A 60,948-nucleotide genomic window follows, 5' to 3' on the forward strand; every position below is an offset into this window, starting at 1 on the left:
GATAATATTCGGTGTTTGAATCTACATGTATTGGCTGTATATCGAGTTGAACAGAAACAGAAAGTTGATCATAATGATGATTGTAACAATTAATATAATTGGCTGAAGCAGAAACTATTAGCAAGTAAAGTGTAATGTAAGAATAATACATGCATATAACAATGTATGAGATAGAATATAGTCAATTACTAATTTAGTTACGTGACATCGGTCCTGATTGATACTTAACAATATATATATATATATATATATCATTACTATATAATTATTAGGCTCGCTAGATTGTGAAGAATAAAGAGGGTTTTTCGTTTCCTGCTACAAAACATGATGGCTGTGGACAATTAATTTAGAACACAAATCGATAGTAATTAATGTCATCACCGTATCGTACAGTAGTAAAATAAAGTTAGTTGTTAAAAAAGTGTGTGCTTGCAGCAGTTAGTTAGTAATCTTTCATTTTGCTGATAACAAAATAACAAAAAGCCTCTATTTGCAGGCATATTATCCAATAAAACGGAAACTAGAAGAATCCTGAATGCAAGATAGTAGTGAACAATTCATATTTAGTTTGAGATTATTTGTGTAAAAGTTAAAAGAAAATTTACATGAGAGGATGACTTCAAATAAGTAATGCAGGATAGCTTATACAAAGATAAATTGATTGATATGTACTATATACAAGGGTTCAGGTCTGAAGAATAGATCCTCTATGAGTATTGATTGTGGCAAGATTGATTGTTATTAATAATTGAATGACTATAATATGGTCTGTACCATCTGTCTGGGTAAGTATCATTGATGTTTACTTCTATGGTTTATCTGCAGTGGGTTAATTATGCTTTCAATTGATTCGGCCGCTTTCATGTACAAATTCTAGCAGGTGTTGATAGTTGTGAGTGTTAGGGAATATTTTCTTTCTTAGGTTGGTGTAATTGTTGCATCTGTATAGGTAATGGTCTACTGTTTCGTCCTCATCCAGGCATGTGCATGTTGGTGTATATGTTAAATTGAGTTTGTATAAGTGATATTGTAAGGTTGTGTGGCCTGTGAAGAGCCCAGTTAAAATTGATATTTGTCTCCTTGGTAATATAAGTGGAATAGGGTTTTTCGCAAGATGATCTGATGCTAGGTCCTTTAATAAATCAGTGGAACATTGTCCTGTTATGAGATGAGTTTTCCATCGACGTTGTCGATCATTAATTAGTTGCTTTTGAATAGTGGATCTTTTAAAATGACTTGCTGACATGTCTGCTATAGTTGTGTTTCAACCATTTAAACTTACAATGTGGGAATGTATTTTTTTCTGAAGTTTGCTTTTTTTAGATAACAAAGTTTTTGCAAAATATCTTTGTCCTATTGCCATTCTACAGTATGTGTATATGTCTCTGGAGCTTAAAGACTCAGCTGTAGGTATGTTTGTGATATGGTGGAGTGCTTCCGTTGAGGGATTAGTCTTTGCTCCTAGTATGTCTTTTAAACAACTATGGAGAGAGATGTCAGCTTTTTGATCCCATATAAAACTATTGTAAAACACTTTCGGCATTATGGTTGATTCCAGGATCCTTTTAGAATAGTATGGCTTTAATCCTGCATTGATGAACGGGAGAAGTAGTCTCCATTTTTTGGCCAATATCGCTTTTGATTCTTCTCTTTGTGTGTTGAATGTTAAATTAGAGTCTAGAGTTAAACCTAAAACTTTAGTAGAATTGGAAATGCTAATGTTTTCTCAGCTGACTTGAAGTTGTTTTGGGTTGCAGTTGAACCAAATAGTATCTGTCTTAAAACAGTTTGCTTTCATGTGCCATTGTTCTAGCCAGTGTGTGAGCTTCATGCAGTTGCTTTCCATTGTTTCATATAATAGTATTTCATTTGGTCATGAACAGATAACTGAACAATCATCTGCATATTGAAGCGGGGTTCCATTCCATGAGTTTAGCATGTCTCTTGTGTAAAGTATAAAAAGTATAGGGGATAAGATGCTTCCTTGCGGCAGTCTTATTTCGCATTGTTTTGGCTGTGATATGTGGTTGTTAATTTTAGTTCTGATTGTTCGTCGTGTGAGGAAATTAGATATTAATTGAAGGAAGGATCCATTTATTCCCAATTCAGCGAGTCTGAACAGCATTCCTTGGTGCCATACACTGTCAAAAGCTTTTTGTAGGTCGATAAAAAGGCCTGCGACTTTTTGTTTAGATGCTTGATTGTGTTGAATTTCTATCAACATTGGACATAGGTAAGTAGAGGTAGATCTGCTTTTACAAAATCCGTGTTGGTATTCTGGTATCCAACCTTCTGACTCTGTTAGAATTCTAAGTCTGTGCTCAATTATTCTTTCTAGAATTTTGCCACATATAGATGTTATTGTGATTGGGCGATAGTTGTTTGTTGTGGTGTAATCTTTCTTCCCAGGCTTTCTCAAGAAAATTACTACATTGTTGGAAAATGGCCACTTGCTTGAGGTAAGAATACTATCAAACAGGATTTTGAGGGTAATTTGAAACTGGAAACCTCCATTTTTTAACATTGAAGGGTGTACGCCGTCGTAGTCGGGTCCTTTTCCTTTGGTTTTAATTTTTTGTGTAGACTTGATTATTTCTTCTATTGTGACTGGTGTGGTCAAGTGTGGAAATCTAGGTTCGTCTTGCAATTCTTCTGCAACTCTTTTGTTCACATGCGCCCCTAACGAGTCCCTGATGGCTGAGTCTGATGTAGAGTTGATGGTAATGTGTTTGCCTTTGAAGATGTTGTTGTAGAAGAGTTCTGCTTTACTTGAATCGGTGGTTAGAATTTCGTTGGTGGTATTTAAATCGCCGATTTTGGCATTAGTATTGTTATAAAAGGTCTGCTTGAATTTCTTCCAAAACTCTGGACCATTACTGCAGTTGAGGGCGTCTGCTTTTGTTTCCAGAAATTTTGTTTTTGCCTCTTCCAGTGCTGTTCTGAATCTTTGTTTTGATAATTCAAGCGTATCACCATTCTCAAAAGAACTTCTGTATTTGAATTTTTCTTTTGCTTGTTTTAGTTCTTTTGACAAGGTTGACAGTTCTTCATTCCAGTAAGGTTTGCAGTGCCCTGATAACCTAATTTTTGGGACGTTTGACTCTTTGGAACAAGTAAGATTGGTAAGAATTTTGTTCCATATGATTGTAGGATCCGTTTCTGTTACAATCCCTGGGATTGTTTCTGCTGAAAGTATCTCTAATTGTGTAGTATATTTAATCCATTCACATCTGTTCCAAGAGTATGAGATTTTCGGTTCTGTTTTTATCTTTTGTGTAGTAAACAATGTCCACACCGGGATGTGGCCTCTTGTTGGTGCTCCTGAGAAAAGTTCTGTGGAGTCATCTGTGTACTGGTTGCTTATTATGGTAGCTGTATTTCGGGTTGTCATGGTAAGGTCTATAACACTTCCTCCATTATTGCAGAGAAAAGTAAAATCTTTGTGTTGATCTATCACTTCAAAGTTTTGGTTATTGCAGTGGTTAAAAAGCTGTCGGCCAGGTGTATTGGTTTTGCAGTCATTCCAAGCCGGGTGCCTTGCATTGAAATCACCAAGTATAGCTAGTTCTGTGCACTTGAGGTTAGGCATTTCGGTTCTGGCTCTACCGATTTGTTTGAGAACAGTATCTAGTTTTGTTGTATTTTTAGGTTGAATATATGTTGATCCGAGTATGAATCGTTTACAATTTATGTTGATGGCAATGAAGAGTATTTCTGAATCATGTTGTTCTAAACTGTGTAGTCTGTCAGAGCTTATATTGTTGTGTACTAATATAGCAACACCGCCTTGTCTAGAGGGGCTCTTGTGGTTTGGTTTTAAGTGAACGCTGTAGTTTCTGAAGTAAACATTTGAAATCTGCATTGTTTTAGTTTCTGAAATGAATACTAGATCTGCTTTGTTTTGGGTGATGTATTTGCCTAGAGCTAGTAGTGAGGCGTGGGAACAACCATTTATGTTAATCTGCATCATCTTTAGGCTGTTGTTTAACTTATTAGCCATAGTAGTTGATGGAGTGTAATATTTGTTTTTGTCTTAGTTCTTGCTGATGAAAGAGCTCTCTGTATTTTGGGCAGTTTTTATTTATGGATTTGTGCTTCCTTCCACAGTTAATGCATTTCTTTTCATTTGGGCATTCATCATGTATTTCTTCATAGGGGTCAGAACAGTGACGACATATTTTTTGGCTCATGCAGTCTGTAGCTATGTGACCAAATTTCATGCAGTTATAGCATTGTGTCACTGAGATCCGTCCACCTACTGGTTCTACTTTGATAGCGAGATGGTCTATAATGACTCTGGTGTGTAGAGCCTTTTCGAGGTCAGTTTTGCTTTCAAATCTGGTTTTCACGGCTGTAGTGTATGAGTTGCCTCTCTTATACCGTTTAACCTCTGTGACATTATAGCCCTGTTGTCGTAAGTCGTCCTGTATCTGTTCATCGGTTATGTCGGTTGGAACTCCCTTTAATACACCTGATTTTAGAGTTGGTGGAATGGTCTTTCTTACTTTGGAGTTTCCAAAGTTTGTTGGCTCCCATTGCGAGATAACTTTGTCGACCATTATCTCTTCGCTAAGTTGAACTAGAACATTGCCGTTAGCGCTATGAGAAATCCTATCGATGGTAATTTCTTTGTCTTTACCTATTATTCTTCTGATATTGTTATCCTTGCTGAGGTGGGTTTTGTCATTGCATTCGTATATTACAATGCATTTGTTTGGGTCAAATGTAACTCTTGGCATGTTTGATGTAATTGTAGTAGGTCGAACATCAGTTCTGCTAGGTGCATTGCTGTAGGGTGAAATTCTGGTTGGATTGTTTGAGACATGCTTGGCATTGTTTGTGCTGTTTGAGTTTCTAATAGGTAAATTTCCCCTTAGGTTGTCTGTTGTTTGGGAAAGAGCTGCAGTCTTGTACGATTTTCGTTCTTCTCTTTGTTCTCTGTTACCGTGTTCTAGGTTATCTACGCGTTGACTAAGATTTCCTATTTTTGGGCCTGTTGTCATTTGAAGTTGAGTGCTTGTTTCTTTAATACCTGATATTTCTTTTTCTAATTTCTCTATTCTTTGTATGGCTAATGAGAGTTGATTTTGTATGTCTACCATAAACTGTTTTTCAACCAGGATCATCTCGGACTGTCTTTCCTGTGCCTTCTCTACTGTTTTTACTGGACTTGAAGCTGCGCTGTGTTCTTGAAGAGAATTGGAATTGGTAATCATATGTAGGCCATCAGCAGAGGTCCTATTTGAGTGTTTATCTGACTGAAAGAATAGCAGAGACTTCTTTAACTTATCTGAAAATCTGCGGCTTTCTACTGTTAACATGGAACAGTTTGAAGGGAACCAGCTAGTTAGTAATGGTTTAATAACCTCTTCAGCATAGGACAGGGCCATACAGCCTTGGATGAATATTGTGCCATTGTTGTATATGGAAATAAACAATGAGTGGGTTTTGTTGCCAAACTGTTTTCCGGGGCTTTCTTTTTGATTACTCTTTGGTATAGCTTTCGGAGTTGTATTCCATAGCTCTCTTATTTTAGCTGTCCACTTGGTTGTATGGTCAGGGAATCCATAAACCGAAAAAGATTGAAAGTGCTGGCACGTAACTGTGCAGCTATTAATTTTCTGGTATGCCATGTCCTCCTTTACAACCATGTTTGAGAAAGGGTCTTCCATGAATAAGTCTTGAATTATGTCACTGTACGCTTTATTGATGATGCTCATGAGGTTAGTGCACTCATCTTTCTGTTCTTTGTTGTTCTTGTCAGGGTGGAATTTTTGTGATAGTATACTGAAGTGATTTTTGGCTGTGGCCATTCTAGCTGTGTGGTCCATTTCCTGGATTTTTACATCCTGCAGTATAAGGATCTCATATTTTGACATACTGCTGTCAGGGTAAAGGGTTTGAAATGATTGCTTTGTAACAGTGCATAGGTCTTTGGTGACATGAGAGTGAGTAGAGTGATGTTTATCTGAATAATTTTCTATATTGTTGAATAAAGTGGGTTTGGTTTGTTGTGTATTTTGCATGTTGCTGGTCTTGATTTGGTTAGTATGAATATAATACTAGAGGCTGATATGAGTAGGGATTAAATGACAAAAAATATTCATCAAGAAACTGAGCCGTCTCAAGCAGTTTAAAGCCACCTGTATCTTTATGGTGCTCTAATACACCATGCATGTGGCTGGCTTTACTATTCGCAGGCTCTCTAGCCTCTTATGTGACTTAGACTTCTTGTATTTTATACCTAGTATATGATGTAATACAAAAATAATTATATAATAGCCTTATGATAGGAGAATGATATTGATGACCACCGATGGTGGCGTTTTATCTCGGATATTTTAGAGAGCAATATTTTTCGCGTGCGCGGCCATTTTTAGCCTCTAAAGACCTCTTGCACCTTTTGACCTCTTTGCTTGCAGCAAATACAGTAAAGATAAGAAACTGATGTTTTCTGTTGCCTTCATTTTTACAATCAATGCCTAACGAGATGCTAATACTAATATTTACAGTGAAATAAAATAGAATCATTTTAGGCTCTCAGAATGGTAACCAGGTGGCCACAGGGCATTTTTGTGTCGTTTTTTTGCCAAGGTGGCACGACAATGGGGTATAACGAATCTTAAGTTTAATGGATAGAATAACACATCTCCTAACCTTTTTACTATACCTACCGAAATTATTCTTGTCAAGCAGTGATTATTTGCCATTAAAAGATGGGTAGAAATACAAAAATGAGATTTCCCTTGCGCCATGCGCAATTAGCCAAATCAGCCAATCAGCTAGGTAAACATAAATCTATGCACTCATTTAATACGGGGCGTATTTGCTTTCACCGATAACATTTGTGCTCTTAGTCTGTTTCCGCTGTTCCGTGTTAGAAACTGCCGTACACGCCGGTTAGTAGTAGCGCAAATTTAGTATCTTCTATTTAAATGGATTACCACAGCTAGCTATTATCGGTTACATAATTCATTATAACCAAGTTTTACATGCTAAGAAGCCAACAAAGTTTTACTAACGGAAAAAAGCGATAATCCAAAGTTTTTATGAGATGTAGAGCACCATCTACAAACAGTCAGATCGCAGCTCGCAGTGTTAGTCGTATGCAAATGCCACACTGAATGCTTGAGGAAGATTGCTAGTGAGTCGAAATAACAAAGAGCTTCTCAAGTTGCAAAGAATCTCAAACCCCTGAAAAAAATAAGGTGATATGATAGCAAACTCATTTACTTAATATTTATGAATAATTAATCAAAGATTAAATGCATTGCTTTATTGAAAATCTTGCGTTTCCTTCACTGTGTACTGTAGTCAGTTGGATCAATGAGTGATAGGTGTTGATTATAATGAATCAAACTCTCAAGTCAAACTTCTCAGTCCAGATTTTACATATTGGTTACAAACTATACAATAAACTACTCTCTGTCGTAGGTATTGTTGCTGTGTCTTTAGACACTCACTGTTTCATACACTCAATAGCTTGACTCAATTTGTTTAATTTTTAGGCTACAAAGGTAGCACTGCATAACATTATAAGCTACTTATATTATTGGGCTTCATAAATAGGATACCTAGATTGGGTATTTTTTTAATAAATCAGTAATACTGGACTATTTGTAATATAGAATGCCTCTGCTGATTTTTATTAAGACTTAGCTCGCCTATTTACAAAATTGGAGACTGTATTGCTCTTTGAAACGTCAAACCAATATCAACACAAAGTGTAGTACCTTTATGCAAATGTATGATTGTTATTTAACTGATGGTTTGGTTAGTTTTAAGTTACTATATTGGGTCATGCAAAACTTATCAGTACTGTATTATTGTGTTATTACACTATATTCTATTGTATTATAATAGCTGTATTATGTTGTATTGAACCGTTTGAATTGTGTTATAGAATTGATATGTTGCATTATGTTGTGTGATATTATATATATATATATATATTAATACATATTTTGTTGTATTTTAATCAATTATATTGTATTGTTATAGCGCTCACATATCAATTACAAATTCAATATCACATTACAGAAGTATGTGATGTATGAGTTAACTAATTATTGTTGTGGTTAAAGCTAAACATCTATTACTTTTATGTAGGGCTATGCACATCATGTTCAAATCAGTATTGTAGCTCTTCCTATTTTCAAGTTTTAAATTTATTGCTACATGCTTTGATAGATCGTTTTTTGGGTAGGTTATGATCGATAAATATTGCACCATAAATGTATGTCAGCTCTTATATGTCTATATGATCATTTTGTATTTTGAACTCATTGTCTGTAATGGATGCGATTCTTTACATTGTAGTCGGCCACCAGGGACTTGATATGACAAACATTTCTCGCCATCACCTTAGCCACTGACCTGCCAGAAACCCTCTTCATACTCGTTACATTGATACCTGTACAACTACTGATTGACAGGCTATACTGTATACCTCATTGGGTACACTGGTTGTGACGCAGACTAATTAACGAATCTAATGTAAACTTAATCTTTTAAATGAAATTATTATTATTAAAATTATTTCTTTTTTATTTAACTGACATCAATATGCGAAATTTCTGGCTTAGCTTTAGATTTATGGTACTGGTAGCATGTTAAAACCATGCAGTATTTTGAAACCATGTATGGTTGAAATGTTGGATGTAACCAGTATGATGGAATGTGTGGTGCAGTATGTTCGATGACAACCAACTTTCTGGATGGTTAATTAATATCATGTCTTTGTATGGATATCTTAGTACTTATGATGACTAGTATGAAGACTATGGAGACTTATGAAAACTTAGTATGATTATTATATAGCATGTTTACCAAAGTACATAGTCTGTTTATCATGATACATCAAAAACTGTTAATTGATTCTAGAAAGCATATTGCAAAGTATTTAATAAAACTATTACATAATTGTAATCTTTAAGCTCATCATCACCGTCTAATTGATTACCATCCTCAATCTCGTCAGTCATTTCATTACTGCACTGCATTACAGCCGCATAGACTTGTGCAAACTCTTTTTGCATGAGCAACTGGTCTATTGGACAAGCTGCCTAGGAATAGCTCTTTGCTCATCAGGAAAGCATTGCCCAGAAATCTCATCATCGTCTTTACTCCAGACATGGTTTGTGGGATCTGGGGGCACCATTAATGGTTGATTTTTCCACTCCCGTATTGCTGCTTAGTAATTGACCCTCATTAAATGCCGATGGAGAGAACCCTCTTGGTGGAAGGTTTTTTTTCATAAGATGTCCTTGATGAGAACAACCTGTGTCTGGCGTTGGCTTCACTTGTAGAATCAGACTTGCCATAAAGATGCAGTGTTGAACGTGTTAGTGCGTTGAATAACCTTTTATATATTAGAATGTGGTAGTTGATTATATTGAATTATGTAATCCATGACAGCTAGCTTTGGAAATCGGTATAATTAGTAAATTAAAGTTTTCGATTATTACTCCAAACGCCGGCGGTCGCTCGATGAGACAGGAAACTGACTACAAACCTAATTAATATCGGGGTAATTTAATACCCCCGTACTACAACATGACGTAAATGTTGGTCTACGGCTCTGATTTGCTGGTCCGACTGACTGCACAAGGCGTAAGAAAAAAATTATTTTTGTATAACTACTCACCATTTAATGGCAAATTACTCTTAGCTTATCAACTAAAATAGCGGTAGGAAACTAAATTAATAATGAATAAATTAGAAACATGTTAAAAGTGTCAAGCTACCATAGACCCCATCTTCTGCCACCTGTTGACACGATAATGCCCTGTGGCCACCAGACTATGGTAACGAAGTGGACAACCGTTTTAATGTGCATTTTATTTGTTCAGAACATAATCGTAACTTTTCAATATTTTATGTAATACCGCTTTACAAAAGTGTATTCATATTAAAAAAAATATAAAACTATTTTTCAAATATAAACGAATACAGTAATTAATGGTGTATTTTTGAGATTTTTTCCGTTTTGTGAGCGTGTTACCATTTATTCTTAACAAGAAAAAACTACAATAAACAGCTATGCAAATACTTTATGTTATTCTGCTAAAAGAACTTATATTTGTAATTAAAAATTTGCTTGGAAAAGATGCTTACGTGATATTTTGTTAAACAAAAAAATAACTACTCGATTTCTCAACAACTAAACGTTTGCAGTGGTTCGACTAACTTTAAAGCTTTTGTATTTCTGGATTAAGCTCCACCCCTACAAGACGACCCAGAAACTGACCAGGTTTTGAGCCACTGCAATTATACCTGACCATAGAGTTATCTCCCCCTAGAGTGATAACTGTGCATTCAACAACACGAGCGTTTCCGGTGCCAACAAGAAGCGTTTAGGCCACGCCCCTTTTTTGTGCTAGTCCATCGTAGTGATTGACTAGATCAATAACATCAGCCATGAGAAGGGTTAAACAAGGATCATGAATTTTCAGTTAAGATAGTAATTATTGCTCATATTAAAGAAATGATGATTATAGTTTATTACTCTAATATATGCTTATTATTTAAAGCAATTCAATACCTACATGCCTTGCAAAGGCACTGAATAGATAGTGTGAAGGAAATATTTGACCTGAGATGGCTCTGAAGTAAATTCTACTCGACAAGGATAGACAACTTCCAACTCAAGAGCGAGTTCACACAACTTGATGAGTCAATAAACAGACTTGTGGGTGAGCCGATAAACAGACTCGAGAGTGAGCCGATAAACAGACTCGAGAGTGAGCCGATAAGCAGACTCGAGAGTGAGCCGATAAACAGACTCGCGGGTGAGCCGATAAACAGACTCGCGGGTGAGCCGATAATCAGACTCGATGGTGAGCCGATAAACAGACTCGATGGTGAGCCGATAAACAGACTCGATGGTGAGCCGATAAACAGACTCGATGGTGAGCCGATAAACAGACTCGATGGTGAGCCGATAAACAGACTCGATGGTGAGCCGATAAACAGACTCGATGGTGACTTTTCTCAACTATTACACCCTAGCAAGCCAAGCGCAATAATTCTTGATGTTCGGTCAATAGCACTTATAGTGAATGCAGCTATGATACGCTGGCTAATATCACAATGCTAAAGTCAGAAACAGTGACAAGAATGTTATACCTATTTGCTTTTCAACTCAAGCAGAGCTTGTTTGTAAAGAACGCAGTATCTTTATTGGTGTTATATCTCTCAGTACCAAGCAGTAACACAACAACAATGATCAAACTGGCAGGTTATATAGCAATCCCAAGAAAAATCCACAAATTGATTGGCTGCACAGTAATCAGGTCAACCAATTCCACAATAACATATTTCGAATACAAAAACGATAACATTTGTCACTAACTAATCACGCAATACGAGTATTAATAATTTTTTTTGTGTCTGTATAGTAACATGCAAATCTTAGAACAATATGGTAATAAATGGTTAACATAAAAAAAATTGCTAGTATCACACATACATACACTCTACATTGAACCAGTGTTAAGCGTGCGCCTTATAAATGACTATTCAAATTTGTCTGAATTGCGATGAACGTAATATAGATCCGTTGAGTTAGCAATTTGAAGCTGCCGGATTATAGGCTTAGAAAAGACGTCATCAACTCTTGCGCATTCTGACGTCTACAATTACGGGTACACACTGATTGACAGCTCATTCGCTTTTACAAGCATGAAGTCGGGTCCAAAACCATTCGCCCATCGGTAGATCCTATCGGGGACGACAGTGACCATCTCGGGCTACCAGTCAAAATCGATTTTTGAGTGCCAGTAGTCTCACCAACCACCTCAGCCCTTTTTAGGGCTATCATTTCCGTTTTAAGGGTTTTGTTCTGCGACGACAATGGTGGAAACTCGGTGTCGTAATTGTCGTCCACCTTTTTTATTACACTGTCCCCTCCTAAGGCAGAATTCTGTCCCAGAATGGCTGATAGCTTATCATTGTCTGTTTGCATTTTGTTGAGCCAATAATTTTGTAGATGCATTGGCTTCTTTCTTACCCTAGAAGGTCGCTGCTTTACGTCAGGGTTGGTTGGCTTCACTGACGTTTTCGCGGCAGGGGGTTCGGGCTCAAAACTAGTTGCTACCTCTTCTGCACTTCCCACAAAGCTTGGTCTGCGAGCCCGAGCATTCTCTCCCGGAGGAGCGCTTGTACCAGCTTCCTGGTACAGTTTAATCCGGCCTTCGTGCTGTACAGACAATTTTCCGTTTCGCTCCATTTCGTACGTTTGATAGGGCAGAGATTTTGTAATGCGGTAAGGCCCAACATACTTGGGTTGAAGTTTTGTTCCTCTACCTTTTGTCTTAAAGTATGATTTGAGCCAGATTTGATCACCTTTGACAAATTTTGGCTCTTCTTCACTGTCATCCGTCCGAGGTTTGCATTTTTGATGCTGTCGTAGTTTTATGTATGCGGTCTGCATGTCTTTTTGTAGTTGTGCAGCATACTCGTCCTCTGTAAAATCCAACCCGGTTGGGAAGTTGACCAGGAGGTCATGCGGCAGTCGGACATTTCGCCCTAGCATCAATGAGTTGGGCGTCTCTCCAGTGCTTCGATGTGGCGTAGCCCGTATGATCCGCATGATTTGGGCACTAGGCGATCCCATTCCTGGTGTTCTGACTCGGCCAGCATAGCCCTCAAGGAATTTCCCAGTGTCCGGTTCAATCTTTCCACTATCGAATTTCCCTGGGGATGATAGGGAGCGCAACGGGTTTTCTTGCAGTTCCATAATTCACAGCAGGCCCTAAATAGAGCTGACTCAAACTGTGCTCCTTGGTCCGTGTGTATTGTTTCAGGGATCCCAAAGTAGCTAAACACTCGCTCATCTAGAACCTTAGCTACTGTTGAGGCCTGCCCATCACGGATTGGAATGGCGTCGTACCATCTGGTGAAATGATCTGCGAGGACTAAAATCTGGGTGTTACCGTCGGTAGTCTCTGGCAGGGGCCCACATAAATCTACCGCAATAACCTGCCAGGGTCTTCCGGCCCCCAGCTTGTTTTGGGGATCAGAGTGTCGGTGGCGTGCTGGTTTTGCTTTCTGACAAGCAACACATCCATTCACCCACTTCCTGACATAACTCGTCATGCCAGGCCAAAACCAATTTTGGCGGATTATGGCCAGGGTCTTATTAAAACCAAGATGGGCAGATTGGTGCGCGGTCTGTGTTACCTCTGCTTGTTTAACACGGGGACATATCACCCTTGAGACTCGTCTACTTTGATAAGGCAACTCTACGTGCAGCACACCAGATTCGTCTAATTTTAGGTGCTCCCATAATTTAACTAGCTTTTCTGCCTGCCATCCCAGGTACCGGTCTGAAGGGGGTTTCTGTTCCCGAACCCCATGATACACATCGCCAATGTGCTCATCCAACTCCTGAGCCTTGGCCAAATCAATTTGCTGTCCCGCTAGATGAGTGGATACTGCATCAATGCGTACTGGCTGCATTTGGGATGCTTCGGGAACAAGGTAGCGTTGGCATTGCTTGCAATCTTGGCAGATCTGCCGACTTAGTCCGTCTGCATTATTATGTTTCAGCCCCTTGCGGTGCTTCAAGGTAAATTCGAATTCCGAGAGTACCTCGAACCATCGGGCTAGCTGACCTGTCGGCATTGAAGCTCGCAGTAACCATGGCAAGCTGGCATGGTCAGTGCGTATCTCAAATCTCCGTCCATATAGTTGCGGACGGAAATGTTTTAGGGCCTTCACAATAGCCAGTAGCTCCAGCCGCGTCACACAATAGTTCGCTTCTTCCGGTGAGTGCATCTTAGAATAGTATGCAATTACTCTCTCTTGACCACCTTGTTCTTGTGCCAGGACCGCTCCAGAAGCCACTTGGCTTGCGTCCGTATCTAGAATGAATGGTTTCGAGTAGTCCGGATAGGCCAGCACCGGCGCAGTTGTCAGATGATTCTTGAGAGTCTGAAAGGCATGCTGACACTCGTTGTCCCAGCAAAATTCTGCTCGGGTAGAACACAACTGGCTGAGTGGTCGAGATAACTCTGCATAATTTGCAATGAACCTGCGGTAATACCCACAAGTGCCCAGAAAGGCCCTGACATCAGACTTATGCTTGGGCAAGGGCCATTCGCTAACAGCTTCAATTTTGGTCGCATCGGTTTCCACCCCATCAGCGCTCACCACATGCCCCAGGTAATGTACCCTCTCCCCGAAAAGCGTGCATTTAGATGGCTTCAGCTTTAATCCAGCAGCCTTGAGTCTGTGAAAGACCTCTTCTAAGCGTTCTAGGTGAGTGTCAAAATCGGCAGAGAACACAATTATGTCATCTAGGTAGATCAACAGTGTGCGCCAATGCAAGCCCCGTAGAACTGTTTCCATTAATCGTTCGAATGTAGATGGTGCTGAGGTAAGGCCAAAAGGAAGAACTTGCCACTCCCAAAGACCGGATCTAGTAGTAAAAGCGGCAGCTTCCTTGGCAGAACTTTCTAGCTCCACTTGCCAATAGCCACTGGCAAGATCTAGAGTACTGAACCACTTGCTACCACCCAAGGCATCCAAGCTATCATCAATTCTAGGGAGAGGGTATGCATCCTTGGTGGTGAGTTCGTTCAGCTTACGGTAGTCCACACAGAAGCGCCAGCTGCCGTCTTTCTTTTTCACCAACACAACTGGGGAGCTCCAAGCGCCATGGCCCTCCTTGACTAGGCCATGTTCCTTGAGCTCTTGCACTTGCTTTTCGATTTCTGCCTCTTGAACCGGGCCATGCCGATAAGGCCTTTGTTTGATGGGTCGTGCATCTCTAACCAAAGGAATAGTATGCTGGACAACAGCTGTCCTTCCAAGATCATACTTGCCTGTACTGAAAATTGACTGATTTTTCTGCAATAACCCCATTGCCCTTTTTACTTGGTTATCGTCCAACCTATGGCACCATTGTTGAAAAGCATTCTCAAGGTCTTCCGGAAGCGCTCCGTTGGTCGGCCCCATGTTTGGGTTATCTTCCACCGCCCCAACTATGGAACAGCTTGCGATGACCTGTCCCGACTTCAGCTCAATTTCCGCATCTGAATAGTTCATTATGCGTATACAGACATCTTGATTTTTCGGTTGATGTATGGATGAGGCCACTACTAGCCCTGGCAGCCCACCAGTGTGCTCTATACATGCTGCCCCATGCCTCCAAACGCGATTCAACCTAGCTTGAACGAGCTTCTCACTACGGGGTGGAATGGATGTAGTGTATTTGGCCTGGACCTTGACCTGCAAGGGCTCTCCGTTGGCAGCGCAGCAATCGATCTTCTGTCCTTGGCAGACCAGCTGATTGTTCTTGAAATCAATCTGGCAGTTAAAGTTCTTGAAGAAGTCAAAACCCAGCAGGATATGGTTATCTATTTCGGCAATGATGAAGTTCGTTACAAATACTTCATTGCCCAACTTCAATGTGACTTTTGTTGTCCCTTCCAATGGAATTCGTTGACCATCTGCAAGCACACCCTGGCCTTCAACAGGTAGGGGGTGGGTGAAGGAAGATGGGGGTAGCTGTTGTAGGACTCTTTTAGGAATTATGGATCGGGAACAACCACTATCGAGAAGAAGCGTAAACTTTGTCTTTCCTACCTGAGCCCGAACATAATACGATGTGGCCTCGGAAGGTTGACAGAAACTAACTAGTGTGTCACCCCTTAGGTTTGGTTCAGCTTGTCCGGGGCCTATGACTGCTGAACTGATTCGTTTCCCGCCTTCTTTTGTCTGTAGTCACGAGAAATATGTCCTAAACCCTGGCAATTGTAGCAGCGTATGTCCTTGGTGGTTCGAGGCCTCCGGTTAGCCGCCAGTCCATTTAACAGCTCACGCTGGGAGGTTACCAACTGTCTTTGTGATTCCACCAATTTCTGGGTTAGTTCCATTTGTATGGAAGCAAATTTATCCAGCATTTCCTTTTGAGAGTTGCGAAACTCTTCAGCCTGCAGCTCTATTTGCTTCTTCAGGTCTTGGACGTCCTCTGTCTCTAACCGGTGGATCCCTACATCGGCAGTTGTCATTGAGCGATATTTATGGATGATATCGACTGCCTCTGCGAGAGAACTTGGTGGTGACAACCGTAATGTCCATGCCAATTGTGGCATTGTTGACACTGCACACAGAACTTCCTGTTTCGCTTGTTGATCCTGTTGATCAGTCGTTAAATTTGGGTACGCCTTTTTCACCAATGTCATTACTTTTTCCCCAAATTTATGAACGCTTTCTTTAGGTTTTAACTTCAACCCCCGCAAAAGAGTATTTGCCATATCTGTAGTGAGTCCATACTGCGATTGTAGCTTATCGTACACTTCCTCACATGAGTCGCCATTAGTTCCCATTGTAGCAGGGCCCTTTAGGGATAGCCGAAGACGTAGCTTCTTCTCAGCATCACTCCATCTATTATGTTTAGCAATGGCTTCATAGCTAGTGATGAATGTGTCTACATCTTCTGTTCCATCAAATGTGGGTGCGGGGATTGGATGATGTGGTGGGACAGCTGCCTTCATGTGTGGTCGCCCTATTTCTTCCTCATCACCACTGTAATGGTCACGACACCCCCGTTCCATTTCTAGCCTCTCTTTCTCTAACCTTTCCTTTTCTAACCTCTGTCGTCGAGTGCGTGGAGGCATTCTGGGTTCGTCTAGATTGCTCTAGCAGAAATATCCCACCGCTGCCACCAGTGAAGTAAATTCTACTCGACAAGGATAGACAACTCCCAACTCAAGAGCGAGTTCACACAACTTGATGAGTCAATAAACAGACTTGTGGGTGAGCCGATAAACAGACTCGAGAGTGAGCCGATAAACAGACTCGAGAGTGAGCCGATAAGCAGACTCGAGAGTGAGCCGATAAACAGACTCGCGGGTGAGCCGATAAACAGACTCGCGGGTGAGCCGATAATCAGACTCGATGGTGAGCCGATAAACAGACTCGATGGTGAGCCGATAAACAGACTCGATGGTGAGCCGATAAACAGACTCGATGGTGAGCCGATAAACAGACTCGATGGTGAGCCGATAAACAGACTCGATGGTGAGCCGATAAACAGACTCGATGGTGACTTTTCTCAACTATTACACCCTAGCAAGCCAAGCGCAATAATTTTTGATGTTTGGTCAATAGCACTTATAGTGAATGCAGCTATGATACGCTTGCTAATATCACAATGCTAAAGTCAGAAACAGTGACAAGAATGTTATACCTATTTGCTTTTCAACTCAAGCAGAGCTTGTTTGTAAAGAACGCAGTATCTTTATTGGTGTTATATCTCTCAGTACCAAGCAGTAACACAACAACAATGATCAAACTGGCAGGTTATATAGCAATCCCAAGAAAAATCCACAAATTGATTGGCTGCACAGTAATCAGGTCAACCAATTCCACAATAACATATTTCGAATACAAAAACGATAACATTTGTCACTAACTAATCACGCAATACGAGTATTAATAATTTTTTTTGTGTCTGTATAGTAACATGCAAATCTTAGAACAATATGGTAATAAATGGTTAACATAAAAAAAATTGCTAGTATCACACATACATACACTCTACATTGAACAAGTGTTAAGCGTGCGCCTTATAAATGACTATTCAAATTTGTCTGAATTGCGATGAACGTAATATAGATCCGTTGAGTTAGCAATTTGAAGCTGCCGGATTATAGGCTTAGAAAAGACGTCATCAACTCTTGCGCATTCTGACGTCTACAATTACGGGTACACACTGATTGACAGCTCATTCGCTTTTACAAGCATGAAGTCGGGTCCAAGACCATTCGCCCATCGGTAGACCCTATCGGGGACGACAGTGACCCTCTCGGGCTACCAGTCAAAATCGATTTTTGAGTGCCAGTAGTCTCACCAACCACCTCAGCCCTTTTTAGGGCTATCATTTCCGTTTTAAGGGTTTTGTTCTGCGACGACAATGGTGGAAACTCGGTGTCGTAATTGTCGTCCACCTTTTTTATTACAGCTCCACAGACGTCATGCCTTTGTCCTCATTTTTTATTGCTGCCAGTGGGTGGTCAAGCCAACCCCTGACCTTTGTGGCGTGGCGTGTCCAGTCCCAATTGATTCATAAATATGGCCGGATGTAACACACACCAATAAAATTTAGAGAAAACACCATGTCACAACACCGTACAACCAGATCAGCAGTTTTTGCTCTTTCTTAGTTAGTTTACTGTTTGCCTTCATGCAATCAACACATCAATATTTTGCTTCGATCATATTTCATTACTCTATATTCAGCTTATATTCAACAATGTGCCTGACATTGGAGGCAAAAGGTCAGTCAACCGCATATGCATATTTCTATACTTTCTTGAATATTATTATTATTATTTGGCTTAAATCATACATTCATTCATATGTTTTATTATTGTGCTAATTATATCATGTAATTGCATTTAATTCTATCAAGGTTAACTTGTAGTTTTATCTTAGTATCATCTATTACAGACTTCACGGCAGATGCTGATGTTAGATACATATAGTAATAAAGTTACACAACTAAAGCATCACCAGTAGAAGCCTTATTCTCTTCTAGTCAGCACAGTTGTTGCCGCTTTTTATAAGTGAAGTTTTAAGAACTTCACAGATAGTGTTAAGTAAGTGAGTTAATGCAATCAGTTACTCCAATGATATACAGCCCCCACACATGGGTGGCAGTATATCTTTGGTTACTCATAGATAAGGTAGATAGTCATATTGGGGTTGTATTACATTGATGTGATGGGAAGCTAATCGACTGCCATCAACTGAAAGTGTTGACATTGTATGGTGATAGAGTGATTCATTGACACCACAGTTCACAAACAAATTGCCATATTGCAATATGTTTGTGAACAATAGTTCACAAACATATTGCCACAATAGCAATATGTCCACTAGTTAGTGGACATATTGCTTGATGTAAGCAAGCAAAAAGTTTGAAAGTTAGAGTGGCAAATGTTGTTATATGTTAGATAAAAATAAATTATACCTAATTATACTAAATTATAATTATTTAAAAATAAAATAGACTTTTTTATTACTTTGATTATTAAATAACTTTTTATTTTAATCTTAGCTAAAAAGATTATATTTAGCCATCACTTGTTAATTATTTCACATTTACATTTAAACACATTTACAGTTTTTTTCCTAGTTTATTTCAACAAAAAACTTTTTTCATGATATGAAATATAAAAGTTGTAGTTGTTTAAAAAATCTTGAAAACCTTTACAGTTGTTTTCTTTTTCCTCTTAATTCATTTGAACTGCCTAAAAATATTTTTTTATGATATGAAGTTTAAAAGTTAGAATGGTAAATGTTATATAAAAATAAACTTTCTGTCCAAAGACTTTTTCATTACTCGGGCAACTCGGGTAGTACAGCTCATAGTTGATGGCAATCAATTAGCTTCCCATCACACTAATGTAATACAACCCCGGTATGACTATCTTTCTTATCTATGAGTAACTGATTGCATTAACTCACTTACTTAACACTATCTACTCAGTGCCTTTGCAAGTCAAGTAGGTATCAGGGATTACGTGTATGTCACAATTTCCATTTCCAAAATTCGTTTCCATATAATTTCCATTTCCATAAAATTTCCATAATTTATTTTCATATTAATTCCATTTCCATAACATTTCCCTACATCATTTCTATATTATTTCCATTTTCATAACATTTCCATAATTCATTTCTATATTATTTCCATATTAATTCCATTTCCATAACATTTCCATATTATTTCCATTTCAATAACATTTCCATATTATTTCCATTTCAATAACATTTTTATATTATTTCCATTTCAATAACATTTCCATATTATTTCCATTTCAATAACATTTCCATATTTCTAAAATAAAATTTCCATATCCATTTCCCTAAAATTATGAAAATATTTATGTTTATGGAAACAATGATATACAGGGGGGGCTGTATATCATTGGCTGTATATCATTGCTGTATGGGGCTGTATATCATTTATGGAAATGGATATGAAAAAGTAAACATTTCCATAATATGTTTAGCGATCCCTGGTAGGTATTGAATTGCTTTAAATAATAAGCATATATTAGAGTGATAAACTATAATCATCATTTCTTTAATATGAGCATTAATTACTATCTTAACTGAAAATTCATGATCCTTGTTTAACCCTTCTCATGGCTGATGTTATTGATCTAGTCAATCTCTGCGACTGACTAGCACAAAAAGGGGCGTGGCCTAAACGCTCTTTGTTGGCACCGGAAACGCTCATGTAGTTATTACTCTAGGGGGAGATAACTTTATGTACCTGACTCTGATACCATCAATTTCATAGCTGCTGCAAACGGAAAATAGTTTTGTTTATTCTCATAGCAGTCTCAATCAGTGATTGTGAAAAGAAATAATCGCCTCGGTGCGTTTGTTTGGAAACTATATATGTTTCCGGATTGGATCGCGTGACTCTTCTAGACTTTCTGTGTACAAAAAGCTTCTACTTGTCGTCGCAACGAGTCAAACAATCACGCATGTTATTTTATGCTATAGGTTGTGTCAAAACGTGGATAGCTTGTGGACAAAGTATTGTTGCTCGGAAAGCATTTAGGTAAGAAAGCTAGTGGTTGACGAATTGAAAAATCAGATTAACATTTCTATTTTACTAAACCAAGATATAGAAATAGTATTTTTCTTGGAAAACAGAAGTAGGAAAGTGATGCTCGATAATTTGGAAAGCTAAATTAATTTTTATCGGTTTACTGTGTCCAGGACCAGGAGCCTACACATGTTTGTAACAGCGCACAGGCCACGGAATTTCTTTTGCACACGGTTTACACCTTTTCAAAATTATTGACATTGGTTTCTTTCTATATAATACAAAAACATTGGCCAAAAGTTCAGCGATTTTTACGTTGGCATTTAGAAAGATAATTCATATAGACCCAGCATTTGTGAAGACCATTATATTAGTTGCTACAAATACTTCTCATTGGCTGTTACGGAGGTAGATAAACTTATAACGTATTGTTAATAACATTGTATCGTAGTAAAATATTGGTTATAAAGAAATTTTACAAATTCTGCACCTGTTGTATAACTGTAATAAATGTCGAAATCAAGTTTAAAACGGCATTTCTGGCCGCATTTTATGCTATGGCTTAATCACTTGCTGTTCACTGGTAGTTGTAGTAAGATTGATTTAGCACGGCCACTAGACTGGACGCGTTCGATACATTTTCTTATTAAGTCATTAACAATCTCGTGTTGTTCTGCCCGGAAGCAAGAGTGAATGATATATTTTTCCACATGATCTAATATATAATCCTACTGTGATAATGCGGATACAATACACGTGTATATGTGAACGAGGGAAGACAACTACTACAACATCTCCCTTAATACAAAATAAGAAGTAGGTAAGGCATATGTGGATTGGGCATACAGAAAGAAGGCATTACAAACTATGCCGAACGGAGCAAACATATAGGCCGTAAACTGAGAATAACAAAAATGAGTATAATATGTACAAGACCTAGCAACGAATGAATTATTGGCTGCTCACAGATCCATGCGCTTTACAGGTCTACGTATGCGAGTGCTGCGGCGTAGTACTGGTGGCTGATTGTCAAAAATTGACATAGGTTGTCGTACTGCAGCAGTGTTAGATCTGGCCTCACGTTCGACCAGTTGGAGAGTGCACGGTTCGACAGTGTCCTGATTGTTCGGTGATCATCGGCAGAGAGCTTGACGGTTACGACGTACGCTGTCGTTCGGAGTGTGTACTTCATGCGAGCGTCCTGGAAGGTTTTTGGTAACAACGCCTTCTCTGTCGAGATCCCTAATGTACACATTATCACCTCGCGATAACGGAGATAACTCTTTCGCCCTGTGGCGGCTGTTGAAGTTTCTCTTCATGCAAGATTTGTAATCCTTTTCTTTCGACATGACTATCTCTATGTCAGGAGGATTCGGTAGGAGTGACTTCGGATCAACGGGTATGTCCGATCTTAAACGCCGTCCCATAAGTAGTTCGGCAGGAGAATAACCGTTCTGTATGGGCGTGTTCCTATACGCTAGTAGCGCTCTATACGGATCGGATGATTTGTGTAGCAGATTCTTAACTGTGCGCACGGCACGCTCTGCTTCCCCATTAGCTTGTGGAAATCTCGGTGAGCTGGTTATGCTGACGAAATTGTATTCTTTAGCAAACCTCTTGAACTGTTGGCTAGCGTACTGCAGGCCATTGTCAGATATGACAGACTGTGGAATACCGTGACTAGCGAATACGGACTTCAGTGCATTGATCACGGAGTCTCTATCGGTTCGATCTAGCTTTATCACTTCTATGTACTTAGAATAATAGTCTATAACTAGTAAATAGTCTTTGATTTGATAATGAAACATGTCGGTGGCTACACGCTGCCATGGGCGGTCGGGGAAGATTGACGGTTGCAACGGTTCAGTCTTTTTGCTAGAGTATGTTTGGCATGATCGACATGACTTAATCATTTCGGAAATCTCGGCAGAAATGCCTGGCCACCAGACTGACTGGCGGGCTTTCTCTCTGCATTTTGTGATGCCCTGATGGCCGCAATGCAATCTAGAAGTAATGTTTGCACGCATCGGAAGAGGTATTACCAAACGGTCCATATACATGAGAACATTGTCCACCAGACTCAGATCTCCTTGAACTTGCCAACATGGCTTCAAGTTCACCTGCAAGTCTGATAAGTAAAATGGCCAACCAAGTCGCACGTATTGCCTGATTTGCCTACATGTTGTATCCTCCAGCTGTGCGTGTTTAATCTCGTTAAGCCTGCAGTCCGTCGCTGGTAGTTGCGATAGAGGTGATATAGCGTACACCTCAATTTCATCGGCGAGCTTCTTGTCCTCGACGTCTGGTCTACCCACTGGTCGGCGTGAAAGCAGATCCGCCACATAATTCAACTTTCCCGGTACGTATTTAGTCACAAAAGTGTACTTCATTGCACTTAACCTTTGTCTTTGAATGCGAATCGTAAGATCGTTTACCACTTTCGAATTAAATATGGACACTAGCGGCTTGTGATCAGTTTCGACTGTCACGTCATGATGGCCAAGAATGTACCTAACGAACTTAGCACATGACCACGCTATACCTAGTGCCTCTTTCCCTATTGGTGACCAACGCTGTTCAGTTTCGGTTAGAAATCGGGATTTACGTGCTACTAGCCTTCGGGAGCCATCGGATTGCACTTGTAGCAAAACTGCTCCTAGACCCTGATCGGAAGCGTCACACATTATGATTATGGGTTTGTCGATGCTGTACCATGCTAAACACGGAGCCTTCGACAATTCACACTTAATGTCAGACACGGCTTGCTTTTGGGCAACATCCCAGACCCAATGTGGCGACCTGAGGACAGCACGAAGTGGTATCGTCAATTCAGTGATGCGTGGCAAAACTTTCCCAACTGATTCACAGTACCTAAGAGTGATTGTAGTTCAGTTATATTTGTCGGGTCAGCGAGATTTTGAATATCTCTGATACGATCCGGATCGGGTCTCACGCCTTCTGCATCTACCAAATGACCTAAAAATTTCGTGGAGCGTTAGCTGAAGCAACATTTCTCTGCATTAAGTGTCATGCCGGCCGCCCTCAGATGTTGGAGCACTTTGCGGACACGATCATCATGCTCCTGTTCGCTGACAGAACTGTATACTAATAAGTCGTCCATGTGACAGACAACACCATCAAGACCTTCGAGAATGTTATATATATACACCGTTAAAAGATGTCGCCGGCGCTGACTTGCCCGAATGGAACCCTATTGTAGCAACAACGCTCAAAAGGAGTCACGAATGGCGTGAGTAGCCGGGATTCGTCAGATAGCGGAATTTGATAATAGCCCGAGTTTGCATCAAGCTTGCTCATAAACTTTGCACCTGATATCTTAGCAAGCGAGCTATCGACTGACGTACTTGGATATGTGTCACGCCGTACGGCCTTGTTTAAATTTGTAAGGTCAGCACAAATTCGGATCTGATTTTGGTCTGCCTTCGGAACCTGGACCATACCCGCACACCAGTCTGTAGGTATGGTCACCTTTGAAATTACCTCTTTTCGTTCCATATTGTCCAGCTGCTTCTTTACGATCCGCAAACGGGGTTTCGATACTTCGTACGGGATATGCAACGCTACTGGTTTCGCATCGTATCTGTATCGTGTATGGATCTGCGAGCTTGCCCAAACCACAAAAAACATCAGGGTATTCAGATTTAAAATCATGTTTCCCTACAACATCACCAGAAACAGTGTTAACATTGAATACATGATTTACATCACAAGTAACCAATCCTAAAGAAATAGAGGCATCCTTGCTTAACAGGTTAGTGTTCTGGTCAGAAACTATATAAACTTTCTCAACAATGTGTCGGTTGTCAATGCGCATCTTAGCATTGGCATAACCTAGTACAGGTAAGTGTTACCGGGACCTACAAGTTGCTTGTCGGGTTCAGACAGTTTATGAATGTTACCTCCGAAAGAATCTACACTGCATACAGATACAGCAGCACCTGTATCGAGTTTGAACACACTTACGACCTCGGGACAGTTGTTGAAAGTGATATTTATTTTCACCGACCAGCTGCGACTGTCTACTTTGACCGGCTTGACCTCACTTAGGAAATGTGGTGTCAAGATATTTTCAGCTACTTTAACTTCTGAAACCTTAGATAATTGTCTGCATACCGATTTCCAATGTCTGATCTCACGGCAGTGGTTGCATACAGGTTTGATAGCTGGGCATGATGATTTCAGGTGGAAGCCTTTTCCACACATGTGACAGGCTTTCAGTTTACTGGCTGGATTAGGGTTATAACTAGCAGCACCAGTCGTTACGGGCCTAGCATTCTTGGCAGTCGCTTTCATAGATTTACGGTTTTTCAAATGTTTAACGCTGTCTACTGACGTCAACGAACCTTCAATGCCAGGTCTCACTACCGTCTGTGCCTGCTTTGCTGATTCATATCTTATGCAAATGTCTACAGCAGTGTTAAGATTCAAATCTAACTCTGATTGTAGTTTGTTGCTCAGCGAATCCTCAGTAACGCCAACAACCAATCTATCGCGGATTAGTTCTTCTCTCAATGCACCGTAGTTGCAATATTCAGCTTGTTTATACAGTTTATTGATAAATACGTCCATGCCATCGTTGCCTTGAGCAAGCTTGTTGAATTTCACGCGTTCTACTATCGTATTAGTACGAACACCAAAATATGTATCGAAAGCATTAATTAGATTGTCGTGTGTATCCTCCGGGATCGCTTTGGCTAAAATGACATCTTCTGCTTGAGGGCGTAACGTGTAAACAAGGGTGTTAATCTGTTCTCTGTCCGATTGCTCACATAATCTACTTGCCTCCCGATACCTGAGCTATCTGGCTTTCCACCTAGTCCATTGTCCTGGGTTATTGAAGTCAAATTTGTCCGGTGGATTCAGTCATGGAATTGAGTAATGTTTATGTACCACAGAAGCGGCATCTTCTTTGCTATGCTCACTGTCTCCCATAACATTGCTGAAGACCTCCTCTCGCTGCCACCATGTAGTAAGATTGATTTAGCACAGCCACTAGATTGGATGCGTTCGATACATTTTCTTATCAAGTCATTAACGATCTCATGTTGTTCTGCCCGGAAGCAAGAATGAATGACATATTTTTCCACATAACCTAATATATAATCCTACTGTGATAATGCGGATACAATACTACAATAGACAACTACTACAACAGTAATAGCTGATGCATAAATTAGGCTTACATGTTAGTCAGTAGCCACAGATAGCTACTACGTGAGTTACAACTGTACTTGTGATATCAGTATACGCAACAAAAATCGGTAAATGTGAACTAGTTTCTATTGTTATTGCAGCTAAAATGTACTCTACCCACTGCTTTGTAATTTTTGACTAATGCTTTTATTAAAAACAGTTAAAAACTTGATTAGGCCTATTAAGTTTTGTTGTTTAGTTTCATAATTGCTGCAATAGGCTAACGTTTATATCGTGATAGACAGCCGCTCATAGTACACTCACATTTCAGCGTTGCGTATGTTAATTCTGTAGAATACTTAGACAAGAGAGCTTGGTCAATCAGATTTATGACGGTTTTTATTTCAAACAACAACACGGTCAGTCTTGAGAAAGTTAACTCTAACTGAAATCGCTGTCTGACCAGGCACACAAAAATAGTCATAAAAATGTGTACAAACTTTGTACACGTGAAATGCAATACTCAGACAGAGATATTGTGATAAACCTACGAATCAATAATCATACAGCACAATGCATGAAATGTACGCTAATTAGCCTGGTGTCAATATCGTCTAATGTGTAGAAATTCTTGCTCATATGAGGACAACTATAAAAATTCCTACCACAGGTTGTAATATTTGTATTTTGCTACAAAATATCCAGACAAAAAGAATGTGAGACTAATAATGCTAATATGCACAAAGCACAAAGTTTTTTTTGTAGCTCAGCCAACAGCTCATTAGATACTCATTACGATAGCCATGCACCGTAACACCTCTAATTAAATGTCACCTTTATTTGGACGCCATCTCTATTTAACCGTCTCTACAGGAGAAAAGTTGAAAAATAAAGTACTATCCTTTAATTGAACATCACCGCTATTTGACCGCTACTTGGACATTATTTCAACTTTACGAACCTATAATAGAGGGTGATAAGTAGAAAAGTGGCGACAAAATTGTACTAATATTGATTCAGTTACATCAATAACAATTAATTATTTTGTTGTATCTGTTTGTATCAAAGTTTTTTTTTCCAAATACAAAACTTTTTATTGAAACCTTGAAAGCACTGCCATAGAAATAATTAATGACTGTCTCAAGCTGATAGTAGTTCCTTGTTTCATGCCGTCTTGATTCTTCGAGGTATGTAAAAAACAGTTCAAGTTTACCATGATATATGAATGACTAGTTTTAGACTAAAAGTTTAAAAGTTCATTATTATTTTCATAAAATGTAGTGCGTAAAAGTTTTGCTCGGTTAAAAAAATGTTTGGTCGGTAATATCGACTAGTTCAGCTGTTCATAATTGTTGAGGTCAGAAGACTTTGTGTTTGAGGTATTGAACAGCCAAAAAATAGAATCATTCCATCGAAAGCAGCAAACAAGTTGCAACTGGCCGATCTCGAGCAAACGATACAAATCTTTTTTTTCAAAAATCTTAATTTTTGTTCGTGCGCAAAATTTAAGTTTGGTTCATTTATGTCATTTATTTTTTAATATATACAGTCAAACATAGATAACTTGCCCACGGATAGCTCGAACACATTGTTAACTCGAACGGATTCTTTGGCCCACGTAATGATAAATTGTTATAGATAAATCGACTTCAACTCTGTTAACTCGAACAGTTTTTTGTCCAACGGCTACCGAGACGGTTGTTATCGCTTTAGAAAATCACTTTATTCCAAGTCATAGAGGTAAGCCTCAACTTTTCGTAAATCATAGGCGTCATTATTACCAACATCGGCAAAATATTTTTGTCAACGGCTTTTCTAAAGGTTTGGTGAATTTTTATTTTTACCAAACATCCGCTTAGCGATCGCCTTTCGGAAGCATGGAAAAGTGAGGTGACCTTCGCATAAACTTCAAGAAAAATCGGCAAAATTGATCTCGGTTTAAACACTCAAAAGAAAAAGATGTTTTTTTCTTCTGAGCATTTCAACAACGATCAAGTTTTGCCAATTTTAATCTAAAAAAACGTCCTGGCAATAGCATCACTTCAAACAGCAAAACAATCTCAAGTGATAGAAAAATGTCCTATACTTTTTGATAAAAAAGTTTTAAACTTTACATTAGAAGCATTTAATTTGAAACAAGCTATTTATGCTTTTGATTTCTATTATAGTTTGTATATGTGCATGTATCTACTAATAAATAAATAAATGGACTTGTGACAGTGCTCTGATAACTTGAACGCTCTAATAACTTGAACACTTTTGCTCGGTCCCGTGAAGTTTGAGTTATCCATGTTTGAATGTATTTGTAGGATTTGATAGATTATTATTCCATTACTTATAAATTTGCAGATTTGTAGCATATTATTTGATAGCATCCATACAGTTATCTTAACTTGGTTTACAATGGGTCAATGCTCGTAAATACTCTTCTATTGCCCATAAAAAGCCAGTTTCGGCTGCGAGCTGTAACAAACATATCAATGGGTGCAATTGGCTTTTATGCAACATCATTAGATATAGTGGTAAAATAAAAACATGCCCTCAAACTTGAAAGAAATAAAAAATGAAAGCTTCAACAAAGTACTAAGCAGGTCACAGGCTATAATATAATTGCAAGTTAATTCCAAGCAATAGATATCAACAAGTGGAAATATTTTTCAGTTTCCCATGCAATTTTATTTAGACATCCACGACAGGTTGGAAGTGAGTTAGGAGATTTATTGCATACAAAAAGATTAATGTCTCACCGTAAGGAGAAGAATGCAAAATGTAGCCTAGGCATCGCTCACTTTGCCCGTAGAGGAATTGAATTTGTTCTTCAAAAGTTTTGACGAGTTATTTGAAACATACATCAACTTCTATTTGAATGCCACCTCTATTTCATTGCCATGATAGGGGAAGGGTTGAAAGATAGAGCACAGTAGCATTCAAATATAAGTTTTGTGGTATTTACATATACCTAAATGGAAAGTCCTCTAAGTTAGGTCTGACCAATCATCTTCAGTGATCCTCAAATCAATCTGCAGTAGGCGCTCCTACAATGTAAATTATTTCATTCCAGGAATGTTTATGTTTTAGAGATTTTACACTGTAGTGATATTACGTTGTACAAACAGCAAAATACATGTAAAATGCCTAATCCAGTCCAAGATTTTTCCAAACCCACCAGCATACAAAAAGAAAAACTTGATGCAATCTTTTTAAGTTGTTGGCTGTACTGTAACGGCAGCAATATTAGTTTGCATTGACAACTTGTCTCCCTTTTATAATCAATCTCACTGATTTTATAGACCATGATTATTGAAGTAGTGTTACAATAAGTCGATGGAGAGCACACCTATTCGACGTTATTTTACAACGATTCCCTTATTTTCTCTAAACAGCAAAGTTTACTCTGCAAAGTAAAGGTAATAAAAAATATTGTTAACATCTACAAAAAAGCAAACTAAACCAAAATAGTTCAAAAAGGTGATACTACTTTCTCGTCGTCTATCTCTATCCAAGGGTCAAGGTTAGAATAAAAGAGAACTTTCGACGATACTCCAACTCGTGACAGTCGGATTGGGGGACCGACAATGTAACACCTGCACTAATCGATCGCCTTTGTATTTATGAACATTTTTATTTGCAATACGTATGTATTTACACGGCTATCATACTCACTGTTTTGTCGACACATCAGACAATCTATCACAACGAACTAGATTGTTGCGAAAGTTGTATATATATAATAAATATAACGTTACACGCATGTCGATTTTTCTTTTGCAAGTGTGGCGAGATAAATAACGGTCAAATCAAATTTGAAAACTCGTCCGGCTTGACACTTTACGTTATCTGGAAGCTTTTACATAGTAGGAAGCAAAAACCTTTCATAGATTTTTAACGCTATTTGGAATTTACATTATAGAAGGTATGCGTTATAGGAGGTATACATTATAGAAGTGTCTAATGGAATTATCAAGACTGTTTTTTGTAATTATATATTGATGTTTGCTGTCATCTTGTTGAATACAAGCTAAATTGTTATCTTTTTATTTACAAGTGGATGTAATTCAGAGAAAATAGTTTTCCAGGATCATTGTGTGGTAGGAACATAGATTTTAACTTCATCTGGTTTTATGCTATTTTTGTTTAGATAAACTGATCTCTCTATTAATCTGTCATGGAAGCTTTGCTAGTAAAAGCGGAACCAGAAGCATATGGCCAGAGTAACAGTCTGTATCCAACCGGTAGGTAGAGAGTATTACCAAGTCATGTATATGATTATTGTCTTTATGATTTTTACATTGGGTAATTGTTGTATAAATGTGCGTACTCACTTGTGGTTGAAGCAAAGAAGAACTCCGTCTGGATCTCCCCACGCTTATGTACTCGCCTTAGAACTACCGCGTCCTTGACCACTCGTAACTTCTCGTAACCTTCCGTAACTACCTGTAACTACCGCCACCTCGGACATAAGCGTAGCCCGCTGTCCAACAACCCGATTATACAACATGCCCTTTTTTTTCTTTTTTCTGTATGGGCCACCAACCAGAAATACACTTGAACTCATTCAGGAACTCACCTAGCTGGTGGAGTTTACCTTACTCTTTAACCCTGGTCCTGGTCCATCAACTCTTCATCCTCACCATCGCTCTCGAGCAACCCGGGGCTGCCGTCGTACTCGGCGGCACCACTCTCCTCACTCTCCTGATCCTCTCCACCTCCTTCACTACCGCCGTGACCTCTGTCACTACCGCCGTGACCTCTTTCACTACCGCCGTGACCTCTGTCACTACCGCCGTGACCTCTGTCACTACCGCCGTGACCTCTGTCACTACCGCCGTGACCTCTGTCACTACCGCCGTGACCTCTGTCACTACCGCCGTGACTTCTGTCACCAACAACACTGCCTCCACCACTACCACCACTACTCTCAACTGGCTCGGAAACTAGTGGTTGGGTCAGTAACGACTCCTCAACCTCAGATTCCGTCCCTTCCGTCTTTACCTCGCTCTCCCCAATAAGAGGCAGGCTTGACAGGCCTCCTGTGGGAGGTCTCCACCTGGGCCATAACCGGCTGCACAGGGGATGGCACCACAGAGCTGGGAGTTGGCATTTGCCCAGACCTCTCTAACTCGATCTCACCTGCCACCAGTGCAGGTCTGCTACCAGCAACTCTCCTCTGAACTTCGGCTAACTTCTGCACAACTACTCTGAATGTCTTGACATTTTCCAACTCCATGACTGCTGCCTCCCATTTGGCTTTCAGCTTGGCCAATTTCTCTTTCGACATCCTCCACATCTCCCTTTCCTCTCTTTCAATCTCTGCTACCTTTTTCTCATGACCTTCTCTGTCTAACATTCCATTGCTGGAAACCTCGGCTAAAAAAGAGCAAACCTTTTCCATTACAGACACTGGTTCAGCTACTTTCTCAGCACCTTCCCTTACCTCATCGTGACTCTGTTCTCTATCACACCCCATAGACACTTGCACATCTTTGGTGCCTTGGGCTGTCCCCCGTTGACAACCAATTTCTACGTATTCGCTACTCTTCACTCCCTTGGTTTTACAAGTCCACCAATCTTGACCTCTGTGACCTTTCTTAACTTCGCTCTCTCTGTCAGACTTATTTGTCAGGTTTTGCAACTCGACATCATCTGAAACATAACTTGACCCAGCAATAATAGTTCTCGACGAAAACGGCTTAACTGGCTTAATACTTCTACACTCCTTAACAGGCTCAAACTTACTTTTGCATAATGTGTTTACAACAGCAAATAGTTTTAGCAGCTTCAACTCAGTTATGCCCAAAAAGTTTGTTCTCAATCCTTTCACCACATGAACTTCAGCATCCATATGCCTGTCTTTACTTTCCAAATGAACTATTACACTTCCAACCACTTTTAATTCACTACCATCAGCAGTTTCTAAAACTGTCGACGGTTTCTTTAACTGTAGGTTCAACTTATTGGCTGTTGCCTCGGTTAATATTGACACCTCAGCCTCAGTATCAAATGTAAACTCTACATTTACTCCATTAACTTCTAAATACTGCACAATTCCCTGGCCTAGTCATTGATCTTCACCATATTTATCTCTATAACCAGAGGATCTAACACTTCTGTCCTTACTATTATCCCGGTACCCCTCATCATACCGGCTCGTCTCGCGCCTCTCCTTATACTTCTCCCCCTCAAACCTATCCATACTGTTGTCCCTGTACCTTCTCAATTTGTCTCTCATCTCACAGGGGCTTTCTCGGCCCCTGTACCTCTCCCTACTACTATCCCTGATACCGTATCGCTCATAGCTAGTAACCCGACTACCTCCTGGCCTCCTGCTGCTACCTCGTCTGTCATAACCTACATCTCCCTTTTCCCTACAATGACGGGATACATGTCCTCGCCCTCCACAAGAAAAACATTTAATGGAGTGACAACTCCTCATATCATGGCCACTACGTCTGCAATTATAGCATACTCTATCTTCACTGCCTGTTCTACTATTTGCTCTATATCTAGAGACATGCCTCTCCCTGCTATCGTCTCTACACTTTCTACTGTCCTTGTTATACTCTCGGCCTCTTGTCCCATATCTACTAGTATCATGCTCCTCACCACCATAATACCCTCTACTACTCCTAGGGCTACCCCTAGGGGAAGATCTACCTGCTGAATCATAACTTCTATCTCTATCATTCCTCCTGTACTGCACTCGGCTATCAAACTCTGATACCGTTGCTACTTCTCTCTTAACCTCACTCTTTAAATCGGTACTTCTACCCTCATTTCTCAAAAATCTATCAGAGTTGTTGGCCATTTCATGAGCCCTCAATGCCTTCTGCAATAACGCCCAAGTAAGATTGGCATTCTTCATTAACTCTCTGCTTACTTCTCTATCTCTCAACCCGTTAACCGCCGCAATAAGGGCAAACCTTACCCTATCATTATTGTTAGTCACCTCCGCATATCTGCTCAAACTCTCTACCCGTTGTAAATATTCTCTATCACTTTCTCCAAGTGCCTGTCTAACCATAAGGAACTTATTCCCCTTTACGAACATACTCTCCTGTCTACCATAATAATCTTGCAAAACCTCCACTACCCCTTCATAAGTAGAATTTACGCCATCTACGTTAAACCCTGCACTCCTCAATACCTCTCTACCACTGTGCCCAATAGCTCTCAATAGTGGCACTAACCTACCTCTACCTCTCATAATAGGGCATCTATTGTCACCTTCACCTTCGTAACCTCTTCTCTCAACAGCACTCTCAATACATAAATTCATCTCCTCTATGAATCTCTCCCACGACCCATCACCGTGCTCACCAAACACCAGCTTCGAAAACCCACTCTCCATCTCTACACAACACAATATCTCTCCCGCCGCAAATTCACTCTACCCCACTCGTATGAAATTAGTGTAATTCCCACCTCCGAATATGTAATAAATATTTACACCTCTCCAACACCGATGCTTCACCGCTACGACACCTCACAGCCTCACAACACCACCCTACCTCACGTCACCTCACCTGCACGCCCGTGAAAGGGTCTAATCGACCGTGTAAACTTAACCCCGTAACCAGAAAAATTATCGCTAATGATGACACACGAAGAAAAAAAATCAGAATTTTGTCAACTGCGCCATGTTGTATAAATGTGCGTACTCACATTTGGTTGAAGCAAAGAAGAACTCCGTCTGGATCTCCCCACGCTTATGTACTCGCCTTAGAACTACCGTGTCCTTGACCACTCGTAACTTCTCGTAACCTCCCGTAACTACCTGTAACTACCGCGACCTCGGACATAAGCGTAGCCCGCTGTCCAACAACCCGATTATACAACAGTAATCATCCTTTTATACCCAATTCCTCTTCATTTGATTAATCAATAATTCTCTTTACCCATTTCCTGTTCATTGATGTTTTCTGCAGCCATGCTTACTTGTCATTTCTTCCATTTGTCATTTTCGCCTTTCTATTGGTCATAGTCATGCTCTCTATGATTTTGCTTGTTATTATTATTACTATTGTTATTATTATTGTTTTTTCTTAAGACCATGTCTACTATAACTATGTCCGTTATAGTCTTGTCTGTTATAACCATGTCCCTTATAACCATGTCTGTATTAAAACTGCATTTTTATTGTGATGCTTTAACCAGCCAGTTTAGAGCAAACATTATTTTATTGCAGCCCTAATGCCTAGTCTTAATATACCTGTGTTTTAGGCAGTAAATTATATATATAGTACTTTATTGGCAATAATTTCATTTCACAAATATAAATGTTTTTCAAATTAGGTCATACAACAATAGTAAAACAAAAAAAAAGGGAAAAAAACAACAGTTAGCCATTAAAATTGAATAAATAGTCTGACAAATAGTGTTTAAAATGCCTTTCTCTGCTAAGAGAACGGATATTTGGTGGAAGATTGTTAAAGCAGCTGGAAATGACATTTTCAAAATGATTGTTAGTGATTGTATGCAATTTGTTCACATCACGTAAGTTGAAATGAGTTGAGAACCGTAATTGTCATGTAAAAAACGAGGACACAAACCATGAAAAATCTTGAAACATTGAATTGAAGTAAAATAAATATTTAGCATAGGCAGAGTAAGAAGACGCAGAGATTTGGAAAGATCATTTGTTGGAATAATATATGCAGGCATATGATGTAAATTTGCAATGAGTCAAAATGCTCTTTTTTGCAACAAAAATAAATCCTTAGTGACATATCTTGGAGCTAGATTATAATAAATGTGGATACCATAAATAATATGGCAAAATATAAACTGATAATAAAATGCAATAGCAGATTTTGAGTTCATGTATGGCCTGCAAAACTGGAGCAGACTCAATGACTTTGTGACCTTACTACAAACAGTGTCGACATGATTATTCCAAGAGAGTTGATCTGTCAAAACAAATCCTAACAATTTTGTTTCATGTCTACAAGTGATGGATTGACTATTAAACTTAAGAGTAAAGCTGTTTCGAAGGTTTTCATCAGTATTATAAAGAAGAAAGTGTGATTTCTGTAAATTGATTGTCATATGATTTGCTGTACACCAGTTGCTGATAATTTTCATGATGAGATTGCAGTTCGTCTCAAGAAGTTGCACATCTTTGTGATAACTAACAAAAACAGTATCATCGGCGTAGGCAAAGCCTTTTGGAATAAGTCTAAGAAGATCATTTATATATATTAAAAATAATACTGGCGCAATAAGTGACCCCTGTGGAACACCAACATTTATATCTAGTGTCAATGATTCCTTGTCATTCATGACGACCTTTTGGCGCCTTTTGTGAAAATAGGATTGAAGTATTTGCAACGATTTATTTTTAAAACCAGCAAGTTCTAGTTTATGATATAATATTTGGTGATTGACACAGTCAAAAGACTTGCTGAAATCCAAAAACATCAAGCAAATCTTCTCACCTCTGGTTTTCAAATCCAAACAATCTGAGATTAGTTTATGAACAGCATCAGTGCATGAATGACTTTTTCTGAAACCACACTGATAAGGATGTAAAATATTATTTTTGGACAAATGAGAGTAGATGTGAATATTTAAGTGCTTTTCAAAAACTTTAGATAAAATAGGGAGTACTGATATTATATTATCATTATATTATCATTGTATTGTAGATATTGAGGTTCAAGTAGAGCCTGTTCATTCATCTGTAAACACAGACAGTGATCAAGGTAATTACTGTATATTGAAATGATTTTTTATCGTTACCATGACAACTTATCTACTATATAAACGGCAATCGTTGTGTGTGTCTGTGTGTGCGCGCGTGTGTGTGATTGATTGTCCGCCTTATAGAGTACCGTACTTTTCCGACTATTACCCACTACTAGGTATCTAGGGTGCGTTAACGGGAATCGAATGTTAATACACGCATCTATACATAACCTACCTATTCATCGGTTTTACACAAAATCACGTCACCTTCGGTTAGTGCATGCCTCTTTACGGCGCCCAATGACATTGGTGCGTTCGGACCAGCTAAATTGCGGCCGCGTGAAAAAGCACCGTTCTGAGTTCGGCAGCCTATACAGCTATACAAATGTACTAATCATTAAATAAAATAAATTAATGAATAGTAATTTACATGTGATTAATATTTACTGCCAACGTGTACCGAGAAGGTCACACGAACGTTGATTTATTGCGGTCACGGGAAAACGCAGTTCTTACCCACTACATTTCTACATAAAAAAGGTAGGTATTTCTTAATCAATGTTGTATTGTCTATGAATTGCCACACTTCCACTACATAAACCTTTCACTTGCGTCCGTGTACAAATTTAGCTATCGGCCTACTGCCAGCCATTTTGCCGATATTGCTTAATATGTATACGATATTTTTTCAATTTCAAACTCCATCTATACTGTTTGTTTTGGTTATATATTTCATTTTGCCAACATGTTAACAAGCACTGCTATACAAAAAATCGTTGTATCTATATTTTGTGCATTTTAATTATCTGTCATGTGTCATCAACATAAGTAGTTGTTTGTTTTTTAACTCGGACGCATTTAATGAACTCGCACAAAAAATCTTCGTTTTTAAGTTAGAAATTCTGGAACGAAGATTTAAAATTAAATTTTAGGCTAATTTTATAGAGAAATCTTTGGACAACACTGTCACTACTATAAAAGTCTTAAAGACCGTTGGTTATGTTATCAACGAATAATAAAATTCAGTTACTAGCAATTGCTGGTAAAATTGCAAAATGTGTCTACGGTGGTCGACCATAGAAAACGCATAAATGAGTCTACTTCAGTGAAAGGGTTGAAAACGTTGGATTTGCCACTGTTTGTGGTAGTAAACATGTTCACTTCGTTCTGAGTTACTTTTATTCTTTTCCAGCTACGAGTACTACAGCTACTACAGAACTTGCACGGGTACTGCTACTGCGCTTTACCTACTAAATTTCTACATCGAAAAGGTTAGTATCGTTGTATGTTATTGCTATTTACTATGTTATTGTTATTGCTATTTTAATTATATGTGTAATCACAAAAATATGAATCAGCTATGTCATCAACATAAGTTATTGTTTTCTAACTCGATGGCATTTTCAAAACTTACACAAAAATGGTTGTTTTTAACCACTTTGGCTACAATTGCATAATCCAATTTCGCGTTCAGGTGAAATTAAATCATGATGCTCTACAGATTATGACATGGGTCAACAAAAGTCATTTTAACCGTAGAAGCACTCACATTTTTACATAGAACACCTATACTTTTGGAAAGCAAAGAAAATTCTGTATCTGATCGTATTATCTTTATTTCAAAAATTAAAAATAATAAATATTGAAAGTAGCATGAAATAGCGGTTTTATTAAAATTCGTGTTCTACGAACATTTTTGACTAATAAGGGTAGCATGAAAATGTATAAAACTCTATATAATAACAAACAATTAAAACATACTGTGTATACAATGCAATCTACAGTCTCTTCCATAGCTGTTAACTTATCTTCGTCACCACTCTACTGGAAGTCTGCCATTTCTATCGCTGAATTGAAGCCTATAGCATCAACTACTAACTACTACGCGTTGTTACTAACTGATCTAGATGTTGAACTTTGAACCCAAATTACTCGAAATTCTTTCATTTGACCATAGCTGTTTGACCAGTCCGATGTCTGCAAACATGTCTGAAGGTCATGCTTAGCTTTGTAGATAGAGTGTAACTGTAAGCAGGCTCTAAATATAGATGGATGAGTAATGCAACTACGCAAAGCCTAAAAACTGGCTAATGAACTTGAGAAGAATATACTCGAAGCCGCTATAGCAGTGCATGCACCCGAAGTGGTTAAGTTGGAAATTCTCAAAGATTTAAAATTAAATTTTAGGCTAATTTTATAGAGAAATCTTTGGACAACACTGTCACTTCATACAAGCTTTAAAAATCGTTGGTTATGTTATTAACGAATAATAAAATTCAGTTATTAGCAATTGCTGGGAAAGTCGCAAAAATGTGTCTATGGCGGTTGACCATAGAAAACGCATGAGGGAGTCTACTTCAGTGAAAGGGTTGAAAACGTTGGATTTGCCACTGTTTATGATAATAAACATGTTCATTTTCTTCCGCAGCTGAGTTACTTTTACTTTTTTTCAGCTACGGGAACTACAGAAACTACAGAACTCGCACGGGCACTCCGAGCCTGGCGATAGGCAGCGGTGAGAAGAAAGCGAGCAGCGTATATTACAAAAAGCACACCATCTCATTCAATGTTAGAAATGCTTGAAGCAGTACGATGCCTTCTAAAAAGCCTATTGCCCAAACGCAAAAACAGATTGATTCCCATAGAGAGAGATCGAATTTGCGAAGCAGCAGCAAGACGAGCAGAAACTGCAGAGCAAACGCAGTTACGCCCACAACGGAACTGCTGCTGCAGCTGCTAGAAGAGCAGAAACCGCCAAACAAACACGGGTACATCGAGAGCAGGCCGGAATAGATGCTGCAGCCGCTAGAAGTGCAGAGACTACTAGACCGACCCCAGCAGTAACTCAAACGGCTCAGAGCTGCCGCTACATCGGCCAGACGTGCAAAAACCTCCGAGCGGATGCAGCGGCGACAAGAACATGATGCACTAGCTACAACAGCTGCTCACCGAGCTGAATTTTCGGAGCGGATGAAACGGCGACAACAGCGAGATGCACTAACTACAGCAGCTGCTACCAGGCGCCGTGTATGGACAGAAAACTTCACGCTAGACTACAGTCATGCAACACAGTATAGGGTTGAATTTTTTTATGGGACGAATGTCCAAAAATGCTCCAGATGTAATGCCTTACGTTGAAACGCGAGAGGCCATATATGTAGTTTATATAGTAAATTTTATTAATAATAAATTTTATTAACAACCGCATTTCTGCTGCACAGTTTGTATATTATACCATGTCAAAACACAGGCTATAGACGAAGAACTGGTGAGTCATGATTAGTGTTTCAAGCATGGAGAAGTCTCAATTCAATAAAAGCTGGCGATAGCTAAGCAGTGCAACAGCAAAATATTTTCTAGAATTTCTTAAAATATGTAAAACTTTTCCATACTGCCAGTTTGAACGGCGTCAGTTTGCCTAGCAATGTCAATTTCATTATCAGTTCTGTGTACAAAATTAGGACAATGCCGATTTGAGTAGTTCGAGACTGATTCATTGTATACTAGCTGTGAAACACATTGCATATCTCCAATGGGCTCTCCAACATTATTGACATGTACAACTGCATATGTGTATGCAGTCAAATCAGCACAAAAATTTCAGTTAATTGCATATTTGGAGTTGTTTTACGGTATGAAAGACAACTCTCAATAAAACTATTGCTTTACGTAAATCTGTTCCTGAACACGGGTAATGCAGCTAGTTATCCATACAAAGGCTTGTTATGCTCATTCCCTTTAGTTCAGACATGTCCAAAGTCCGGCCCACGGGCCAAATGCGGCCCAGGGCCAATTTTCATCCAGTCCGCAGCCTCTGTCATAAAATTGATAATATCTGGGTCGCCTGTAGAATTAACTCCTTGAACCCTAACAGTCGATTTTCCAGCATTGCGTAGGGTGTGTCAAAATCCCAATCAACTGGAATTCTGGCATTCACATGGCTTTGTTTACAAAAGCAGTTTCTAAGTAACAGTGTAAATTAATCAGATTACTTCTTGCACAGAATGCTTGAACAGAAATGTCTCATCCATTTGTAACAGTTTTCAAATATCTTCACTTCCTTCGATTTAATAAAAAAATTTATTAGAACGGTATCGCGAAAAAATTGATACGACTCGTTTGTTGGTAAGTCATAAATGATTGTGATGCAAATAAAAAATTTTATGATACCAATTATAATTTTCCACTATATTTTGAGTCATGATATGATAATTAACATGTGCTCAATGAATATGATACTACTGTAAATATTTTTACGAGTTTGTTAAAATCGTCCGAACTTTTGTAGTTTTGGCCCGAATAATGGTGAAGCACTGTCTTTTTCTGCTTGATGACATTTGCTGTGGGATGCTCGATTTTTTTTACTAATGTTTTACCAAATATCATTGTATTATGAGCATGTTTAGTTATATTTAATAAAAGTTTAAAAACATAGGATCGTTGGACAGATTGCTTAGGGTTACTGACACCGCTGACAACAACGACCAGGGTTCAAAGGGTTAATAAATTGGGCAGAAGCGCTGTTACCTACCTGTTAAACATTTAAAAATCCAATCAACATTTATAGTTACTGTCATATTTTAAATAAGCCCTGAACTTGTTGATATGCCTATTACTTGTTCATTTTTCTGTAATTGTGTTTAAAAATTCTATAAATATTAAACTGCCATAGTGGGATATTGTTTCACGTTTCAAATATAATTTGTACCCAAGAGTACAATTACTTCTGTTCAACTGTTACGAAAAAATTAGTGTTAAAAAAGTGAAGTTAGGTGATTATTAAATTTTAATTATGATGTCCGTGCAGTTTTGATATGCATGTCTCAAACGAGCCAAAACACATGCTTAGGATAACTGAAATTAAAATAAAAAAGCAAATATGGAACACAGATTAGCTCGGTAAAATTTATTTAAATTAATTGCTGTTACATGTAAAAAATGTCCGTCAAGGTTGGCCTCCTAAATGCTTAACACGCCAAATCTGGCCCTCTTTGCAAAAGGTTTGGACACCTCTGCTTCAGATGAACTCTCATATTTATTGCAGGAGGTGCAGAAGCGAAAACAGAACCAGGATATGATGGTGATGCTGATAATCCCTACCCAACTGGTTAGTTTAAGATTTATCAAATAATAGTGATAACCGCTATTGATTATCTCCGAGTTCAGATGCCATGGAGTGGAATATAGTACATGTAGTTACCTTCATCTGTTGTCTCATAAACTGGTTTGTTATTATAAGTTAATTATGTGGTTGCGTCAAAAAGGTCGATTTAAGGAAGTTAAGACCAATAAAAGGCTAAAACATCAGCTACAATTTGATGTTATTTTTGTCTTTTAGACTAACCCTGTCCAGAGATATACGCGTTTGAATGAGGCCATGTTTTAAAAACCTCAGATTCCAGTTGGTGCTTCATTCGTGACGTAACGAGTGATACATCTGAAAAGAGTCCGCGAGCGATAAATACAAGATCACTTCATTAGCGAATCATCAGCACAAAATTTTTATATAGGTCGTAATAAATGTTATCACTCGTAAAACGCATTGTCTGAGATCTCAAAGTTAGGGGCTTTACTCTATTATTATTATTTCACTTATTAGATCGCATCGGCATCGATATTTACTAAATTCATTAACATCGTTACTTTAATGAATTACTCAATGGACACGTTTTATTGACGAACAACAGAATTGTAAAAATGCTTCCAGTTCCTGCGAAGGTGACTCCGAGTTTTCTGACCATTTTTATTTTACTTATTAGATAGCATCGACATCGATATTTGCTAAATTAATTAACGTCGTTACTTTATTGAATTACTCAATCGACACGTTTTATTGACGAACAACAGAATTGTAAAAATGCTTCCAGTTCCTGCCAAGGTGACTCTGAGTTTTGTGGCCATTATTATTTCACTTATTAGTGGGTAAAGTTTGGGACAGACAGCTTAGTTAGAGCTGACAGGCCTCAGCAGCGTTATGCTATAGAGGAAGATAGGAGAATGGAGGTAAATTTATCTTTTACTTTGAGTCTCCTATTATAGATATACTGCTGTGTTTACATTCAGATTATATTTCCCTGTTTGAGGCTATAATGTAATTTCCTGTGCGCGCGTGCGAGATACGGATGCACAGTGGGTTATTGACGGCTTCTTTTTAATCCATAGGATCTAGCATTACAATGGCTTAGATTGATGAATATACTAAAGGTAATAATTTTAATACTCATGGATACATTTACTAATTAATAAAATTATAACTTTTTGCTATCACCAATCATCGTTTTATAATTTTTTATCATTTCGCCTAGCTATATTTGCTTCAATTTTTTTTCGCAGTTTTAGCTAGTAAATTAGATTTATGATTAGACTTTGAATGTTTACTTCTCATTTGTAGAAAGTGAGGAAAATCGATTGATCAATGCACATCTTTAACTTCCAAAACCAAAGCTTGGAATCGTTGGCTTGGTGTACTTATGCTTCTGTTAAACATTTGTTTATTTTTAAAATTACACTTGCAATCTATCTAACTCCCAATTTGAAAGCTTTCAGTAGATACGCATTAGAATGACATATCTATGTATGACATATTTATAAATGACATATATTTATTGCACTTGTTTTATTTATTACAGGATGTTTAAATGATCCCACCAGCGAAGCGGCTTTGTCAGTGTGGAAACTGCCATAAATGGGAAAGAGAGACTTGAATGTGTGGCGCATAAACCATGATGTTCTGTTTGAGTTTGCTGCAGTAGATGAATTTGTCCTATTGTATGAGCTGGATCTATATGAGTGGCCACGGCTTGGTTGGATATTTTTAATAAAAGCCTTATGCCAAGATGAAAATTTTTTTGCTTGTTAAAATTATTTAATAAAATAATATTGTTGAAGATGATGCAAAACATGATTTGCAGAACATTGAATAGACCATAGCCTCGTTGACATCTGTGCTAAAATCTTGTCTGATAGAAGGATTTATGAAGTGTAATCAGAGCTGTATCCGTGGTACTTTTGCCTAGCTCGACCATTTGTTTAGTACCTGAATCAACTAATCAAATGTGACCAGTGAGTTTTTTTCTACAAGTTAATACTAATAATGACTCGATAACGTTGGCTATACAATGTACATGACTTTTAGGGTTGCAGTTTTCGCCACATAAACTTTTCAAAGACGCAGCTTGCTTATTTTTATGAAGCCTTATAGTGTCCCGTGCTCCATGTTCTCAACCCGAGTAGTTGAACTTGCTGACGTTTTACAGTACGTACATAGTTTAATTTATATTTGCTAACGGGTGCCTGTCAGTATACCATTGTAAATATAACCAGACATACGGTTATGCTACCGTAATAGCAGTATATTGTACCTTATCTTTACAAACCGAGGAAAAGATATTACCCGGTTTGCAAAAGCCAAGTTCGTCGAATCGGTGTATAACTCATGCATTGTAAACTCGAGTTACTAGTAAAAGCAATAAGTTCTAGATTTACATTACATACATAGTAGAATTTTTATTAGCTAACTTGTGCTTGTCGGTGTACCATCATTAATATAACCAGATCTACGGTTATGCTATGTAATTCCAATATATTGCGCCTTGTTTTTACAAACTCGCGTTTGTAGATATAACTCGGTTTATCAACTTGGGTTACAAACCCGGGGCACTGTAAGGCTACATAAATCCGCTATACAGTGCACCTTCGAGATACGATGTTGATCCGTTCCAAGGCTAGCATCGTATGGCGAAAAATCGTATGTCCGGGTATAGAAACCATTGTAATTATACAATGAAAGAAAATGATAAAATTCGTACATAATTTTATACAAATGCTGTACATATTGAAAATTAGAAACAAAATAGTATATTAACTTTAGTAACTATAGTTACCTACAGTAGCTGCATTGTATTAAATGCACCCAGTGATTATAATCTGCAATACTGTAAAATGCAAAATTGTAATCTGTGTACTAAATGCAGATCGTATGGTAAGAAGTTCTTACCTTCAAAAGGTACGCATAACATAAACTTTGAATAATTTTAACTTTCCAAACTCACACTTCAAACTAAGTTTTAGTATGTATTTTGAACTATTTTACTGAATTTCAACTTTTTATCACAAAATTTTATCCTTCATGAGTTTCTGTCTTCACTTTCATTATAAAATTTAGCGTGTCTGGTTGAAACCTTTTTCAACCAAAATTCAATAAGAAAGGCCGAGCGATGCAGTTATCGAAAGCGGCCTCTCACACACCTGACCATTTAATGGGTACCGAAAATAAAAATGAAATTTTGTTTACTGTTACACAGGACGTAAATACCTTTCGAGTAACATGACTTTAGCTGGTACATGTAGCAAATTAAGCAGAAAGGAGGTAAAAACGTATCATTGCTAATTATGTTGCTGTACACTTGAAGATTAATTTAATATGTAATGAAATGGAATTTTTAGCAGGCTAAAGAACGTTGTCTAATTCTGTCCAATTTTTCTTCTGGTTTAAAAAAAAGAAATGTTGGTGCAATGCAGAAAACTGGTAGCTAGCTAACGCTTGTAGAAGGATCCAGAAAAGGTGCTACAGTAGTTTTTCTTGTATAAAATGTGCACAAGAATCAATGTAACCACACGTACAAAGTTTGTACATATTTAGACCCAAGAGGACAGGGCTTTAACAAGTTTCAGAAGTAATGTGAATGCGTCAACTATCTTGAGTAGCTAGTTATATGAGTTACATACATACTATGAATTGTATTCACATAAGAGATAACAAGCCCACCTGCAAAGACAGGGTTAAACAAGAAAATAAAACATAAAATAAAGAGGAAACGAATAAAATGAATAATATATGAAAAACATACCACACAAGAGATAAATAATATATATTATACATGGATTGTTTTAATGTACCAGTCCACATCAGTAAATTAAACACTTGAAATATTTCTGCCAATGTGGGGTTTTCTGTATATTCTACTTCCTCGCCTTGTTAAATGGTTGCTCCTTTTGAATGCTGATCGCGTACATGGCCTTCTAACTCCTTCAAATGTTCAGTCGTAAGCTCTTTCTTGTGCTTGCTTTAATGGAGTTCTTGTCTTAATAACAATTGCGAATGCTGATTGGTTGCTATCATATTCCTTGACAATATTAATAATACGGGTGCCTTCTTATTCACGACATCCAACTTTGTTGACATAGAAATCATTTTTCCTTCGTTTTGTAACGTTAGTATCGGTCTCAGATTCCGTAGCTAACGAAATAAATGTAAATACTTGTGGTTATATATGTATGCCGACTAAAATTTTATAGTAAAAGATATTATAACGCTACAAATGAATATTTGCTCTCACTTGTGTATTTTACACAAAATTTTCCACGCGGAATGCTGACATGAGCGAAGTCGATCATCGTGTCTTTTCTAAACGCTCTAAAAATGTTTTCGGCAAACTATATGTTGATGTATTTTTTATTTCGACGTGCGTTATGAGCACACCGACGGCCAAATTTTAACGCGGGTGAAACTTTTCTCAAAATCGTATGGTGAAATAAAATTTGTATAGCGAGGGGAAGATTTCACAATGTTCGATATCGTAAGGTGAAAAAATCGTATATCAGGGTAATATCTTGAGGGTACATTGTATATTTTACTTAGTAACTTGTGTTCGGTGTTGTAGCGACGAAACTGTCGATACAGAGACCTTATTCTACATAGTTTGCTTGACATAATTACCGTAGACCGGTAGAGTTGGTAGTCGGTACTAAGATGTTTACACAGCATTTAGAGGAAGCTAATATGACAAGTTTTTAATTTCCCTTATTTGAGACGTTTGAGACATTCATAATAATGTATCTGTAGCTGGATTTAAAATTTTATTCTAGCTAACACGAACAAATACAAGATAAAATATATGCCAATAGAGCCGCGTAGGACTAGACTTTTATCGCAATAGCCGATGTGAATACGAGAGATAGAGACAGGTTGTATCACGTGTTACATCATTTTGGACAAGTTTGGGGCATATTTTTTGGCCTGAGCGTTTTTACCGCGATCAATTTGTTTCGATTGTAATCTTCAAATATCCTGACAATGAGATCGTCTAACATAACAAACAACATATCAACTAATAGACAAAACACACTTTCTTTTAAAATCAGCTTAAATTTGACGCAACCACATCTTTAAGTACTTATTACAAAGTTATGTTCAATCTCAATGAAAATATTCTGAAATTTCTTGTGGATTTCATTGGTTTCACACTGACTCATTAAAGCTGGTTTCCCTACTCGAAGCGTATTCACTCCTCTAATCCTAAATAAATATTCTCTTGTAAGATGAATAAGCAATAATTTTGCAATAACAATGTTATTGTAGATATTGAGGTTCAAGTAGAGCCTGTTCATTCATCTGTAAACATAGACAGTGATCAAGGTAATTATGTTGGAAGGATTTTTTATCGTTACCATGACAACTTATTATCCATACAAACAGCTTGTTAATATCATTCTCTGTAGATGAGCTCTCATATTCATTGTAGGAGTTACAGAAGTGAAAACAGAACCAGGTTCTGATTGTGGTGCTGATAATCTCTACCCAACTGGTTAGTTTAAGATGTATCAAATAATAGTGATAACTGCAATTAATTATCTCTGAGTTCAGATGCCTTGGAGTTGAATATAGTACATGTAGTTACCTTCATCTATTACATACTGGTCTAGCTGGTTTGTTATTAAACCATAACTGTCACGAACAACTTTTATCGTACTAACTAGGTAAATAAGACACGCTGATTCCGATTTTGTACTCAAAATAAGGATTAGTCCACTAACCTTCAAAGTCATTTAGGCTTTTTTAAAGCGTTTCAATGTCCGTTTCGAAAACAACACAATCGGCATTACAAGCTTCGCCCATAAATATGTGACGAAACCTAGCTTTTTCAGAAACGGAAGTTAGGAATGTTTAGTCCAATTTAGAATAATAGAGATGGGTGTCTTAAAACCCATTATTATCTAAATCCAGCCTGTAAAATAATTTCAGTTTTTTATGAAAGGGATATAAACTATTTAAAATTGCTCGCAGCTTGTTACATGACGTTTAAATGGGCTGGACGCCGAGAAAAAATGAGCTCAAAAAGCGCGGTTTTATCACGAACTAGCGTTGTTTTCGCGCTTTTTAAAAATACAATGCTAAATAGCTTATCTACCTTTCTGAAAAGACTGATATTATTTTTAAGGCTGAATTTAGATATTAATGAATTTTAAAACCCCCATCTCTATTATTCTAAATCGGTCTAAACATAATAACGTAACTTCTGTTCCTAAAAAGCTAGGTTACGTCACGTATTTATGGGCGGAGCTTGTTATGCCGATTGTGTTGTTTTCGAGACCGATATTAAAACGCTATAAAAAATCCTTCATTACTATGAAAGTTAGTGGCCTAATCTATATTTTGATTACAAAATCGGAATCAGCGTGTCTGATTTACCAAGTAAATACCATAAAAGTTGTTCGTGGCAGTTATGGTTTAAAGGTTAAATACTTATTACAAAGTTATTTTCAAGCTCAATGAAGAATTTTTGTGAAGTGTTTGCTTCGAGTTTCGTAAGAAATTTTATAAACTGTAAAGCATAAAATTGATGCAAGCTCTTAAATCTGTTTTGAACAACAAGAGTGAGTCCACCATACCAACTACATACATGTATTTTGCTTTAAAAATATTGTTTTTCTCTTGCCGCGCTTGCGAGAGAAGATGATGTATAGGGTTTTCCTTATAATATATAAACTAGTAGTATGGTATGTAGCCTACTAGTAGTATGGTATGTAGTCAACTAGTAGTATGGTATGTAGCCTACTAGTAGTATGGTATCTAGCCTACTAGTAGTATGGTATGTAGCCTACTAGTAGTATGGTATGTAGCCTACTAGTAGTATGGTATGTAGTCCACTAGTAGTATGGTATGTAGCCTACTAGTAGTGTGGTATGTAGCCTACTAGTAGTATGGTATGTAGCCTACTAGTAGTATGGTATGTAGTCCACTAGTAGTATGGTATGTAGCCTACTAGTTGTATGGTATGTAGTCCACTAGTAGTATGGTGTGTAGCCTACTAGTAGTATGGTATGTAGTCTACTAGTAGTATGGTATGTAGCCTACTAGTAGTATGGTATGTAGTCTACTAGTAGTATGGTATGTAGCCTACTAGTAGTATGGTATGTAGTCTACCAGTAGTATGGTATGTAGTCCACTAGTAGTATGGTATGTAGCCTACTAGTTGTATGGTATGTAGCCTACTAGTAGTATGGTATGTAGTCTACTAGTAGTATGGTATGTAGCCTACTGGTAGTATGGTATGTAGTCCACTAGTAGTATGGTACGTAGCCTACTAGTAGTATGGTATGTAGTCTACCAGTAGTATGGTATGTAGCCTACTGGTAGTATGGTATGTAGTCCACTAGTAGTATGGTATGTAGCCTACTAGTAGTATGGTATGTAGCCTACTAGTAGTATGGTATGTAGTCCACTAGTAGTATGGTATGTAGCCTACTAGTTGTATGGTATGTAGCCTACTAGTAGTATGGTATGTAGCCTACTAGTGGTATGGTATGTAGTCTACTAGTAGTATGGTATGTAGCCTACTGGTAGTATGGTATGTAGTCCACTAGTAGTATGGTATGTAGCCTACTAGTAGTATGGTATGTAGTCTACCAGTAGTATGGTATGTAGCCTACTAGTAGTATGGTATGTAGCCTACTAGTAGTATGGTATGTAGCCTACTAGTAGTATGGTATGTAGTCCACTAGTAGTATGGTATGTAGCCTACTAGTTGTATGGTATGTAGCCTACTAGTAGTATGGTATGTAGTCTACTAGTAGTATGGTATGTAGCCTACTGGTAGTATGGTATGTAGTCCACTAGTAGTATGGTACGTAGCCTACTAGTAGTATGGTATGTAGCCTACTAGTAGTATGGTATGTAGTCTACTAGTAGTATGGTATGTAGTCCACTAGTAGTATGGTATGTAGTCTACTAGTAGTATGGTATGTAGTCTACTAGTAGTATGGTATGTAGCCTACTAGTAGTATGGTATGTAGTCTACTAGTAGTATGGTATGTAGTCTACCAGTAGTATGGTATGTAGCCTACTGGTAGTATGGTATGTAGTCCACTAGTAGTATGGTATGTAGCCTACTAGTAGTATGGTATGTAGTCTACTAGTAGTATGGTATGTAGCCTACTGGTAGTATGGTATGTAGTCCACTAGTAGTATGGTACGTAGCCTACTAGTAGTATGGTATGTAGCCTACTAGTAGTATGGTATGTAGTCTACTAGTAGTATGGTATGTAGCCTACTAGTAGTATGGTATGTAGCCTACTAGTAGTATGGTATGTAGTCTACTAGTAGTATGGTATGTAGCCTACTAGTTGTATGGTATGTAGCCTACTAGTAGTATGGTATGTAGCGTACTAGTAGTATGGTATGTAGTCTACTAGTGGTATGGTATGTAGTCTACTAGAAGTATGGTATGTAGCCTACTAGTAGTATGGTATGTAGTCTACTAGTAGTATGGTATGTAGCCTACTAGTAGTATGGTATGTAGCCTACTAGTAGTATGGTATGTAGCCTACTAGTTGTATGGTATGTAGCCTACTAGTAGTATGGTAGGTAGCCTACTAGTAGTATACATTTATATCACTCTTTTTCTTTTCTGTCTTCATCAGTCTCTAGTGCTCATTTATCCCCCTCCGCTTTCTCTTTTTGTCCGTGTTTAAAATAAAAAGTGGTGCCCTCTTCTTATCTGTGTTCAGGTCAAAACCTTACATAATGTTAAGTGCATTTTAAACAATGACTACATCACAAAGTAGTAATATAGCAATGGATTCCTTCATTGTAGTACTATTTTGAAGGCATTATAATAAAGTTAGAGTCGTCACCTCCGTGGTAATGACTGTAACTTTATTTTTGTCATTTTAGAACCTTTGATAATAGCCAGTTTTCACATGAAAACTAATAGAAAGTGTTAGGCTTATATTTACCCTTTATTCAGTAATTCTCTTGCTTATCATGGACCTGTCATTCTCACAAATGCCCTTTTTAATATGATTGTTGGAGGGCGGTGAATTTTCTTAGTCTAATTTTGAGCATAAAAGACGAGCTGATACCTCAAGTTGAATGGTAACTGGATGCTTAAGAGAACACAATTGTATCTCTATCAGTTTTCCACATGATAAATTTGCCCGTCTGGTGCAAGTCGCTAAGCTCTAGGCTGTATTCAATTAAATTTTATCCAAACACTTTTTGAACTTTATTGTTTATATGTTTAAATTCCTCTATTGGAATCCTTAGCAGTTTTTAAATTAGAGTTTTTACCTAAGTAATAATATGTAAAAGCTGCTAGCAAATGCATTCTTGACAAAAATCTTTAATGATGTGATTGCGTAAAATTTTAGTTGACTTTAACAAAAAGTATTGATTTTCTTCTATCAGTTGATATGTTGTTTGTTGTTTTCGGCGATCTCATTGTCAAGGTATTTGAAGATTAAAATCGACAAAATATATCGCGCTAAAACGCTCAGAAAAAAAGATGTGTCCAAACTTGTCCAAAATGATGTATACACAGTCATACTTCAACTTACGAGCTTAATGCGTTTTGGGATGAGCTTGTATGTCAATTTACTCGCATGTTAATGCAATTTATTTATATATAGAACAATTAAATATATATTCATTGGTTTCCATACTCTGAAAAACACAAACAAAAACACTTGAAGCAAGATATTGTAACAAAAAAAAACAGGTTAGTAATTGTCCTAAAAAGCAATTGGTTAAAGCAAAAAATGGTAATTGTTCAAGAAGCAGCAAGTGAAAAATAAGGCAAGAAAATGTGATTAATTAAAATCTAAAATAAATACATACGATAGCAGCTGATGCTAGCATTTGCCAAAGAGGGAGAGAAAAGTTATCCTTCAGTACAACATTTGACTTTGAAAAATTTTATTTTGGTGCACAGTCTTTGGTACACAGTCTTTGGTGCACAGTCTTTGGTGCACAGTCTTTGGTACACAGTCTTTGGTGCACACTCTTGGGTGCACAGTCTTTGGTGCACAGTCTTTGGTACAGTCTTTGGTGCACAGTCTTTGGTACACAGTCTTTGGTGCACAGTCTTTGGTGCACAGTCTTTGGTGCACAGTCTTTGGTACACAGTCTTTGGTGCACAGTCTTTGGTGCACAGTCTTTGGTGCACAGTCTTTGGTACACAGTCTTTGGTGCACAGTCTTTGGTGCACAGTCTTTGGTACACAGTCTTTGGTGCACAGTCTTTGGTGCACAGTCTTTGGTACACAGTCTTTGGTGCACAGTCTTTGGTGCACAGTCTTTGGTGCACAGTCTTTGGTACACAGTCTTTGGTACACAGTCTTTGGTACACAGTCTTTGGTACACAGTCTTTGGTGCACAGTCTTTGGAGCACAGTCTTTGGTGCACAGTCTTGGGTGCACGGTCTTTGGTACACGGTCTTTGGTGCACAGTCTTTGGTACACAGTCTTTGGTGCACAGTCTTTGGTACACAGTCTTTGGTACACAGTCTTTGGCACACAGTCTTTGGTACACAGTCTTGAAAGCAAAATTTTATTTCAAACTTGAAGTAATTAAAAATTTTGGGTGTTCATAGTTCTAAATTTCTTCTCGCGGCTTAGTTAATTTTTCATTTGTTTTGCTCACACGATCAGCCAGTCGTTTAAAGAGAAACCTAAATAAGGACATTTGCCTTGTCACCCTTTCAACGTGTTACGGAGAGAACGAACACAAGTGTCATCAAAAAAGGCAAATGCACAACCACTAGCCAACTTGTCCGCATGTCTATTTTTAGTCTTGTTAGATAGCGCAGGTCTTTTCACATATTATTATTTCAGTTACGCTGTCGTCGGCTAATTGTTTGCCTTTTACCCAAAGCATGAGCAGTCTCTTTATCATGTCATAAAGATTGCTATGCCATTTACAAACTATGATTAAACCTTTTGCAGGCCTAATGCCCTAAATATTATCATTTTGTTTGATAATTGTGCATATTGTGGATATATTTCTGTCATATTGGCGAGCCAGCTCAATCACGTGTGCACCTTTCTCATATTTTTCAATAATATCAGTTCTTATTATTCGCTTTTTCTTGGCATTATCCATCATTGTACCGGTTAACTTTCGGTCTACACTCAGTACTTTTAATTCACATAATTCTGCACTGAAAACGCGCACAACAAACATGATGCAAAAGTATGACCTGGGTAGTTGAAAAATACAGAGTGATGCTGTTCTCATAAAACACCTCCGACATACTTGGCCACTGACTCGCGTGCTCGTATCTCAAACATGGCTCGTATGTTACTCCTAAAACTTGCTTAAAAGCTGGCTCGTATCTCAAGTATCTCGTACGTTGGAGCACTCGTAAGTTGAAGTATGACTGTAGTCAAACAGTCTGTCTCTATCTCTCATATTCGCACCGGCTTTTGTGATAAAGTCTAATCCTCCGTGGTTCTATTGGCGTGTATTTTATTTTGTATTTGCTTATGATTGCTAGAATAAAATTTTCATATCTAGCTACAGATACATTATTAGAAATGTCTCAAACGCCTAAAATAAGGAAAATTACAAACTTGTCATATTACTTTCCGCTAAATGCTGTGTAAACATTTGAGTACTGACTACGATTCTGCCAGTCTACGGTAATTAAGTCGTCGAGTTCACTTATTTCATCGTGGCCTTTGTATCAGCGAAGCGCTCAGTATAGCTTCCTACACCGGAAACTAGTTGCTAGATAAAATAAGCAAGCCACATCTTTGAAAAGAATATGTTCGAATATATGGCGAAAGCAACTGCATCCCTAAAAAGTCATGTATAGTCAACGTTATCTAGTCATCATTAGTACTAATAGTAGTAATAATAGTAATAATAATTAGTAATAATATTTACCAGTCACATTTGATTAGTCTATTAAAGTACTAAGCAAAGGGTTTTATGAGTTTGCCAAAATAGTGAGCGCAAAACATCAATTTCTTTGAAGTCAATCAATTGGCCGATTATGGCAAAAGTTAATAAAGCCATTCTTGCACCTGGTTGGCAGTTCGTGAACCCACCAGTTGTCACTCAGTAGCGGGGAGCATAAAAATGTTTGAGCTTCTATTATTTTGTTCAATGGAATTGAATCGAGCTAGCAAAAGTACCTGTCAATACAACTCTAATGACACTTCATAAATATATCTATCAGACAAGGCGGCTGGCAATGGGGCTATGATTTATTCAATATGTTCCGCAAATCGTGTTTTGCATCATCTTCAACAATATTATTTAATTATTTAGTTTTTACAAGCCAAAACATTTTTATTTTTGCAGAAAGTTTTTATTAAAAATATCCATTTGAGTCATGGCCACTCACAGTTTCAGCTCATATAATAAGATAAATTAATCTACTGCAGCAAACTCAAACAATGCATATCATGGTTTGTGTAGCACACATTCGTGTTTTTCTTTCCTATTTATGGCAGTTTCCAGACTGACACAGCTGCTCCGCTGGTGGCACCACATAAACATCATGTAATCAATAAAACAAGTGTAATAATTATGTCATTTATAGATATTTTGCTCTAACACGTATCTACTAAAAGCTTTCAAATCGGGAGTTAGGTAGATTGCGAGTGTAATAAGTAAGAAGTGAACTTAAATCTAAGTTACTAGTTAAAACTGCCAAAGAAATATTGAAGCAAGTATTATAGCTAGGTGAAATTATAAAAAAGTTATGAAACTATGATTACTGATAGCAAAAAGTTAAATATATTCATGAGTAATAAAATTCTTACCTTTAGTATATTAACATTTGTTCATCAGTCTTAGCCATTATATTGCTAGATGCTACAGATTAATTAAGAAGCCATCAATTTAAAAATCAACATCGTTTATTTTGTAGCAAAAACTCACTGTGCATCCGTATCATGCACGCGTCCCCAGGAAGTTACATTATAGTCTCAAACAGGGAAATATAATCCGAATGTAAACAAAACAGTAAATCTATAGGAAACTCAAAGTTGATGTTAATTTCATCTCCATTTTCCTATGTTCCTCTGTAGCATAATGCTGCTGACACCTGTCAGCTCTAACCATAAGCTGTCTGCCCTAAACTTTAACCACCTGATGCTCAGAAAACTTTGAGTCATCTTCACAGGAACTACAAGCATCGTTACAATTCTGTTGTTTGTCAATAAAACGTGTTGATGCAGTAATTCAGTAAATTAACGATGTCAATTAAATCAGTAAATATCGAAGTCTATGAGCGATCTAGTAATTGAGTGACTTCCCTTACTTCCAGATCACAGCAAATGCGTTTTACTAGTGATAACATTTATAATGCCCTATATAGAAATTTTGTGTTGATCATTGTTTACAGAAAAGATCTTATATTTATTGCTCGTGAACTCTTTTCATATGCGTGCACTATATGCGTCAAGAATAAAGCACTCGCTGGGTGTGTATGCGTGGGAGCGTGTGTGTGTTTGTTTGTTTGTATACAGTTTCTGTGTGCCACAAAGCTGTTGAAATGTTTTGCAGTAGCAATGCTATAGCTTTACTGTTCTTCTTTATCACACCACTGTCCTAAGGTAAAAGATGTAATTTTCTTGTACAATGGTTTCAAAAGGAATTTTGCATTTTATAAATGAGATTGTTTTTGTATTTTAGGTGAATACTGTGGACCAAAATCTTTACAAAAAGACCAAAATGTTTTACCGATAAGATCATTATCTACGACCACTGTAAAGACAAAGAGAAAGGTTCCTACTAATAAGACATTATTTCAATGTAAGATGTGTAATAGTAGGTTTACTTGGCGAAGTGCTCTAGCTATCCATACAAGGACTCACACTGGAGAAAAACCATTCCAATGTGAGATATGCAGTACTTGCTTTAGTAGTCGCAGTCATCTAACAAGACATATGAAGACTCACACTGGAGAAAAGCCATTTCAGTGTGAGGTGTGTGCTAGTAGGTTTACTTGTCGTAGTAATCTAACAATACACGTGAGAACTCACGCCGGAGAAAAACCATTCCAATGTGAGATATGCAGTACTTGCTTTACTAGTCGGGCTCGACTAACAAATCATATTAGGACTCACACTGGAGAGAAACCGTTTCAATGCAAGAGTTGTGGTAGCCGCTTCAATCAATCCTCTAGCCTAACTGTACACATGAGGACTCATACTGAAGAAAAACCATTTCAGTGTAAGACGTGTGTGAGCAGGTCTACTCGTCAATGTGATCTAATCGTGCACATGAGGACTCATACTGGAGAAAAGCCATTTCAATGTAAGATGTGTGTGAGCAGGTTTACTCGTCGAAGTGATCTAACCGTGCACATAAGGACTCATACTGGAGAAAAGCCGTTTCAGTGTAAGACGTGTGTGAGCAGGTTTACTCGTCGAAGAGATCTAACCCTGCACATGAGGACTCGCACAGGAAAAAAGTCATTTCAGTGTAAGGTGTGTGCTAGTAGGTTTACTTGTCGTAGTAATCTATCAAAACACATAAGAACTCACACCGGAGAAAAACCATTCCAATGTGAGATATGCAGTACTTGCTTTACTAGTCGGGCTCAACTAACAAGTCATATTAGGACTCACACTGGAGAGAAACCGTTTCAATGCAAGATTTGTGGTAGCCGCTTCAATCAACACTCTAGCCGAACAAGACACATGAGGACTCATACTGGAGGAAAGCTGTTCTGATGTGAGATATGTCATATAAACAGACACACACATGATGACTCATATTTGGGGAAGCTATTTTATTTTCATACACGGAATGTATATGTCTGTATGTAGTTGAGCGCACACATTTACTCTATTATATACTCTACATATCATCATCTAATTTCGCTTTGTAAAAATTGCTTGGCAAATTGTCTTTTTTTGTCGTGTGATCACATCTGTTTGCATATTTCATGATGATTAAATAAACGTTATCAAATATATAGTGAGTTTTTTTAAATAAGTTGTTCAATAATTAACAAGCTCTGGTTAAGTCTGGTTGGACCAAATTGAGCATGAGTGATGACTGCTGGTTTTTGGATCTAGGTTCTTGGGGCTCTTCTCTCGATCAACGCCTCTGATGTCGGAAACATCTGTTCGATTACTACTGTAATGAATTGCTTTTAGCAAAGTAAATAGATTTTTTTTTATATAACTTTTTGCTGTTCTATAGCCATGTTCTCTGTAGTCATTGCCATTATAATATAATTTGTTAAAACCATTTTATGTACTGCCATGTTTTCTAGATCTATGTCTTTAGCAAGGTGTGTTCCTTGTAGCCATGGTTCTATGACCAGGATCTCTGTATCCATGTTTTTAACAATGTCTGCTATATCCGTGTTCCGCATAGCAATATCTCTATACAGCCACCTAACCAAGTTCTCTATAGACAAGTCTTTATAGCCATGTTTTCCTTAAAGGTTAACTTGCAACAAAATTCCCATTACAGTTATTTGGTATCAAAAAATTCGCCATGTCTTACTCTGTTGTGTAGTAGGTGCCAAATATGTGGGAATGTGATTAAAAGCTCTTAAAAGCTCAAAAACGAACAAAAAATTGCAGTGACACGAGACCGCCCTAGTTTGGATTCGTTTTCCAAAACGGCTAAAATGTGATGTATGTGTGGGAGATGGTTTATGTACACACTTTCATGCATCCTTATTCGTTGAACTATTTTCACAAATATACTTCACGCTTGCGATAAAAACCATGTCTATTGTTCTTACGCGTCTATTTTATCGGCATCGTAATGCTGCAACTTTGAGCACTGGTATCTCAAAACAGCATAAAAATTGGTTTAATTTTTTTAACTTAGCTTGAACGATTGCATATCATCCTCTGATAAAAATGATGAGCCTTTTGGTCCACTATGATGGTCGAAAAATGCTGTAGAAGTTGTTCGCGCCATATGGCAGGAATTGTAAGTCACATGATCAGATAATGTTAGTTTCAGTTCAAGTTTGATCTATCGCAAATAACAGACACGCTTTCTCGTAGTAAACTTGTTAATTTCAATTCATCATAATCTCTAACACGCCACATCGTGTTTGTGCAGCTGGCAAGCTGAGAAGCACCTTTTTTTGGCCAAGAGCAGAGAAAAGACCAGACCTTCACCGAGCGTGGAGCAACTGGGTGAAGCTGGATGTGACAAACTTTATTTATTCGCCTGCTTACTCTTGCCTTTGTTTTCGCCATTTCAAAGACGGCATGTTATCGAACCTGTTTGCATACTCCATGTCACCAAAGCACGTGAGTAATTTATTTTGTGAACCACTTGTATTAGTAGTAGTAACTCGGGTTATTTTCTAGTATTCTCCTAATACTACTGTATTAATCTATATTTAATATTACAATATTAATGTCATTTAATTGTAATATGATATTATTAGTATTTTATCTTTTTAATTACGTGTATTATTTTTATTATAATAACAAAATTAATTCATACTGCATATCTATCTGTAAAACGTAATATATTAATCTATAATTGATAAAATAATGTTGTTTCACGATTAATTTCGCCAAATTTCTTAACCCCACTTACTTATAGATGTTATATAAAATAGTTATTGTCATTTTCTGGTATCATCGTTAATAGCATATTAATATTATTAGATTATTAGTATTAGATGATGAAGAGTTTGTGCCAACCACTGAAGACTAGGAAGAGTTTGAGCGCTATGTTGGCCAGTGTCAAACGCTCTCCAATTACATGTCAGATAGAGCTGAACTTAACCAAACTTTACAAAATATAAAGAATATTCATAGAGTTATTACTCACATTTTTATATTTACAATATCATGGATTCTGATAAGGTTTTGTAAAATCTGTGTCATGATTGCATGGCTATAAATTTATTCTTTTTCTGATCAAGCAAATATAATGATGATATAATAACAGGAAATGATGTACAAATCTTATTGCAAGTCAACTATTGTGTTGTGATTTCAGACCCGAATCCTCCTTCAAAGTGGAGAAAGTAATAGTAAGTGTGACAGCACTCCAGCAACTATTTCACTGCCACGCCTGAGCCCTCCCCTGCTCATTCACGTTGGTGCGAGAAGGCGGATGGATAGAGTTCAAGGTTACATGTGCCTCCTGTCACCAATCGTACACTTGGGAAACAACTGCCAGGGTGAACAGAGCTCACGTCATCAACCCCCTGCTGGCAGCTGCATCACTCTTTTCTGGCGGATGCCTTACACAGAACCTCCGTTTTCTGTCGCTCCTGAACATCACGATACCAAGCCACAGCGTTTGCCTCTACCAACAAAGAGAATACTTACATGGTGTGAGTGTTAATAGTTACCCATAAACTCGGAAAATGTGAGTAAAAGCTTAGCAAACTAATTGAATAACGACATTTAGAAACAATTTTTTTCTTGAAATGAAAATGTCATCCTTCAAGCGAAATATATTATAATTTGAAATTCTGATTCTTCATCATAATATAGCACAAAAAGGGGTAAGTGGATTCTACATTCTTAGACTAATGATAATGATACAAATTAATCTTGTATAATGGAGTTTTACAATATTTTACAGTGTATTGCTGAGCAGTACACCCTGCATAACGAGGGATTGATGGCAGCAATCGATTAGGAGCTTGATTTGGCAGGTGACGGTAGATGCGATAGTCCGGGGCATTGCGCACTATACGGGGCCTACACTATGATGGATCAGAGCTGCGGTTTAATAGTCAGCAGCCATCTTGTCAAGGTGAAACTTTGATAGTTTTTACTTCACAGCCTGACAAAAACCCAAATTTTTCAGTATTTATTAATACATAAACGTGAAGTTGCTGATCTAGCTAAATAATTCATTCAAATAATGTGAAAGTGATTTTTGGTCGTGACTTTCTTTACTTTGCAATCAACGGAGACCACCAGCTCTAACGCCATGGAGCTGGAAGGCTTCAAGCGATGCCAGTCCGATCTAATTTCTCACGGCCTGAGAGTGAGGTCCATTACAACGGATGTTGTTACAGAGGTTGTGTGCATACCGCAAGCTTGTGTTTTGGTTCATGCCGCAAATTCGTCGCGGTGAGCGGCAGCCTCTACCTGCCTGCTTGGTGTCTAAGATTCGGGCTCTTTTCCCACCAACAGATGATGAAGAAGAGTTTGCAGACTATGTGTTCAAAGGCTTCTGCTATGGCGATGAAGAGACTCAACGACTTTGATTGAGAATTCTAGATCAACTCTTTATCATAGGTGGTACTCATTTTTATTGCATTGTCATTTTATTATTTTACTTTTATTCAGGCTAAGCCACATGGTGACTATACACACCATGTAGCTAACAAACTAATTTTTGTTAATAAACTGCTGATACATGGTTTCCATATTTAAAATCACATGATTAATGTGCATAAATCTGCCATCACTGATTTTATAAAATAAAAACAAATACATAGAGGAACGCATATTGGTTTCACCGCTTACCAAAGTCGTTGAGTTTCTTCATCGCCATAGCAGAAGCCCTTAAAGACGTAGTCTGCAAACTCTGCTTCATCATCCGTTGATGGGAAAAGAGCCCGAATCTTAGACACCAAGCAGGCAGGTAGAGGCCGTCGCTCACCACGACGAATTTGCGGCATAAGCCAAAACACAAGATTGCGGTATGCACACAACCTTTTCCGAGCATTTGGCGATGGCTCTCCAAATGGGAATAGATTATCTACCAAAACAATTATTGAAAAACAATAATTGCTAATCATCAAAATAATCTCGATCTTTATATAATAAAATCATAAAACTAATACACTCTATACTGTAGTAAGCGTACAAGCCAAATATAACAGTTCTCCTCGTGTTCCACGAGTTCAGAATATGTGTGTTCAACTGATGCATTAAATGTGCAACACAAGAATTGTAGATAATGCTTGACACATTAACATAGCTTTGGTGTTGGTGGCATTAAATGAAAATCCAACTCACTATGATATCGCAGGTAATTATTCCACCCCAACTCAAAGGGTGCAGGCGCCACAAGTTCGTCCACACCAGGATGCATACACAGGCATTCATGCTCCCCGCGATCATGGAGACGATGCGCAAACTCAGCATCATGGCAGCACAAACATTCAGGAAGAGATGGCATGTCTTGACAGCGCTTGCAGACACACCACTCTGTAGCTGATGGTATTAGCTCCTAAAGAAATGAACAGATATGTCTATGCAACCATAGCTAATACATCAGATCGATGTTATCCAACAGTATATCAGTGCAGCACTAGATTTAAATATTAAAATTGTTAATGTGGTCATTCGAGAAAAATCTGTAATTATTTTTTCGCAATATGAAGCGATAATTATCATCATTAAAATCATATACATGTATATAATAATAATATTCATTTTATCACTCTCAAGCTAAAACTATTACTACTAGCTAGCTTGGCACATAAGAGCTGGCTAGTGACTGTGCTTACCTGCTGGGAGGTTTGATTCTGTTGAGGATCTTCTTCAGATAGAGCATCAGGCTCGAAACGCCAGGGTTTTAACTCTTCAGAATTTGACATTTTTTATGATCGCAACTCGGACATGTATGCGTATGTTGAATGTCGGACGGAATGGCCAAGCTGAAACTGTCAAGTAGCGAGCATCTATATTTGATACGGGGTCTTAGGTAAAACCCGAAGTGTTTGTCATAAACTATTGCTACGATAAGTTTGAAATTGAGCTTTGTATTGGCCTTTAATGTAACGCGAGAACATCATGTGACAAGACAATAACCAAAATCTGCGGATACGTCATCGAAATCAAGAGATTCCAATATACGGCGGCTTTTTGTTTTTGAGCTTTTAAGAGCTTTTAATCGCATTTCCACATATTTGGCACCTACCACACAACAAAGTAAGACATGGCGAATCTTTTGATACCAAATAACTGTAATGTGAATTTTGTTGCAAGTCAACCTTTAAAGGTTTTCGTGCAACAAAATTCCCATTACAGTTATTTGATATCAAAGGATTCACCATGTCTTACTCTGCTGTGTTGTAAGAGCAAATTATGTGGAAATGTGATTACAAGCTCTTAACAGCTAAAAAAATGAACAGTTAATCGCAGCCATCACAAAAACGCTGTAGATTAGAATCCTTTTCCAAAACGGCTCAAAAAGAACGTAGCTGAACAAGATGGTTTCTGTTTACACTTTCGTGCAACCTCATTCGTCAAAATATTTTTACAAGTATACTTGTCGCATTCATTAAAACCATGTCTATTGTCCTTACGCGTCTGTTCTATCATTGTTGTAATGCTGTCACTTTGAGCGCTGATATCTCAAAACCCACGATAAAAATTTGTTTAATTTTTTGATCTTACTTCGAAGGAGTGCATATCATTCTCTGATAAGCATGAAGAGCCTGTTGGTCACCTGTGATAGTCGAAAATTGCTGCAGAAATTATTCGTGCTGTTTGGCAGAAGGTATGGGTCACATGATCAGATGACGACAAGGCGATTAGACCAAGCCCGAACAAAACTGTAAA

General features: G+C 38.0%; 1 protein-coding gene across 1 annotated transcript; it reads left to right on the top strand.

Moving 5' to 3' along the window:
• Positions 1 to 29,874: 29,874 nt before the first annotated feature.
• Positions 29,875 to 55,258, top strand: LOC137387919 (zinc finger protein ZFP2-like). The gene is made up of 6 exons (XM_068074435.1): positions 29,875 to 29,961; positions 35,374 to 35,430; positions 40,458 to 40,520; positions 45,774 to 45,830; positions 45,937 to 45,999; positions 54,116 to 55,258. The coding sequence occupies exons 1-6, from the start codon at positions 29,895 to 29,897 to the stop codon at positions 55,156 to 55,158; spliced, it is 1,350 nt and encodes a 449-aa protein (XP_067930536.1). The 5' UTR covers positions 29,875 to 29,894; the 3' UTR covers positions 55,159 to 55,258.
• The last annotated feature ends 5,690 nt before the right edge of the window (positions 55,259 to 60,948 follow it).

This window comes from Watersipora subatra, chromosome 2 (assembly GCF_963576615.1).
Source record: "Watersipora subatra chromosome 2, tzWatSuba1.1, whole genome shotgun sequence".
NCBI classification, from domain to species: Eukaryota; Metazoa; Bryozoa; class Gymnolaemata; order Cheilostomatida; family Watersiporidae; genus Watersipora; species Watersipora subatra.

Excerpts from the sequence above, each read along its gene's own strand:
- LOC137387919 (XM_068074435.1), top strand. The coding sequence starts at position 29,895 with ATGGAAGCTTTGCTAGTAAAAGCGGAACCAGAAGCATATGGCCAGAGT. Across the intron at positions 40,521-45,773 it reads TGATAATCCCTACCCAACTG|ATATTGAGGTTCAAGTAGAG; the intron begins GTTAGTTTAAGA and ends ATGTTATTGTAG. Across the intron at positions 46,000-54,115 it reads TGATAATCTCTACCCAACTG|GTGAATACTGTGGACCAAAA; the intron begins GTTAGTTTAAGA and ends TTTGTATTTTAG.